General features: G+C 40.3%; 4 protein-coding genes across 4 annotated transcripts; 1 reads left to right on the plus strand and 3 right to left on the minus strand.

The window, feature by feature from the left end:
* Positions 1 to 8,499: 8,499 nt before the first annotated feature.
* Positions 8,500 to 25,148, minus strand: pgbd5 (piggyBac transposable element derived 5; the record flags this gene model as incomplete). The annotated part of the gene is made up of 7 exons (XM_079229784.1): positions 8,500 to 8,695; positions 9,177 to 9,282; positions 10,527 to 10,724; positions 13,356 to 13,530; positions 15,357 to 15,491; positions 19,409 to 19,839; positions 24,755 to 25,148. The coding sequence occupies 7 exons, from the start codon at positions 25,146 to 25,148 to the stop codon at positions 8,500 to 8,502; spliced, it is 1,635 nt and encodes a 544-aa protein (XP_079085910.1).
* Positions 25,149 to 26,896: 1,748 nt separating this feature from the next.
* Positions 26,897 to 35,273, plus strand: cog2 (component of oligomeric golgi complex 2; the record flags this gene model as incomplete). Its single annotated transcript, XM_079229449.1, has 18 exons — positions 26,897 to 26,953; positions 27,287 to 27,448; positions 27,856 to 27,921; positions 28,010 to 28,090; positions 28,408 to 28,511; positions 28,718 to 28,826; positions 29,062 to 29,241; positions 29,355 to 29,479; positions 29,830 to 29,956; positions 30,081 to 30,220; positions 31,465 to 31,526; positions 31,614 to 31,765; positions 31,906 to 32,085; positions 32,282 to 32,354; positions 32,839 to 32,981; positions 33,677 to 33,816; positions 34,017 to 34,200; positions 34,353 to 35,273. The coding sequence occupies 18 exons, from the start codon at positions 26,897 to 26,899 to the stop codon at positions 34,449 to 34,451; spliced, it is 2,184 nt and encodes a 727-aa protein (XP_079085575.1). The 3' UTR covers positions 34,452 to 35,273.
* Positions 35,274 to 36,627: 1,354 nt separating this feature from the next.
* agt (angiotensinogen) lies at positions 36,628 to 39,073 on the minus strand (the record flags this gene model as incomplete). The annotated part of the gene is made up of 6 exons (XM_079230032.1): positions 36,628 to 37,079; positions 37,198 to 37,354; positions 37,616 to 37,758; positions 37,863 to 37,987; positions 38,112 to 38,478; positions 38,666 to 39,073. The coding sequence occupies 6 exons, from the start codon at positions 39,071 to 39,073 to the stop codon at positions 36,903 to 36,905; spliced, it is 1,377 nt and encodes a 458-aa protein (XP_079086158.1). The 3' UTR covers positions 36,628 to 36,902.
* Positions 39,074 to 54,568: 15,495 nt separating this feature from the next.
* ikzf5 (IKAROS family zinc finger 5) lies at positions 54,569 to 56,329 on the minus strand (the record flags this gene model as incomplete). The annotated part of the gene is made up of 3 exons (XM_079229886.1): positions 54,569 to 55,533; positions 55,631 to 55,804; positions 56,197 to 56,329. The coding sequence occupies 3 exons, from the start codon at positions 56,327 to 56,329 to the stop codon at positions 54,569 to 54,571; spliced, it is 1,272 nt and encodes a 423-aa protein (XP_079086012.1).
* Between the last annotated feature and the right edge of the window lie 15,760 nt (positions 56,330 to 72,089).

The raw sequence follows: 72,089 nt of genomic DNA on the forward strand, positions 1-72,089 counted from the left end.
CAGTATATACAATAGTTACAATTAGCTCCACAGAGCTGCAACATCAAAGACAATACTTACACATGAATGCTTCATGCTAAATGCTACTTTAACTTTTGGTACTTGAGAATTTTGATTTGGAACAAAGTGTTTCTACGCAGTGGTATTGCTGCTTTTACTTCCGTGTAAGCTCTGAGGTCTTCTCCTGCTGCTGTTTATTTGTCTTGAATAGGAGACAAAACCCAACCCTCCCAGCTACAGCATGACATCCTAGTAAAAAGGTGCATTTAATGTGCAGTTCATCTTTCTGTCTGAATCTTTCTCTGCCTTCTCCGTTTAGTTCAGCAGCTGCTTTATTGGCAGGACGCAGTGAGTCCATACAGTGCAAAAGGTGACAAAATCAATTAAACTCACAGACTATAACAATTAAACGAGATTTAATTAACTATTTACAGTGTCAGCCGGTATTGCTGCTGGCTGACAGCTCAAGCTTGACACTCAATCTGCCTGTCTGTCTGTCTGTCTGTCTCACCACCCATCAGGCCCTTCCTGAGTCTGTCTGTGTGAGCGATGAAGACGAGCTGCAGCTCAGCGGTCTTCTATTGCGCAACTTCTCCACAGGTCTCTGTTCTGTAGAAATCATTATAACTTTTACCTTCATTCTCCATCACTTACTCTTTCTCTCTCTCTCTCTCTATCTCTATCTCTCACACACACACACACACACACACACACACACACACACACACACACACACACACACACACACACACACACACACACACACACACATGTTGCTTTACCAAACACAGTCAGAGGCAGGAATAATATTTTCTCTGAAAGGTTCTTGAGCTCTGCAGATGGGATAACATGCCACTATTTTTGCCAAACCACCTCCTCCTGGAGGTTGCTGTTTACGTAAGTTACATCCCTGGTTTTAGGAGGTCTGTCTGTTATGGAGCTTGTCATCAATAAGGCGCAACAATAATACAATTATACAGTCTCACTTTGCTGCTTGGACCAATTGTAATCCGTTTACCCTCTGGTATGATCGATGAGCTGCTGGTCAGAGGGAGTTTACATAATGTGTCGGAGACAATTATGATTTGCTGCCCTCTACTGCATTATTCTCACATTACATTATTGCTGCTATGTAACACACAGTAACACATTAGTATAGACAAGCCCATCAATGTGGTTCAAGTATACATCCATCAATTACAACATTATTGCCTTCACTAATGACTTTGACTCTCACATTTCCCTAACATCATATTAACTTCACAGTTTTAAACAAACCTTTTTTATGTAAACTAAAGAACTATGGTGAAAGCATTACAAGAAACCCTCCAAGAACTCCAAGTGAATAAACTTTGAGTGAACAAGTAAAATGTATCTTCAAGGTGCAGTGAGCTCCTGCAACACATTTCATCCTCGTCAAAAAAGCAAGAGAGAAAGTAAGTATTGCAACCTATGTTTACTGTTTATTGTTTTTTTTCTTCCTGTTTTTTCTTCTTTTATGCAGCTGTTTTTTTAATGATTGGTGATTTTATGCCAAGTGTGTTTATTTATGTATGCATTTTGTTCCTGATGATCAAGTTACTGTATTATTTCCCTTCATAACACTGTTATAGTGTAAGCCCAGTCACAAACCTGTTCATGAAACTGCTCGTGACTGTCGGACATGTGTGGGGTTGGCTACTGATGGCTAATCACGGCAGTCTTAGTGTGGCCTGATATCCATTATCTGCATAATCTGTGTTATTCACAATACCTTAGAACTGCATCTTCAATGTGTTTTATTCTGTTTCAGCATTCTTTTTCATTTGTTACATTGTACTTTATTTCATTCTTATTTGTATTCTTATAGATTATGTTACACTTGTTTATTCTTTATGTTTTTTTTTTCTACAGCTCTTTTTTCTTCTTCTGTCTCTTCACTTTGTACTGTGTGTCCAATCAATACTTAACAACTGCAATGTTGTTTTCATAGAGAAACAGACATTTCTAATTTCTTACCTGTGGAGTATGGTGTGTCTTATTGTCGCTGCTCTTTCTTTACAATTTTCTTTACATGTTTCTCCATGCAACACAAGCCCAACATATGATATACTTTTCTAAACCACAATACATCTCTGGGCAGGCACATTTATAAGATACTGTGTGTACAAAATGGTGGCAAATATACAGAGCTTTAAGTAGAGGTGAGACAGAACATGATCCTTGGGTGCCGATAACCTCTCACTGTCACATACACCTGCGTATTAAAGCAGACACACCACTCTTCTTTTTTTCCTCCTTTTTTTTGTACCTAAACTGTTAAGGTTTACATATAACTTTAAAACATATTGTCAGCCACATGTAGCCCGGTTTTAGCCTCGACAACTCTTCAAACCAAAATAAAAATACTCACAGAGAAAGTAAAGTGTATTCACACACTTCATAACAACATCAGTCCTTGGCAGGAGGAGCTGAGATTGACAGCAGGTGACAGAGGAAGCCAGTCCTTTATAATTTAGTTCACAGGTCAAATAAGGTGAAAAATGGCATGAAGACCAAGCCCTGTTTAGCAACACATACTTAGTTCAGCAGGTTGGCCTTCAGCGTTAAATTACAGGTTTGGATTCCTTAAAGTGCTGAAAGCAAAATCTCAGCACAATCAGAAGTTTGGGAATTTTCTTTTTTTACAAGGCAACCATGCAGTAGAGCAGCGTGCCAGGTTTAACAACAAACAATCTTTAAAAAACAGAGGCCTCAGCACATAACAATACAAACACATGTAAAACATATGTGACTTGTTCGTAGCAGCATGAGCACAGTTTTGCATCTTGTATTAAGTGGATAATTTAGTCAAATAAGGGGAAGTGAAAAATTATCAGTAAGAAAAGGGGGATTCATTTATTTTTTTGCTGAAGAAAGTGTATAAGTAACTTCTTTTGGGAGAGCATGTGAATTACTGTTATGTTTTTCCGACCCAATATTTATACGTTACTTCAGCTTTTATTGAGACATTAATTATATACTAAATAAATGGATCAGTGAGTCATAAAAGTTAGTTTTTTGCCATACACAGAGAACAATACTGGAATATTATTTTGAGATTTTTTTTAAGGAAAACATAATGTTCAGCCCATTGTCACACCCCAATAATGTTCATACAGTCTCCAACTATGAACCGGAAAACACGTTTCTTTGAGTGTCTTTGCTGAATTGAAAGCTTATTTGAAAATATTATGTATTGCACAGAAACATATTTGAAGAAAGAAAACGATGCACATTTAACATTAAATCTGTGAATCCTGGAAATTCCTGGTGAATTATAAGATGCTCCAAGTTTGTAGCGAGTTTTAATGAAGACACATCTACATAACAACCTTGTTCAACTCATCACCACACACATTTTTAGAAAGTCTGGTCCAGCGTACACCATTTATTTTACACATATTATTCCACCCAACGTTACATGCACATACACACATCCTTCTGGCGCTTCTGTGAAACTAGATAACACTTTAGCCCACAGTACTCAACATCCTGCGGCCACCGTCACAAACCAGAATCATGTGAAGTGAAATAGTCCGACCACTTGAACGGTTAAAGTTTGCTTTGGGTGCCTTGTCACATTAATATTTCTGACATTTTAATCCGGAAAAATGTGAAACGACCTTGGTGTCCATTGTTTGGTTGCTGAGCTCCCAACAAGAACAACAACACATCTAACTCTACTATTACTTTTACAGTGGTTTGATAGCACCTGATACGGTTATAGAAGTCCATTCAGTCTATGTATGTTATTTCAATAAGTGAATATATTGTACAGCAGTTAGTTATGAAGCCCTGAGGTCAGCCATTTGAATTATTTTATCACATCCACAGATAGTGACTCAGATTATTTAATATCTTTACTGATAACTGTCTCACTCTCCGGATACAAACACAGACAGACTGTACAGAGATGGCAAACATACAGCACAGCACAAATATCTGCATTGCGTGACCACAAAACAAACAGTAAATTTATTTCATGGCATCTATTTGCAAGTTTTTGACAGGTGATTTAGGGATAATCTCTTGACTGACAAAACTGGACGAAAGACAAATATTCATGGCGGCTGAGCAGCACTTTGCTCCTTCCTATCTGTCTTTGTTTACTCCCATTTGCCCATCTGACATACACAAATGAGCAAAGATGTTAGACTACTCTGCTCTTTGTAAAAGAAGACAAGGTAGAAAAGGGGGAGAAAAACACCATCAAAATAATTATATTGGTGGTTCTGATTTGTTTTAAGGCTATATTTGGAAATGGCATGCTCTGACTTTAGTGGACCTCAGCTCTTTCCTCCAAGATACAAACTAGGTCCACCATTATCATGTTTTATGGAACATTATTAAAATTACCCAATTCATAAAGATGTTTTATTTGGACAATTGTGTTTTTGAGATGTGTTAAAATGTTATATTAAAGGATGTAGTTTAACTCCAGTGGCACCAATTATGTGAAATATTACTTGAGTTGAGACATTACAGCAACAAGGGCATAGGGCTGCATAAAACATTTTCATCCACGGAAGTAAAAGATGTATTTCTCTAGTTTCTATTATTCACACAATGCAGGACAGGATCTTTTACCATATTATTTTTTTTAAATCTAAACTGTTCTAATCATTCATATCAACTCTATTTCACGACATCAACACTGAACCTCTGCAATGAGGGCAAAAAGTTACGGAAAAGGCACTATAGAAATATCTGATTCATGGCTGATCAATAGAGCCGGCTGGACAGAATAATCACTTCAGGTATCAAACTGAGAGTTCAAAATGAAGCCATGTTTGATCTATATGCTCTAAAACGCAACCCTCTCCTGAACTAAATGAAAAAAAAAAAATTACGGGGGAGGATCCTCGGCCCTTCTCTTCTGATAGATGGTAAAAAGGAGACGACGGGAAGCCGCTCAGCTCTCAGTCAGCAGTTGGGGTGCTAACAATTTTATAATATGGGCAGAAAAACTTGAAAATACGACTCATTTTCTCCCTCTCACATATAATTTGTTACCAAGCAACCATGGCCTTGCACTGTCCCTAGTGCATCATTTCTTCTTAGTTTTGCTCTGAGCTGAGTGATATAAGCTGTAGATAAAACCTCAGTGAAGTCCCACACATCCGTGGCGATCTCAAGGTGTTAGTGTGACAAATATGTGCTTCACCATTTTGTGACGCAGTCGGAAGGTTATTTTGTTTTAAACAGCTGGATTTCATCATTTTCAACATGCCGCGTCTATTTCTGCTTCAGTGATGATTGCATCCATGCCCCTTACTCGGACCACGACACGCAGGTACACACACACGTGCATCAGGGCCAATTCTGCGGTGAAGGAGAATAAATCGGCTCTCATGCCGTTTATAAGATGGATTTCTTTTTCCCCGTATGAGTGTTAAATGTTGATGTAAACTGGTGGAATCAAATGGAAGCAACCCAACACCATTTTAAAATGTAGAGTATCCTGTCCAGTAGGGTGCCGTCTCACCTTGCTGCTACACTCCAGAAAGTGTCAGTACACTATGAGATCAGCAATGTTTTTTTTTTTTTACAAGGGTGTTTCGCCATGTCTGTGCTATGATTGGCTGTTTGGTTTATTTTGCTCACAGGAGAAGTTTGCCTTCAGGGTTGTCCGCCAGAAAGGCGGACAAAAGGCGGACAAAAGCTAGCTAATAGCCAGCTGCTAAATAAGTCAAATGTAACAACGTCATCCATCTTCATATGCAGTCTACGTTCTTGTCACATGTTTATAAAGAACATTGCTATCACCGGATCATTCGGCAATCACAGCACAGTCGGGCATGACTGGACAAAACACTCTTGGGAAAATAAATAACGCATACTGTATATATCTCAAATGGCTACAGCTTACGGCCTAATTAATTTCACACCAAATGTGTGTGTAATTAGTCAATATTCAACGTTAAAATCACTAGTTGACAACTACATGACATGACAGGGTGTTAACATTGCTACTTTGAAGTGAACATGAATTAAACACATTTCGACACGAGCCACAATGACAACAACAATGCTTTGGATTAGTGAAAAAGTAAAAAAATCACAATCTTGAGTCTCAGTGACAGAGTGATTATGGACACACACTTAGTGCAGTAATTTGTAGACAAAATATACACATACATACTGTACCTTGTACTCTAAATCTACAGTGGAAATATTTTCTGTTTTGGTTATAGTCATTACTTTTCCATCTTATTTCATTGGCATTTTTTTTAATACAATCCATTTAATGTATCTACCTATATTTACAGAACTTATTAATTTATTCCCATATTTTCCCGAGAACAGTGTCATTGTGTTAAAAACTAAAATGATTATCTAGTAAACAGTTGCTAACTTAACAACTCTCCTCAAAGTGCAAGACTGTGATGAGAGAAAGTGCATGAGTCCTGCCGGCGGATCCCTCCACACCTCTAAAGACCACCGCCATCTGACTGTAATATGTATTCACACATCGCACCATGCTGATTGAGCAAGCACACATCAACACCTTTCACTTAAATAACGATTCCAGCGTGACACTAACATGTTGACTGCATACCATGTGAAGCAAAGCAAAGTGGACTCAGTGAATCCTTGTTAAAGCTACAGACAGCAGTGCGGTCGGAAGACAGAAGGTGCATTTTAATCAGATGAACGCTCGCCTCTTCACTCACACTTCTGTTGGCTCGGCGAGAGGTGGCAGTTCTGAATCTGTTACTTGGCAAGACATTTCCCATTTCATACGAGATGGCGTTATGTGATTTTTCTTAAAAACATGTATTATAGACAGTATATCCACAGGGATTATTTCTTGCAAAACTTCTCAATAATAGAAACAATCCAGTTATAAAATCATGTGTCACTTTCTGGACTTCCTGATGAGATTTGGGCCCCAAAGCCTTGTCTACATTACGATGTGTTGCAACATTTGGTTTTCTGGAACATGTTATAAGCCACCAGTGAGTACGTTTTTTTTTACTTCCTGTGCCAAATCTTGCCAAGCAATATGTTTTCAATCCCCTGCCATCTTGCCCAAAAGATTGCTTAACATTCAATCAAGGAGACATTGAACTTGTTGTGCCCTGCGAAGCACAGTTAAATACAGGAGTAGTTAACTGCAGAGTATAGTTATAGATAATTGTGAGAATAGACAAATTAGATGAGTTTATCCACCTTTGAAAGTGTTGGTACAAAAGTAGGTTGCAGATTTAAGGGCATTTATTGTTTGATTTATTTTGTTAAAGCCCCATGAAACATATTTTCTCAATCCACTTTTCATTATGCAAGATGTGAACTGACATTTTCTGCCAAAGTTGGAACATTTTCCCATGAGAAAATAATGTTTTTTTAAGCTCTTTTTAAGCTCTTTTCACTATTTTGAAATACTTGAATTAAGATTAAACAATTGTGTGGTTGTTACTTCATGTTGTCATTCAAAGAGTTTTAAATATTTTGTTTAAGTCTTAATAATAAAGAAAACCTAAAAAGCTTGAATTATTACTTTTCTAATCATGACTATTTACCGTTTAAAAAAACCAAGCTTATTGAAGTGGGAGGCTGTGAGTTGGTGGCACACTGCTGTGTGTGGCTTTACGTCCCCTGACAGTCTTCCTCTAGTGAATACAGTATGCAGCAACACGACACATCTGGGTCACAATAGCCATACAGTTACGTCCCCAGGCTCAACATTGCACACACAAATGGCAGTTCCACTCGCTAAATACATACACACATACACACACGCACACGCGCACACACACACACACACACACACACATTTTCAAAACCCCCCTGGAGCAAGAATCCTTTTCACACCAAACAAGAGAACATCACAATCCAGATTCTTTATGCATGCAGCGTGTGAACGCACCTGGTCGTCCTGGTTTACTAAGCGTTTGTTACAGGCTCACAGGTGTTTTTGCAGCGTGTAAATATCAAGCTACATGTAGCCTTTTAGCCTGACGAGTACAAGTTTAAACACACACACGGGAGATTCAGGCCGATGTCAATACCTCCACTCTTTGATAAGAGTTAAAACTTGAAGCTGACATCATTTAACGGTGAAATTCGTCCCGGTGTCCCTGTTCCCGCCTGCATGTCTGCTTGTGAAATAGCTCCTGCTGACGAATCCTTAGCACATCTATGTGGTTGGAAGTTGCAGCTGAGGCATGTGAACTGTCCCATGGCTCATGATTCTGTATTGTGAGTGCAGTCGTGTGTTCATGAATATTTACAGTACCATGGAAAACAACTAGAGGAAGAGAAACACAGGCTTGGCACTGCTTCAGTATAATCACATAGACACAGAATGCAGTGTCTGTACAACCGTAAATAAGTGTACATTTGTGGGGAATTGTGTGTGTGTGTGTGTGTGTGTGTGTGTGTGTGTGTGTAAGTGTGTGTGTGTGTGTGTCATGTTTTGCAATCTGGCTGTCCTCCTCCTCCTCCTCCTCCTCCTCCTCCTCCTCCTCCTCCTCCTCACTGTGTGGGGGAGCAGTCGTCTAAATCCAGCAGCTCTTTGACCAGTCTTTCTCCAAACTGCGCTCGGCTGTATCGCTTGACTGTGTAGGCGTCAGACATCTTGTAGAGGATGTACGCGTTGTTCATGGCGATGCTGATGCTCAACCAGAACACCTGCTGCCAGGTCTTGTTGGGCTTATGGAAGATAAAGTACCTGTGGGAGGAAAATAGAGACTTACTCCAGGGTTTATACACAAAGATGTTCTGTCAAACGAATTATTATGAGTGTGACTTTGGACCCTATTTTTCCACGTTTTGTGTCGAAATGACTAATGGAGACAACACTTTTTGAAATTGGTCCAGTATTGAGGGAGAGTGCTGCCACCGGCTGCCTCGAAACAAGCGGCGATGTAATCGCTGAGGGGAATTCCAAATGTTTTCCGTTACCTTTTTGCTCTAATCCAGTCTGTTTACTACTACGTCTAACCAAATCTCAGAGAAGTGTCGTTTTGAAATCTCATGAGCACTGACTTGTTGCCGAAGAACTTGTCTTTGAGAACGGAAAGCGTCACTTAATGTTATCTTAAAGATTTTCAACGTCATGGCTGAATATTTAGCTGACAATGAGGAGAAAGCAGGTTAAAGATCACACAGTAACTTTATCGTCTTGAGCCAACTTGCTATGTTGTACATACTTGCTGTACTTGTCGTCATATTTGCAGATGTAGCTGAGGTGCGCCGCAAAGGCCTCAACAGCCAAGGGACATGGGATCTCCCCACTTTTCCTCTTAATGATGATACCTGCCACAAACACACATCCCAGAACAATGAGAGCGAGAGACATACAGCAGAGATCCCACTGAAGAGACAGATTTCCTCCAGATTATGTGGTCACCCAGCCAACAACCACACAAGGGAGAGGAAAAGGAGCGCTCCTTTCCATGAGGGAGGCGGCCCAGGTGCGCCTCGTTATCTTTTATAATTTAGCAGGCCTCTTCATTCTTTGCCAACTGCAGGGCTGCTTTGCTAATTAGTCTTTTTCAAAGCAAACACTTAGACTTGTCACAGCTGGAGATGCACAGGTAATAACATTAGCGACTTTTTCCGTTGCATTTAATTAACAGTGAGGTGACGGTGAGCCAGCATGCACAATATCCTGAAACAGATACATGTTAATGGTAATGCAGCCATTATTAATGTTAGCGGTTAAATGTGTGTAACTAAAAACTGGTGGGTTGGATGCTTCACTTTCTGGACTGTTGTTGGTCTTAACCAATTAAAAAACATCTCAGCTGTTCTGGGAACTTTCAGCATCTCCATAACTGTCTGGCAAAATCAATTGCGAAATAGATTTGGGCAAGATATGCATGATGCAGTTGCAGAATTATGCTTCATTTAATAACTGCAACACCTAGTTAAAATAGCCGTGAACTAAATCCAGACTGTTATCATATAAAACGCTTGCGTCAACATTGAGTTGATCAAATAACAATCCCTAATCATGATAGTTTTACTTTTTAGAGTGAAAAACACTTGCAACCAAACACACACGAGCACACATAGAGGAAAGAAAATCAATATGGGATAACAACTCTTGAACTGATCTGGTACTTTGCTTCCACATTCTTCCTTCAAAGAGCTCACACACACTCAACTGAGTTTAAACCGAACAAAACTGTTTCAAGGAGAGTGGATTACATTTTGAGAGAAGGGGAATATCATGATCCTGCCGCCTCCTTGAAATGGATTATAATGGATTAGAAGCTCTCATTGATTTTTCCTGACACAAATGCTTAACGAGGTGCCAATTTCACCTCATGGTAACATCCAGAAACGACCGTCAAGCAAATCTTATTTTCTATTAAAAATTGTCAGATAAAAAAAAAAAATCATGGCACATTTGTGGTTGCCTACAATTACAAACACATGCATTATGTGCAGCATTGCATATTATGTGCACCGTCTCCGGTACTAAAATACTTCAAACATTTATGGTTCAACAAGACAAATCTACTTTGAGTTCTGGGCGCCTCGGCAGCGTTTACCTTGTTTTGTTGGGGAGTAACCGTTGGTGAGGAACCTGAAGTGGCCCTTGTTGTACCAGCTGATCAGAGACATGCTGCCCTTCATCATCACTCGTGATTGGCCGCGCTGCGCCGGCGTAGAGCTGCAGACCAGCATGTTTTGTGGTAAGCCTGTACAGTCGCTCTTCCTGGTGCTCAGCAGACCACAACAGTAGATATCTGGAGACGGCATACATACAAAGACATCGTGGCATTTGTATGAATACCTCTGAAACTGAAAGCCATTCTACGAGTATTTACACTGATGTGAGGAAATATGCTGGCACTTCTTTACAAGAGATAAAATCCCAGTTGAAGGGTAAATGATTCGTAGATTATTTAGTTGTCGACAAGCAGACAATTAATTGGTCATAATTTTGATGATCTGTTCATTACTCAGTCATTTATTTCGCAAACTATTAAAAGGAGTCCCTGGTTTCAGCTTCTCAAATATGAATAGTTGCAGATTTGGATTGTCCTCTACGATATTAAAGAAAATGTTTTTGCGTTTTGCACTAATATATCAACTTTGATTTTGGGAAATTTCTTTATTTCTTTATTTGTTTTACTGTTTCAGTAATAGCCAACTGATTAATAAAAAAAAATTATATAAGGGTAATTATTATTTGCAGTCCTACAAACATGAATGATATTACGTTTTTTTTATCTTGAGCAGAAATGATTAGTTGATCGACAGAGAAATATTTGATAATTATTTTATGAGTGAATACATTTTTAATAAATGTAATCAAATTCATGTTTTAAGCAATAATGGCCCAAATCTCCAGCATCTGATCAACTCATACTCACATGTGAGTATGAGTTGATCTTCTTACATATATATATATTTATATATATATATTTTTTTTTTGTTGGGAGTGTTGGCTGAACAAAACAAGGAACTTGATGACATCGCTTTGGGCTTCAGGAGATTGTGATGGCTATTTGTTTCACTGTGTTCTAATATTTCATAGGGAAAACTATTATTTGAATAACGTATCGATAGTTGCAGTCCTAGTCCCTGCAGTAATTCATAAGAGTTTGATGTGCTTTTCATGCCTTCTGCCAAAATTCACCGAATAAAATACTGTAGAACGTTTATCTCTCTCACAGCTTCCCACTTCTTCTCTTCTCCTTCTCGTGCTATTTTTGTCTTTCCACCGTTTATATTTCTTTATTTCTTACATGGATGAGCAGCGGCAAAACTATTATGTGGCTGAGTGCTGCTGATTTGTTAATGTTCTCAATTTGGAGAATGATTTCTATCTGTGTAATACGTGTGTGTGTGTGTGTGTGTGTGTGTGTGTGTGTGTGTGTGTGTGTGTGTGTCTGTCTCTCTGTCTGTGTCTGCGTGCGTGTCCACACAGTAAGTGCTGCAGAGGTAATTAACTCGGCTAATTATTCCAGTATGATGAATTTGAAAGAAAGATGTTAGGCAATGCCTCAGAACTGAGTTTTTCTTCGTCTGAATGCCTCGTGGTAGCTTCGTCCAATTAGGGTGACAGCATTATATCGCATCTATATATCTAGATTTGTTTTTCCTTTACTTTGTGTATTGCCGCTCGGCCCGATTGAGTTTAAAATTGCTTTTCGGCTATTGTTTAGTGAAAGAGCATTTGTGGTGATGATATCATCAAAAAAGCTGGATCTGTTTTGCTGAATATTCTTTCGCTGTACTCTTGTATTCCTACCTGATTTGCTCAATTCTGGCCTTTTATGGAATGAGGACATTGCCCCACATTTGATATTATTATGAAAGAATATAACAGGTCACTGAAGATAATTCAGATGTGACTCCACAACCGGATTATATGCTTTCATAATTAAGTATGCCTTTGGTAAAATGAGCATGAAAATCAGAGCTCTGTGAAAATCAGCTTCAAAGATGGAATATCAGCATAAAATATCATAAATTCCAAAACTATTTCCTGCTGAGCAACTTCTGATTAATGATCACATAAGATAATAATGAGAATATGGGTTATTTTTGTAGGCTATAACAGAAACAGTAAAGCAATACAAACGGTCTGGATTCAAGTCTCCTCACTGTCATGTGTAGCAGTAAATGGCGTTTCTTTCAAGTCGCCACTTTCCCCATTGATCTTTTGAGCTGTGACCAGGCTGAACACTCCCCGCTGAATCTTCCATGATTTATTGTGCAAGTCAAAAGGCAATTAAGTCTATCGCAGAGCATCATGAGGCTGTTATGGTCGATACTGGTTGAACACCAGAAAAAGGCCATCCATCTTAACAAGCCACTTAGCGTAATATTTAGTTGTCAAGATGTAGAAGAAGACATGTAGGCAAAATACAAAAGTATACAATGCAAGCTTTGTCTTGAAGACATTAGTATCTCCTTTTAGAAACATTTAAGTTCTTAGCTGACAAAAAAGGGCAAGAGACGATTACAGGAACAATCCACCAGCCTACGTTTTCATTGACACATGACATGATTCTGCTTTTACAAGTTCCCCATTTGGCTGAAGGTGTTTCCCTCGGGGTGTAAGGACACATGAAGATACTGAGTCATTCAAGCTGAAACTCTAGTGCTATGAAGTCTCATTTCATCAGACTGTCTTCCTCTCTGTGCTGTTTGGCCAGAAGACGCTATCGTCACGGCTAAAAACAAATCAGGAAATAAAAAATGCAAAGAGATGAGGAGGGAGACCACAATCTGCACAGCATCGCAGGGAAAACGGAGAGCGATGACAGAGGAGAAGCAGATGGAAAAAGAAAAGGTGTTTTATCTCGGCAGCATGACGGAGACAGACCAACAGATTCAACATTAGCTGGTACAACTTGTTTGTGTACCTTGTTTGCTGAATTCTGTGAAGAGGCTGAGGCTCGTTATGGACGGCCCGGTGAAGATGATGGTGTTCTTGCCAGAGATGTTCTGGCAGAGCTGCTTGGCCACGAGGCTGTGGAGCTGAGGCTTGTTCTTCAAGGTGGCCAGACCATCTGTGCCCTCCTTCAGATGGACTGAGATCTGCAGAAAGAGAAAGGACATGTAGATGAAATAGATAGTTAATAAGTAATTATATTTCAGTTCGAAGTACCATTTTCCTCTGTGTAAAAGAATTCTGCCGCTACTATATAAGTCCTTGCACACTTGTATTTGAAGAAGTAACGATTTAGTTTTTCGTAAAGTCTTAAAATGTGTCCCGAGGTGACACTAGAGAACAGGCCATGGAGAAGCTCAAATCAATACTGAACTCATGAGTGTGTTTAATAGGTTTCATAGTAATATGGCAATAACATGTATGGGAAATATGCCATTTTAAAATATACAAAAATGTTTATTTAAGGCATCAACTATCAACTGCAACATAGGTTGTGTTTGTACCGAGACCTTGGGCAAGACACTTAACCCCAAAATTGCTCCCGCAGCTGTGTGTGAATGTTAGTTAGTCCTGATGGGCACTTGGCTCCTCCCATCAGTGTATGAAAAGTGCTGTATCATGTGCCATGTGATCTGTAAATGTCATGGTAATCTGCGGAATAATACATTTTGATAAATTAGGCCCTATATTTATATATAACTTTTTGAAAATGTCCCAAAATGTTTTAGGAGCGACCACTGAGGCTGTGAGTATGAATATTTCATGACAATCTGGCCAGTTGCTGTTGAGATGCATCGCTCTGGATCAAGGCAGACTGAGCTGCTTCTGAGCTCAACACACAGAAGAGCTCGGCTTCCACAGTGAGCCATTATCAAATACACAAAAACAGAAATGTACACCCACAAACAGCCAAGTGTCCTTCTTGCACTTACGCTCCTGCTGTTGTTCACAAGCTGAACGGCATTAGCCTGATTAGCCGGCGTCTACGTCAGACCTTTAGCTATTACACTAAGTGGTCAGTACGTACCGCTGTGTGTGTGTCCTTGTTTGTGTATCCCTGTGTGGTGCGCTGGCTAATGGAATCTCATTGATTCACTCCATTAACTTGTTTTATTTCAGATTTTTTCTCTTCTCCCTCGACACAATTCACTTAAAGAGAGAAGATCTGAGACGGTGGACTGGTAAAGAATGAGTGACTGCCAAGCGGCCACAGTCGGTGTCGGAATGCTAATGCATATTTGTTAAACGGGTTGGCTAATGGGGCGTGGCTTCATAAATGACGGAGAGGCTTCTTGCGCACGACTCGTTTCACACAGGAGATTTACGTTTACAAGAAAAAATTGTGTGGGACTATACAGGACATTGTAACCACTTTGAATGTTTTCTCCTCTATCTTCTGTAACAGTATGTGTTGGTCATGTCTGTCAGTCCTCCTGCAGGGCCTGGCCTCAGTTAGTTAAATAGTGTTACGTAAGGAGTGGAAGGTTGCAGTGAGAGAACGGCTGTTAGTGAGCAGCAGCCCTGCCTGCCTGAGATCAGAGCCAGCAGTAAATTCAAATCTAAAACTACCTCAAAAGAAAAATCTGACAGCCAAAATTTTGCCCAGAAGGTATTTATTATTTCAAGATGAGTTTGATTAGTTTTTTTAATTTAAAGCCCAACATTTTGTATTAAGTAATTGGTTTAATGCAATATGATGCAACATTGCCGAGCTGAGAATGAGATTTATAACTTGGTGAAGATCAAAGTCTCTGATGTTTTTTTAGAGCTTTTTTCGATTTCAGCAAGACTGAAGACTTTTCTTGTATTTTTGATGGTATAAATTAGATTTCTGCCATGAAGTTTAAAAGCAGCAAATTAAAATACCCTCAACGCAAACACACAGACGTGCACTATTTTCTCTCTCATCTCTTCACGATATCTTGCTTCTATTCAGATTTCTAATTGCTTATTAAGTATTGTTTGCTGTTACCTGACAGATGAATCCGGTGGAGGTACACTGTCGTACCCAGAGGCTGAACTTCCTCTTCTTCCTCTTCCTCAGCTCTCTTTCCGTACAGGTGGTGATGAACACCGGATCCTCGTCTATCAAGGGCTCATGAAGAACCTGGAAACACACAGGCAATGCAACTGTACATGTGAGTTGGTCTCGATGGATATTTATATAACAGTGTCACAAGAAAAGTACGCAATGTGTTCCTGGAATAATGGCTGGCCTTAACAAATGGGGAAAAAAAGTATTTGAGTGAGGCATAAGAATGAGGTCTGTATGATGTAACATCACAGCTCAGGGTTGGCGAGAGAAGCCAGCCAATTGAAGATCCTCACAAGCCTGCGATGCTGCAGAGAGAACAAACACACTGTCCTCGGGCAGAAACCCACTCCAACTGTGCAGAGCTGTCCTAAAAAAGATTTATTTTGCATTTTGATGTTATCCCCTTCAATATTTGTGTGTCTACATCTTTCCATAACCACTATAAAACTACATAAACAAATTAAAGGCAGTACTTTCATGGTCTGTGCTTGAGTATTTTAGCTTCAGACAAAACCTCATGAAAAAATAAATGAAATAAAAAATGAAATAGACATGAAAACTCAAAGAAGTTATCAACGATTCTGCTGTCTGCTGCATGGTGCAATTTGATCAAAATTAAAATATGATGGAAAATAAATATATAAAACTAAAACAGATATATAAAACTATTTTCATGCTTCTTCTTTCTTTTTAAAACAAGCTGAATAAAGCTGAAACAATTAGTCAATTAACCGATTAATTGATGGTCAGAAAATTAATCTGCGGCCATTTTGGTAATCAATTAATCTTAATTCAAGCAAAATAATAATAAAAAATATTGTTTGTTCCAATTTCTCAAATGCAAAAAGCAGAATTTCTTTGTTTCTTATGATAGTACACTGAATATAATTATGTTTTATTCCCAAAAAAGTAAAATCAGCCACTTGGTGTTGTAGTCATCAGTCAAACTGCTGAAAAATAATTGAAGTAAGTAGGTTGAACTGTGTCATCTGCCTCTTGTTTTTTTTAATATTTCCCTGGTCTAATCGCTGTCTCTACTAGTTAGCATCAGAATCAGATACTGAGGATGAATTTCGTAATGAGGATTAAATAAAGTATTAAAAACTGACACACATTCACATATCCATCCACACACACACACACACACACACACACACACACACACACACACACACACACACACACACACACACACACACACACACACACACACACACACATACATACATACATTAAAAGTCTGGGAGCGAACAGAACATTTATGCACAAAACCAAATATTATCTAACCCTTCCTTGGACGATTACACAAGCCTGGTGCATTTATCTATTCATATTTTCCAGAGATGCTTTCATCCACACATAACAAATATTTGCATTTCAAATGCGTCTGGGCTCTCCCTTCCTCCGGTGTCTTCCCCGCCACGTCCTCCCGCTCCATCATGATTTGACTAAAGCTGAAGGGAACGCAGAGATGTGGTTACGTAATTTTCATTGTGTTGCTTTTGTCCGAGTTGCGTGGGTCTTTGTGTAGCTTCATGCTGCTCACTGATGTTATTGAAGGTAGGCGTGTCTCTCTGCTCCAAACCCTGATTCTTTCAACAGGCACGTATTCGGGTGATTTTCACCCGACGTTAGTGATAGAGGGTCAAATAAATTCGGGTGAATATTATCATTGCAGGGACACTTTTCCTTCACCGGACAAGGCTCACATGTCCCAGGAACGGGTGGACGAAATAACAAGTTCATAGCTCCATTATTTCTAGTTTTAATCACGATTCCCGCATTTTTCACCCAAGAGACTTTTTTAGGGTCCATGATACATGTTTTTTGTTTTATGAGAAGTTCTATAGATTAAAATAAAAGAAGTGTACTTCAATTTGCCTTGTATTATTGTATTTTAATATATTTTGATGAGAAGTATTCTTTATCAGGTGAATTATATTGGGTAAAATATACCCGACGTTAGTGATGGTGTTACTATTTGTAACGTTAGTGTTCTAGGCTTAAGTAATCAAATAATTTGAACAGGTTCACTGATCCTGTATTGTACTAAGAAAGGAGAAAAATCAATCTATCCACTCATTCGCTGTCTTGCAGTGGATGCCCTGTTAGGATTGCGACAAATGCTCTTTAAGAGTTTACATGTGCAAATCAATACAAAACCGTGTCAACACATCATCCACATCCATACTCAGTCTGGCACAACTGCCACACACACACACACACACACACACACACACACACACACACACACACACACACACACACACACACACACACACACACACACACTTATGTTGCCCTCAATTAAAAATATACTGAATTGATTTGTTGTTATATGTTTTGATCTGCAGAAATTAATCAGACACTATTTTCAAAGAATACCCAAACCCTCTTGTTACAGCCTCTTAAATGTGAAAATCTGCTGCTTTTCTTCTATAATATCAAACTTAATAATGTTGGGTTTTGGACTGTTGCTACTAAACATGTTTTTCTTCTATTTTCTGACATTTCATGGCCCGAATGATTAATTGATTCATCAAATAAACAACAGATTAATTAAAACTCAAACCAGCTCAACTTCTTTCCTACCATCTGTGTCAGTCATTCATTGTGGCTAGATTACTTTTCCATTATCTGTGAAAGAAACAGTTTTTAGTCTGCGCCACTCTCACTATCTGGACCCACTCGCGGCCCCTGGCACAGAACACCAACAGATAAAACAAACTGGCCCAGATACCTAGATGCCTAGATGCACTGTGAACATCGCACACAGATGCTGTCTGATAGACGGTCTGCCCTCATCGTCTCAGTTTAGACGGTTTTAGAGCAAAGTGGAAAGAGAGCACTAATGTCGAACCCTTCATTTCTTCACAATGAAATAAACTCATCATTTACACTTAAGCTTTTTGGACCGTATAATGCTGAATGCAATGTGGATGTGATATGAGGAGGGGGGTTGCCGTTAGGAGCCCGTATCCTCAAAAGCATCACAGCACTGACATCATCTTTCACAATGAAGATGATGCTATAAGCACTTATACTGCATAAAACAATCTACTCCACTACTTCCCAGAAATGTATTAATTTGTCAGTGTCTGCAGAGGTGGCATCAGATCCCACAGGAATATGATTCTCTTCATGGCTATAACCAGAATCTGAATAGTTAATTTGTTATGATTATGGAAGCATGTGAAGCTGAATGAGAAACGTCCTGAAATGAAGTGGAAGCAACCTTATGCTCTGACTTTTATGGCGACCATTTTCATGAGTAAGTGGTAAATAAAAATGTAATAACGTGGGACACTCAGGAGCAAATTACATGCTATGCTCTCCTTTCCCTCTGCGAATTGCCACAACACTCTATTACTCTACTTTTGCTATTAATCACACTCATTATAAGCCTGTTTTTCATCAGGAAATAAACAAGGTTGAGTGCAGAGCACTTTGTATTGTTTTCTTACAGGAATCAAGTTGAACAAAAGCACAACACTGATATATAAATGCTAATTAGATTGAACAGATACTACTTTGATCAGGTTGTTTAGTCCCTGCTCCTTCAGAATCTGTATATCTCAAGAAGAAAGTAAAGCAGGAGTTGACTAAACTCCAGCCCACCCGAAATAGAGTTGCAAGGCAGGCGCTCCACTGCCCCAGTTGCATAAATGTGGCTCTAATACATACAGTGTCACTGAAAACAAGTTGAAATGAGGCCTCTGGACAGATAGTCTGCTAAAAATGACTGCATTTCCCAAATACTTGCTGTGAAGATGGTGTTCAAACTGCGACTCCCTGCAAAGATATTTGAATGGTTTGCTCTACCTCAAGAGCATGTTTTCTTTACATTCTTATTTTACAAGCTTAAAGGGGAACTCCTTAGCTTCTGTATTAAAAGTACATACTATATTGTATCTCAGATTGAAACCTACGGTGATAACCAGAAAACAATGATGTATGAATAGGATGCTTTCCGAGTGCACATACTGTACCTGCGTCTGTGAAGGTCTGAAGGTGCAGCTGAATGACTGCTGCAGCGAGTCCAGGAAGGGCTGGATCTTGTACAGGCCCTGGTTGCTTCCCTGTGACGGCCGGAAAGCCACGATGTGGAAGTACTTGAGGATCTTTTCGAAGCGCGCCTGGCTCATCTTCAAGGCGATGCTCCGGTTGCTGAAGAAGCCCGAGCTCCAGATGCTGAGCACGGACTCACAGCGCTGCACGCTGGTGGAGGTGACGAAGCCCAGGAAGGCCTTCATCTCCTGGGTCGTGACGGGGCGCCAGCCTTCGTCCGAGCCAAAGCGTTCCTGGAACTTCTTGGCATACATGTTGGTCTGGGTGACCATGTTTTGGATGCAATTGTCAGGGACGAAGAGCTGGAAGAAGTCCATGGCTGTGGCGGTGGCCGGCATCTTCTGAGCGGGGCCTGAATCAGGACAGGAAGGGAGAAAAAAACCCATTTATGATAGAGGAAGATAGACAGATTGACAGATAGAGAATCCCATGTGGGCTAACTCAAAGTCACAACTCTCACTTAATCACAGTTTTTCAACTTTGGCACCGTGCCAACAAATTGACTGACTGAATAAAAGGTTCTCTTTTGACACTGTGAGACATGATACAATTAGATTTTGTTAAGCTGTCACTGTCAAGGCTGTGTGGGATGGATGCATACAAACAAACTGTTTCTTGTTTTCATAAACTACACTGTCATAGTAGTCTTGCATTGTATTAAATCGTCAGAAGAACATATACAGTCCCATGAAATCACTGAGCTGTTTCATGAATCAGAAACAGAAGCCTTTGGTGTAAATGTCACAGGCCCAGGGCAGCTGTTGGATCATTTACACAACATGACAGCCACCACACGGGGATCCCTGTCACAGCGGGGCGTTTCTACACTTGCCGAAGGTTTCAGTGTCTCATTGCTTTAGTGTTATAGCAGCCATTGAGTCAAAGTCTTGTTCTGATCTGATAGTCGGGTCAAGAGGGAGCCATGAATGAAAAGCGTGTGAAGTCACAATGTCAGTGAAGCATCAACTGATGAGCGATGGGGTTGTTTAAACTGCAACGTTTGCCTTCTTTTTAAAACCAAATAATCGATGCTACTAAACCTGTTGCAAACGTAACATAGCACACTCTAAACTAAAGTAATAGACAAACTGTTCAAATGGTTTGCTTTAAGGACAAACAGTTAAAATTGTTATCTTTAAGTAAAGGGTAAACAGCTTAAGATAATGAATACACATTTAATTAAGATTAAAGTAAAAAACAGGAAATCTGAATAGTGACTAGTATAAAGAACGTCAAACGTATCCAATAAAGCTATTTCCCCTCTTTCATCTATTATAATCCACTAGTTAACCTCCCATTTAAAAGCTCTCTGTCTGAAAGCTTTTTAGGTGTTGCATTTAAGCCACACAATCAATACACAGAATGCAGTGACTGGCTTCATGTGTTTGCTCTAATAAATTAGAGATTTTCTCTAAGGTTGTTGGATCCGTGAGAGGGAATTTGGATGTTACGAAGAACAACTTCAGGCTGAATTAAACAACACAATCTCATTACCTCTGAACAGAGTAGAACAAGGTTTTTCCTCTCTCTCTCTCTCTCTGTCTCTCTTGCCTCTCCAGTCCTGAGTGGTTGCAACCACAATAATAAAGGACTTTTCTTTCAGTCTTTTAATGCTGAGTTAAAGATAACATGCACAAGGTTTAAACCTAAATGGCACATCATGTGGAGGAGGATGACAAGAGGAAAAAAAGACCAGCAGGCCCACAGAGCTGGTGCTTGCGGCCAAGACAGCAGAAGTAGCCGCCAGGCTTGAAATCCACTCATTTACATTCCATTAGATTTGAAAACTGAATATAAAATCCAGTACGACTTCCTCAGAGCGAGCCATTCATCCATAAAAACATTTGACATTCAGATGTAAGGTCCAACGAGACAAAATGACTCACATCAGCTCATCTCAAGAGAAAGCCAAAAATACAACCTGAGTCAGAACTCATCCTTTTTATGGATAATGGGATTGTTTTAATCTATTTCCTCCATAGATCTTCTTTATACATCCCTGCCAGCCGATCTACAATCTAGCCTACACAACTAGATCAAACATTTACATAATTCTTTCTTCAGACTACTAATATTAGCTAATGTTTCTCAACAAGGGAAGCATTGAAATATCAATTTCCCACCTTGCATAAGCACAAAACTCCACCATGCTGCACCTACGGAGAGGAGTATAATCCCTCTTGATTATCTGGAGTATTCCTGTTGGCGAGGGACAAGCATCTGCCTGGCAAAGCTTTTATAGCCATGGATTTAAGAATGAGAGATTACTGTGTAGTTGAGTTGGATAAACCCTTCAAATAGACAAAACATGCTTTACGCTCTGTTTTTAGCAAAAATTACAGAAAGAGAACATGAGTTTGAGAACAATTTCTGATTATTTTTAGAAATATGCTGAAATAGACACACAATATTAATAGGAATATGTGTAATACCAACACACAGTATATTAGTGGAGGGCAAATCCCATATAAAATGGCCTGTGTTCTACTGAGCTTTATTACATCAGAAACATCTTCATGTCTTCACATGTGTGAAACAAAGACTTTGACAACTAATTTTGTTAGTTTTGGGTTATGAATCATTTATTTTGACAACCAAATTGCATTAAATAGTCACACAAGGAATCAAATATGTCATATCTGTCTAATCTGACAAAACCCTTAAATATTTTGGTGTACAGATGATTAAAATAATTCAAATGGCTATTTAATTTAAGTAAAAGTTAAATGGTTATCTCACTATAGCCTTAATCATATTTTTTCCAGTATTACCCAGTACAGTGCATGTATGTCAGCGATATGTGAATTTTGTTATAAATAATAAAAGCATGAACATATTTGTCTCCTGTATTTTTTACTTTTTGCAGTATTAGTTATTATTACTATTACATTACAATCCCACTGTAAATCCATAGCCCACGTGGAAACAAGTTATATCTGGTTTGTATATTTATAGTTTATTCTACTTAATTTTGTATTTTTGTCTTTGCATGATTATGTCCCATATTCAATTCAATGTATCTTTTGTTTTAGGTTTCTTCTTTTTGTGTGTGTGTGTGTGTTAAAGTGGCAGACATGCATCTCTGCTTGTCGAACAGTAAATGTGCCGTACAGTAGCCTTCTATGTGTACCGGAATAAATTAAAATTTCCCTGTGAGTCTGTGTAAATCTATGGTTTTTCCAAATGGCTGAATGGTGAAACACGACTCTCAGAAAAACAGCATCAGGCAGATAAACTGACATATGGACAGAACCAGTAATCTATTGGACATGCCCAGCAAAGTCAATGAATAAATAACTCCTAATTCCCTTCAACATCACGATAAAATGGTTACATAATCTGATATGTGGCTATATGGATAATCCTCAACTTGTTCATGTGCCTGAACCTCTCCGGCTGCAGGGTCTCTCACTGACATAAAACATCGCCTGTAAACCTGACCTTGGCTCAACCACATTGTCATGCAAGCAAAACAACTCTTCAAAACCAAGAAGGAGTTGCCACTGTAACTTTAAACAAACACAATCCAGCCTTTGAGTTTGTTTGAGGTTGACTCGATGCTTTATGGCGGTGGCTGATGATTTATGTACGGGGTGCACAGTCTCCAAAGAGGCGAGCTGTCATATCAGCAGTGTGTCTGTGTCACCACCATCACAGCTAGACAGTAAGACAGACAGAGACAGAGAGAGAAATGGACAGGGTGACAGACGGGAAGGTGAGAAAAAGACAGCCAGGCAGTTGGGCAGATAGTGAGACAGAGAAATACCGACATCATAAGAATATGACGTTTCCAACATGGTCTGATTTAGTGCCTTAAGCAGCGTCTCATCCCATGCCATTAAAATGGGTGGAGTAAATGCATCTAGATACTCTGATGCTCAGGATGCTGTCAGTCTGCGCTGTTCAGGCCGATAAAATCAGCTACGCTCTCGGCCACTTGAGGTCTGAAGTGTGATTATGCTCCATGGCAGTCCTGCTTCCATCCAGTCAGGCAGCTCTTAATCATCTCAACTCTGATGCAAGATGGCGGAGCCACACCCACACTGGCCCTGCTTGTGCAAACAGACAGTAAACGTATCGCTATAAACCAGACCAGACTGTACAACGCAGACAGCCACACCTGCTGACTCCCAAGCGTAGGTCAACAGAGCAAAGAAAACATCAAATAGAGCAGGAAGGAGCAGGATGTACAGAACATCCAGCAACCTCAAAGAACCTCTTATGTTTTCCCATCTCAGCTCAATTTGGTTTGCATTATTTTGGATGAGTGAAACAGGCAGCACCACCACCACCACCCTTCAAATCTGGAACATGGGCAGAAGAAAAAAGCTGTTTCGTATTTTGTTTGTTGTGCTGCTCAGTAATCCAACAGGCCAATGCCACCACCTTCACTGTAGGTGCTTTCTGTATGTGGATGCTCCTATGTGTGTTTCTATGTTATTTGTGAGCAGCTTGGTCCAGATCTAAAACAGCCATATGCTGGTTCACCTCACAGGGTGCCACAGTGCATCATGTCACAGTGAACACAGAATGGCATTTCTACCCCTCGCTGTTGCCTCAGCTGAGGCCGAAGAGATGGAAGACAGCCTAACAGTGAGAACCCAAACCCTGCTGCTTGATGCATGCAGTACTTAGTGATAGATAAATGGATAAAAAAATAAAAAAGACAAACAGACTAAAAGCTTGGTATATGTTGGTTAGCAGCAGGTTTTGGATGCAATAATCACAAAGATAGAATGAAACAAAGAAAGACAGAGCAGTGGGGGTGTACAGTGCAGTCACGACACACACACACACACACACACACACACACACACACACACACACACACACACACACACACACACACACACACACACACTAAATCACAATAGTGTGTATGTATTCTACATACAGTACACTCTGCTTAATGTAATGTGTGTGTGTAGAACCAGGAGAGACATCATGTTGATTCTCTAAATTGAACAGCGTGTCTTCCTGCCCTGCCCTGAAACATGAACACACAGGACAGCGTGTGTGCAACAGCTCCAAGCGGTGAGGTATCAAAGGCCAAACATTTGCTATTAAACTGAACAGCAATTAATGATGCAGTGGCACGCTTCTCTCTGTCACTCACTCCCTAGTATGCACACACACACACACAGACACACACACACACACACACACACACACACACACACACACACACACACACACACACACACACACACACACACTTGTCCCCCCCTTTGCACACTTGACCTTATTCGTGTTGCATCGCGCCTCACCATAAGTCTCTTTGAACGGCGGCACCGTGACGTCCTGCAGGGTCTCCGTCCAGCCCTCCTCCTCTGCCTGGCTGCGGGACAGCGCGCCCGGAGGACCGGCTCCGCTGCTCCCGCTGCCACCACCTCCCAATGCCCCGCGGTGTCCGCTGCCCTCCTTATCGCACCGCTTTTGGTGCTGCTGCTGCTGCTGCTGCTGCTGCTGCGGCTGCTGCTGCTCCTCGCCCGCCTCGGCTGTGTAGTTGTCGGAGTCGGAGTCTCCGGAGGTGGTGTAGAAGGGATTGTCACTGCTGTCATCCCCGGACTCGCCGAACACGTCGTCGGATATCTGCAGGCTCTCGTACCGGGAGCGGGCCGCTTCCAGGAGAGACAGCGCCTTCCGCCCGCACTCCGCCATCTCTCTCCGTAGTGATGCTCTTCTCTCTTTCTTCCTCCCTCTTTCTCACCCTTCCACTACGGCTCCAGTGGCGTGCGAGTGGTCACGATCTTGCAGGAGCAGGGACGTGCTTGCCCTTAGTGTGGCCGCTACACTTTCCCCTGTCTTAGGTATGAATGATGACCCTGCAGCGCCTGCCCTCCAGGCTCGGATGCGGGGCCAGGCGGTCCCGCAGCGTGAGGATCCGGGGGAGACCTGTCCGCTTCAAGGGTACTGGAATATGTCCGCCCCCTCGCTCTGCCTACAGCGCTGCAAAATTATCGATAGCTGTGGCTCAGCATCCGGGTTGAGAGACCAGTGATGTCTCCACAAAGAGAGAAAATAGAGATAGTGGCTGTCTGTGCATCACCTGACACCACAGCCCTGCCCTGCCGTCCAATAAGATGCATTTTCTCATCCAATCTCAGAGAGGAGCGGCTGATGGGAGCTGCTGGAGCGCAAATGTGGAACAAGTATGATGATTAATGGTAATAGAATAAAATAAGAACATGTTAGACACAGGGGAGGATAATATGACTGGATAGAAGTGGTGAAAATGTATTCCCCTAAAAAAACAATAAAAGACGATATGACAAACTGTATAAATATGCCTATATGAATGCTTTCTACATCCCTATTTACAAATTTAAAATAACGCCTCCCACATTAAACAAAAATAATCTCACCCAATGGTGCATTTAGTTGGCCTGCAGGGCTTTTGATCCTGCATTATCACAATACAAAGGGAGTTTGCAGTTGTCATGGAATTGGAAATGTCTATTTTTTTTAGATCTATTTCATTGTTCTGTTAACTTCACACGTCAATAATGCACCTTTAAGCCACCAGGTCCTTAAAGTGATTAGAAAAATTAAAGTTTGAACATACATGACAACAAATTGACCTAATGGGCAGATTGTTTTGTCAATTTTCCAAGATCGAGAATTAACTTTCAATCTCCACCTTCCATATTGCTATTTAATGTTTCTCTATGCCCAGATACCTTTAATTGGAGGACAAAGATTGAAATGCATTTTTAAGCAGATTATTTTAATTGAACAAAAACAAACAACTATGACCAACAACTAAAAATATCCCTTTGAGAGATATGTTATCAGAATTTGTTGGTTGTCATTATGGAGCCTTTATTGGCCAGGAGGAGGCAAGCATGCTCACATTTATTTAACATCATGCTCTGCTGGCCATAAACATGATCAAACATATTTGATAATGATCTCTGTCAAGACAGATGGCCATCTTCATCACCAGGGGCGCTTACATGTTAGTCTTTCTGTTTTTTCTCTCTGTCTTCAATTTAAAATATCAGAACTGTATTGCACTGAAAGCCTACATATTTTACCCACGTTCCAAATAATAGTCTATGCCAGCAACATGTAATCTGCAATGAACACATCATATATGTAATGGAATCATTTGCAACTTGAAGTTGATTAGACTTTTTTAAACCTACAAAGCATTTGGTTAACTGTATGCATTTTACATTTTAACAGGCGGTTGTTTTGATGGTTGAGAAGCCTGGTCACCGTGCATGACCCCTGCATGCCTCTGGAGGGCGCTGTAGTGCCATAATAACCTCTTCGGTGGTCTTCCAGTCTCTTCTTCTTCGTTGGTGCTTGTGCCATGTTTGCGGAAGCATAGTTGCTGCAGCTAGCTGGAGGCTCCTGATATATGATCTTTGCATATTCGTTGTCCCTGTTATTTGTAATTCAACATGAATTTACCAAAGGCACCAGATTCTTTGTGCTTCGACAAGGATGTTTTTATGAAGGTATGAATCCGTTACCTTAGTTGGCGCTGTTAAACTAACGTTAGCTGTCATTAGCTTTTAAGTGTTAAGTTAATGCTGTCTGCTCGTTTCCTAAACCTTTCTCGTGTGTTATTGAATATAGATACTTAATGCTGAGTCTAAACTACAATCACACTCATAGATAATGTTGGTTAATGCATGGTAATAGCAAACGGGGTTATTAAAAAGTAAAATGTGCATTCTGCATGATGTGTTTGTTAGTTTGTCGATTAAGTTTCTCTTTCCATTTTCTGCTAGTAATACTGTGTGTGATTGTATTCATGGCTGCCGTTATATAAATGTCTCTGTCTGCAGGATGACTTTGACGTGGACCAGTTTGTGGCGGACTGTCGGAAGCAGGTCCAGCTGGAGGAGATGAGGGAGGACCTGGAGCTCTACTACAAGCTGCTTAAAACGGCCATGGTGGAGCTCATCAACAAGGACTATGCCGACTTTGTTAACCTCTCCACTAACCTGGTCAGTTGTTAGTAATGTGGTTGTGCATTGAAAATGAAAGGGAGCACACAAAGCAGTTTTCATTATTAAAGTAAATCGGTGTTCTAATCTCAGACCTGTCAGGAAACTGAACTCTCTCCTCACCCTCCCACTCCCTCACCACTCCCACATCTAGACTCATTTCCTCTGCTGCTAAACTGCTGCTATAACACATACTTATAGTCTATTATAGTTTTTACAGTTTCCTAATTATGTTGTTTATATGTTGTTCTATTCTATTTTTTTAAATTGAACTGTTTTTGCACTTCATTACATTACATTCACTTTTCGGACAGAAGAGAAACACAATTTCAAATCTTCTGTATGCTTGCACAATGGAATAATTGAAAAATAAAACTGACTTTGAGACCTCTGCTTCTTCGTCTCAGGTGGGGATGGACAAAGCCCTCAATCAGCTTTCTGTGCCATTGGGACAATTACGAGAGGAGGTTATGGTATGTGTTTTGCTAAAGTATACTGTAAGCTTCGACTAATTCCTGCAACAGAGTGTTCATGCATGTTTCTGGCTGGGATCTTTTGCAGAGTCTGCGTTCCTGTGTCAGTGAGGTGGTTCAGGCTATAGACAACCAGCTAGCGAAACAAGAAGATCTGCAGAAAAAAAAGGTTTGGTTCTTTTTCTTCCTGTCTGATTGAAGCATTTAATCATATTTTGGATTTATTATTAAGCATATTTTAGAATCACCTTTCAAAATACCCTATAAAAGTCTCGTCATGTCCATGCCATATTGTGAATTTAATGTCATTTCAACAAGCTATATTTGGTGCCGTACTGGTGATTAACCCGTTGTTCAATTATTTTATAGAAATACTAGCTTTCCAACTTTTAATATAGAAGATAACGTGCAGCAGTAGACCGTTGTCTCTTTCTGTGGGGCAAACTCTATTAATTATCATCTTCCTTTTATTATCCCATCCATCAGGTGTATGTATTGAGGCTGATTCAGGTGGTGCGCTCAGTGGAGAAGATTGAGAAGATCCTCCACTCACAGAACTCCAAGGAATCCAGCTCTCTAGAAACCAGCAGGTGGGAAACCGAAATGCTAACTGCTAACTGGCAACAATACGTGATAATTTAACTGGTTATACATTTGTAAGTTTTGTTTGGCGCTGCAAGCTATATTTCTACTTTGTAATCTTGAGCACACCATAGGTTCATATTGTTTGAGCTTGATCAATGCAGAGATGTAGCTCCAAGCCTTTGTGTCTGACTTCATGTCCGTCTTTGTACAGTCCCCTGTTAGCAGGTCATATCCTGGAGAGGATCGCTACAGAATTCAACCAGCTGCAGTTCCACGCTGTACAGAGCAAAGGCATGCCCCTACTGGACAAAGTCAGACCTGTAAGTATTAATCAGTTAGTTTGTCTGTCTTGCTGCTTTTCTGTCAATCCTTCAGTTATGTTATGTTATGTTATGTTAATGGACAAACACAATCACCTGTGCTGTCCTTCTGGTAAGGGACAGCAAGTATCTGATCCTAGTTTTCACACTGATGTTTATGATTCACTTGTTCTGTGTGTTTGCTGGAATGCACTCTGTTGTAATAGTTTCATCCCTTGGTTGTTTCCTCTGCCAGCGTATCGCAGGGATCACCTCCATGCTGCAGCAGTCTCTGGAGGGCGTGCTGATCGAGGGTCTGCAAACAACCAACGTGGTCATGGTGCGGCACTGCCTGAGGACGTATGCCACCATAGACAAGACTCGAGATGCTGAGGCCCTGGTAGGACAGGTGCTGGTCAAACCATACATGGACCAGGTAAACATACCACTCATATTTGTATATACTGAAAAGCCAAATGATTTTTTTTTTTAGAAGACATTATTTGATAACTGATAGAATATGCTCTCGTCTCATTTCTCTTCTTTTAGGTGGTTGTAGAAGAGGTGGTGAAGTCTACTCCAAATGGTCTCCAGTTGATGTACTCTAGACTGTTGGATTTCGTTCCTCATCACTGTAGACTGCTTAGAGAGGTCACTGGAGGAGCCATATCCAGGTATTAATATTATCATGGAGGCAAATTTAATTCAAAGCATGCTTAGATCAAGCAACTCTTTGTTGTGTTGATTGTTTTGAAATCCTTCTGCCTCTATTAGTCAAGCAAATGACCCGCTTTCATCTGTGGGGCTGTTGCATTCAGTATATTGACCACTCTTTTGAAATGTATTTATTTTGTGTTCGTATATAACTAAAATTACCATGTATCATTTGCTCAACATATTTGACCATTTAAACAACTACTACTCCTAGTTTGTGTACATCAAATGAATCAGTGGCTGGAGTAGTGACCAAAGTAGATGATATCATAACATATTTTGAATGTGCTGATGTTCCCTCTCTCCTCAGTGACAAAGCTGACGTAGTGCCAGGATATGATTTTCTGGTGAACTCTGTGTGGCCAGAGATGATCAAAGGGATAGAGGAGAGGTTGGTCTACCTCTTCAGCCCTGGAAACCCTGACATATTCTTTGAGGTACAGTGACACAGTTGGTGTGTGCATGCATTCACTTGGTGTAGTTTTGAGTCACAATTCAGTGTTAGATTGAGTAGTTTCACCTGCGTGTGCGGTCTGTTGACTCTTCATATTCTTTTTTTAGCGTTACAGTGCAAGTATGGAGTTTGTGCGGAGGTTTGAGCGTCAGTGCAGCTCGCAGGCCAGTGTGAGGAGACTGAGAGTACATCCATCATATACCAGCTTCCACAACAAATGGAACCTGCCTGTCTACTTTCAACTACGGTGTGTATTACCTCAATATGATCTATACTCTTCCATGTCTTATTCTAGAGCAAATTAGACATTTTTGGCTAACTGCAGGCTTCACTCTTAACCATGTTGGAAGTGTGACTTGCATTCTTTGGAAACATAAGATGATGTTCTTTACTCATTTGTTCAAAGTACAAAAACACACTTCTTTCAGGGAACAGTTTTATATTTTCAGAACTACCATTATTTACTTTCCTGATGAAAGAGGTTGATACCACTCATGTCTGTTTGTTTAATATAAAGCTGGAGCCAGGAGAAGGTTAGCTTAGCTCAGCATGCACACAAAAGAGGGGGGTAGCTAGCCTGACGCTGTCCAAGAACTGCTTTAAAAAAAACAAAAAAACAGTTTGTGTCGTTACAGGGGTGAATATGTATACTATTTCTTGGCTTGGACAGAAAAATCTGCCAGTCGGCTTTTACAGAAGTGCTTGTCAGACATTCAGAACTCCCCCTCTCCCGAAACCTTTCAGACAATCGGACCATTCCTGTAACTCTACAAAACTCCATCATTCAGTTTAAGTGTCGGGGTATTATGTTAAACTATTCCTTCATGCTCATGCTATTCTGGTTTAGAATGAAATTCATACATAGACAGCACCTTACCTCTCAGCTTGAATGAATAGAGTCAGACGTCAGTGAAGGAGGAATTTCTGAGCAGCATGTATTTTGAAGAATTGACTGGTCTCTCTTTAAGAACCCAAGAGACACGCTTTGATTTCAATTGCAGCCTGCCAGCATTTTTTGAAGAAAAAGACATGTTGGAGAAGACTATTTTTATTGTAATATGAAAAATTGCTTATGGGTGTGTGAGTGTCATGCATAATGATGACAAGAAGAAATATATAAAATGAGAATGTGTGTCCAGCGTATTACGATACTAAACAAAGCCCATAAACATGACACTGGACCTTGACTGAACGGCTATTAAACTGTGTGAAAAAGTAGAGAGTCGAGTAGTTTTCCACTATTTGTCAACCTCCATGCACACACACACACACACACACACACACACACACACACACACACACACACACTGACTGTAAAGATCAGGGCTTGTGACCTAATTTCCCAACACAAACCTGCACAGTTCAGCTTTTCTGGAAAGTCCTACATTTCCAACGCACACAGTGGTGTCTCACGTCATGAGCATGTGCATATCAGAGCTGAGACCTGAAATAAGCTGATAACACATTGATTGTTTTGCCTTGTTTTTCCAGGTACAAGGAAATAGCAGGGAGTCTCGAGAACGCAGTAAGTGATGGACTTGAGGCAGCACCAGGTAGGAATTACATTTCTATCATAAACAACCGTGTGTCCCTAATCACTTCACCAAAGTAACTGTGTATTTGTATCTGTGGCTGTCCAGCTGGCAGTGTATACCACCTGCAGATATCTGAGGTGTTGTGGTCCTGCCTTATGCGATGTTGGTCAGAAAAAGTCTACCTGTCACCTCTGGCCCATCGCTTCTGGAAGCTCACACTGCAGCTCTACGCACGATATGCCAAGTTTCTCGACGAGGTAAACTAAATTAAACCAGAGGACAATAATTATTTAAAGATATTTTGTAATAGTTATTAGAACAAAGCAGTATGCAAGCAATGAATAGCCATGTCACTGTGGCTTGCTTGTGTTCCTCATTGTGATTGGTGTCTGCACAGGTGTTGACTAAAACTCCATCCTCTGAAGTGACTAAAGAGCCCACCAGGCCTCTGCCGAGCTCCGCCTCCTCCACCTCCAGCCGAACGTCAATGGATGATAGTGAGAGTGGGAGTCCTGCTTCTCTGTCCACCAAACAGCTGGTCTATATTGCAGCTGACATCCAAAAGCTGCAGGAGCAGGTACGCCCACACAAACTAAATACATATATTTAGTTCCACATATCTAAATATACTAAACACATATTAAGTAGTTCCATTTTTCTAACATAAAATACTTTTTATACGTATGGGGTTAACCAAGTACCCTTTTTGATAGTTTTCTAATGGTTTCCACTTGATTGTTTCCACACTGACAGTTTCCTCGTCTTTCTCTTAGATACCAGAGTTAACAGAGATGGTCAGACAGCGATTAGAAGCCATCGGATTCAAAAACATTGCTATTGTTGAGGGTAAGTTGGAAGTCATCATATCTTATCACTTCCTTTGCAGTATTTGCATGATTTTACAGTGCAATGTTTTTTGGGAAATGAGGAAGAAGGATGATTTTATAACTGTTGTATTTATTTGTTGTAAAGCATTAAATATTTTCTGAGTAGAAATTGTAATATTTGTGGGATTTCAAGTCCTTTTGCAGGATTTTTGTATTATTGTTAAGGATTATTGCACTTTTTCTGCTGTGGTCATATTTCTATGGAAAACATGCCTCGAGATACACGGCAATGCAAAACATTAATGCCAGTTGTCATTGACATTTAAAATGTAACCATTCAATCCTCAGGCTTTTGAGCACGACATCTTCAAAGAAAACATGTCAGTCACAAAATCAAATCATTCCTTGGCTCTTGGCTTCCTTGCTCTACATCCCCGGCCTGAGCACCAGGGCAAATCAGACCGTGTGTGTAGTTTTTTACTCGTGCTCTCTACTATGTTCAGATGCTCTCACGGACTCCAAGACGTGCCTGTCAAGTAGCATTCCCACTCTGAACACCAGGATGACCCAGCATTTGACTGAACGCTGTTGCCGCTTCCTGAAGAGTGCCTCTGAGGTTCCGCGACTCTACCGCAGGACAAATAAGGTCGGTGAAGCTGCAAACATGCACATATCTCTGAGGAAAACCGTTGTCTGAAATAAATCAGGTGGAACTTCTATAAATTGAACCTCTTGCAATGCATTGACTGGTCAGATTATGATGATATTAATGCATGAACAGCATTCAATTTCGACATTAGTATTCGCTCTAACTAGCTTACTAATGAAATGTTCATAATTTACCTTGAAAATAGGAGTTTGGACAAACTTTTGCCAAGAATGAATTAAACATGCATCACTTTTTCACCACAGCACTGCTGAACTGTGTTAAGCTGAATCTACAATATTGTGTTTCCTAATTAGTCAACGTTTTTGTATCATTACTGGCAAATTGCAATGCTATTGGGAATCACTATTCGAGAGTGAATATAGGGGGGAAAACTATTGGCATGCAGTAAACAAACACAGATAACCATTCTTTAATGGGTTCTTCAATCTGTTTGGATGTCACGATTAAGTTGTATTGCCTCTCAATCCGATCCAAGTGCTGGTGGTATCTGCTGATACTGAATCTGATTATTTGTTCATATTTTTCTGCTTCATCAATGCACACTTTTTACAATTTGTATATAACTGACAACTGCATGTCTGTACATTAACAAAATGTAGCAAAACCAAAACATAGTTTCTCTTTGAATAGTTAAACACCAAATGTATATTTTTGACTAACAACATATTTAGGATCTGCCAGTGCGTGCATCCGCCTACATGGACAACGCCTTACGCCCGTTACTGCAGCTGCTGACAGACTCAACAGGGCTGGTCACCCCCTCTACAGCACAAGAGTGGCTGCGAGTTGCACTGACTGACTGCACTCAGAGGTAAGACACCTGCCAAGACAAATAGACCCAGAAACATTACCAGAATTAAAAATTATGACGTGTGCTAGAAAATCTCTGAACAAGCTATTCCGTTAAATATAATTTTAAGACCATTTAAAAAAAGTTATATTCATTTAGTTTTATAATTATTTTCCAGCTTCATCCGACAAGTTATTACTTTTGTTTCCCATCTTTTTCAGGTATTATGAGACCATCTCGGAGGTGCTGAGCTCAGTGAGAAAGATGGAGGAGAGTCTGAAGCGGTTGAAACAAGCCAGAAAAGGTGCGAGCGCGACGACCACGGCAGGAGCAAACGGTGGACTCACAGACGATAGCAAGATCCGGCTTCAACTTGCATTGGATGTGGAATACCTCGGGGAACAGGTAGGTGGTGTTTGACGAGTACACAGACACATGCAGACCTCTGTAGAGACAAATACTTGGGCAAAAACTTTGCAGCAAATATTGCTGAGGTTGCATACTGCTACTAAGGCTTTTGATTATTCTCTCTTACACTGCTCTGTTATGTGTCTCAGATCCAGAAGATGGGTCTTCAGCCAAGTGACATCCCCATGTTCTCTACTCTGATGGACCTGGTGAAAGAGGCCCGAGAGCTCGCTGAACAGAACCAGTAAAAAGGTTGACTCCATAGTAACTGAAGATCTTTCACATGCTGCATTGCTTGAAAACTTGAGGAAATAGTCCAGTCCAGGCTAAAGTCATGGCCTGGTAGCGGGTCACGAAGAATGTATGACAAGAACTGACACTACTGAAATCCTTTTTGTACAAAATCATCCCCATTTATTGCAGACTTTAAAGGTTCAATGTGTAACACACAGCCATCTGCTCCAAAGAAATAGGGGTCCATACGGTCTAAATTCGCAGGCATCAGTTATTTAAAACAGGAGGAGCAGGGCAAGAATGCGCAGTTCAACCAAACTTCTGAAACTCTTCTGAAACGGTCAAAGTAACAGTTATTTTATACTCTTCACATGTGCCGTCAGTTTATAGTTCATATTGGCGATCTGTGAGTTCACTGTGTCACTAACCCGAGGCTATTCATCCAGCACAAACCCCAGCGCCGGGAGTCTCAGGGGGCTGATGGAGCGCTGGGTCGAACCTGTGTAACAAAAGAAAGTTCGCTGATTGGGCGTGGGACTCCCCTGGGATCAGACCCCCGGTGCTGGGGGGGTCGCACTGACTGAATTTGAGCTAAATGTCATCTGCAATGCTCTATAGAACCTTATTGTACCAGTCATTATATATGTTGGGTATGCTGCATAACAAGATTCTCAAGTCTTAAGTTGTAAAGACAGAATGTCAATGAAAGCATGTTTGTCTCTTCTTCTGCTACAAGGTGAAGGTTTCATCTCAAATATTCTGTTAGTGTGTAACATGTACATTTATGTTAAAATCAAAGTTTTATAATATAATTAACTCTGGAATAAAATAAAGAACTGTGGATACAGCATTGGATTTGTGTGTTTTAATATAAAGTGCATTAGCTAGCTAGATGTTTGCACTGCATACATCTTTCTGCCAACAAATGCATCAGATTTCTAAATCAAAGTAAAACCAAAATATCGATTTGAATAACTGGTTTTAGATTTTTGTTTTTCTTCAGCACCAAAAGCAAGAAGCCGCTGAAACAATGACTATTTCCATATTAGTTGACACATGAATTTGGCCGTGGCCATTGGCACTATGCATCCGCCCTTGTGTCGGTCAGTCTTTGTGTGTCCGTCCCATTCTCATGCACACGATATCTCAAGAACATTCTTCAAATTTGGTATAAATGTCTACTTGGACACAAGGATGGACTGATTAGAATTTGGTGGTTGAAGGTCACTATGACCTCAATGTTTTTGGCCATAACTCAAGAATTCATATGCCCATTATGACAATTAAAAAAACTGGAACATAAACAAAATAGGATAAAATGATGACGTGATTGCATTTTGGACAAACATGGACATAAACTGCAATATAAATACTGGTTTGGGGAGCCTCACAATAGGGAGGTGTTCATTCTAGTTTTTACTTTTCAATGGTATTTTTATGACTATACAATTACTTTTTGTAACATAGAATACTATTTATTTTTCATGACATACTATATTGTTGCTTTTTATGACATACTATGCTGGGACCTTTTATGATCTTTCATTACATATTTGACATCAAAAGGTTATTAACAAGTCAAAGCATGTCTTAAAATGGCATACTAAATAATAACTTGTTTTGATTTGCTATACTTTGACTTTTTATTATTCATTTTACAACATTAAACTGACTTTTTTGTAATAACATTTTCATTACATACTATACTATGACACATGTCATGAATATCTTTATGAAAACATGATGCTATTTTTATGCCATTTTTACTATAAAACCTTATTTTTCCCTTTTAACACTTTGCCTCAGTTTGTCATTCATTGTATTTATTTTAGGACTTGTGCAAAGGAGTGAGTACAATTGTTTAAAAGTTGCACTATAACCAGATGCCCAAGTCTTATCCACGTATCAAAACTGATGAGACTGAAACTGATTATAACATAACATGGTGTTACGTATTGTAAGGTGGTAGAACTTGTTTTTCAATAAACTACTGCAGGTGTTTATTGTCTGAAATCCTGATGAAAACCAATGACATTTGAACTATATTGGGAAACAATAAGTTTTATTTCAGCAATCACAAATGTTAACAAAACAAAAATAAACTCTTAGTTACAATATACAACGTATTAGTCATTCATCATAGAGAATTGTGGTTACTGTACCTACTCTACTGAAAAATACTGTACAGAATTCTGCTATCATAAATGTTACAGAAGAAAAACAAATTAGGATGTTTAACAGGCTGCTTGAAAACAACTCAGCAAAAGCTTTTCATAAATACTGAGACGGGATCCCCAGTGACTCCTGAGTTTGTGGAGAAATCAGCTGGTGAAAGATAACACTTTTGAATATTGATAGACACTTCTTGAGCGAGGTTATGCTTCATTCCTCATGTACTGCATGCTCAGCTTTTGAGCTGGAAAACAAGAGTATGATCTTGATGAGTTTTTAAGTTCTATATAACTTTACAGTGTGGGATTAGTGATCTTCCCCAGCATGAGGATGGCGTTAGAATTTCCCTCTATGACGCAAAAGAAGAATGGCCGGTTGATGGACAGTTTTAGAGGGACGCCTGCTTCCTGGACTTTGTCCTGAAGTTCTGCGCCTTCATCTGACATCTCAAACAACACCTTGTTGACGACCTGAGAGGACAGAGAGAGAGATCTGTTATTGATACACACACACACACACACACACACACACACACACAACAAAAGTGAGTGTTTGTTATGACCAGTTGACCACTTATCTATAGTTCACCTTATCTATAGTGAAAGGTTTGGAGTTGCTGAGTTGGCTGAACTCGGCCTGAGAGCCCAACAGCTTGGCCTCAACGTCTGGATTCAGGTTGGTCAGCAGGTCGCGCAGATAAGTCGCAGAAGACATGGAGAACTTTGGGAGGGACAGCTCCAACAGACTGGGCGAATGGACAGAAGAGGAGACAGATTGTAAAGTAAAAGTATTTGTAAATGGGACTGTACCCAACTCGCTCTCGCCTTAAAATATATAGCTGTGTGCATGATAATACTATAACTTAGTTACATGACATTGATGGAATTAAAAATTATTGCACAACGGGTACATGACATTACGACCAAAGAGGCTTCCAATGTCCCCTAGCTTTTGGTATTGTCATATTAGGTCAGAATTTAGGGTTTTATAAAAGCACTATCCTCACCCTTCCTCGAAGCTCTGGTGCCAGTCAGACATGATGTCAGTGCGCAGCTTGGACTCGATGTCATGGAGGCTGGCACCTTCGTGAGGCAGGACCAGCAACATATAGGACCGTTTGCTCAGACACAGCTTGACAACTGTGCACCGCTGTACCAAAGAAAAATATTACATTTGAATACTCACCTGAGTAAATTTCATGTTTACCAGTTCCACATATGTGATGACAAACAGTATCCTAAACTACAATGTACCTCATCGTTCAGGTAGTGATACTGGCCCGTGTGGGTCATCAGTGAAGCCATCACTGTGGTTGTTTCATCCACATGAAACTCCTGCAAGGAGGTCTTCTCTGGTTGAAAAGCTGTACTCCAGTTGCCTAAATAGATTGAAGATTACACATTCACATAGCACTCCTAAAATACAAAGGTAGTCTTTTCTTTAAATCATGAAAGTCAATGTGCGTAAACTGTAAAATAAGTTGGGAGGAAGAAGAAGCAGACCTTGGAAGTTGAAGGAAGAAACAAACAGAAGGTCGCTCCTGGAGTTCAGATCTTTGAAGATGCCCTTCACCCTCCCCTCTGATGTTTTCTCCACAAAGCTGTTCACCAGCTGCTCGGCCTCCTGAGGTTTGGAGAAGTCTACACCACGGATGAACGATGTGTCGGAGAAGTCCTTCATGCCTTGAATAAAGTCCTTGGAGAGCTGAGCGTCCTGGCGAGTGAAGGCCCAGACCTGGCTGGTGATTTCATCTTTGGGTCCGTCGTCCACCCAAGAGTTAATGCCCTGCAGGGTCTTGAGAACCTTGTGTCCATCCATTAAGTACACACAATCCTCTTGGTCTTTGTCACTTTCCAGGCCCAGTAGAAGCTACAAGGCAAGTATTGAATTGGTAAAGATTAACATCTTTGAGTGAACGAAAAACCTGATTATCACATAGATGGTTAGGGCCGTATCAATCGTCCCCTCTTTCAAAATAGTAAAGGATCAACAGGTTGTGCTTGCCTAAAACTCTTTTGAGCTAATTCCACAATGAAAACAAATCAAAAGCAAAGACCTGGAAGGAGCTTGCAGTCTTCTTGGAGGCCCCCAGGAAGAAGGTGACGAGGGATCCAAAGGTGTTGACGGGAGAGAGCAGGGTGTTGGTGCTTTGCTGCTTACTGCTGACCGCCTGGTACATCCTCAGGCCCAGAGAGTTTAGCAGCGCTGCCAGGACCACCGTCCTCTCTGTGATGTTCTGCCTCTGAGGGTCCAGTTTCGACAGATTCCTGCTGTCTGGTGTGAGGACGTCAATATCAAGGGGGGCCACAGGAAGCGTCTCCAGAGGCTTGGCGGTTTGGGTCTGCAGGGTCTCGCAGCTGACATTCTCCGATGCGAAGAGATTGAAGGGGTGTATATAGACGCGGTTGGCTTGGCTTACCAAGAGGTAGCAGCAGAGTAGGACAGCTACAAGAGGCGACCGCATTTTACCTTTTGTTGGTAGTCACCTTAAAATGATTCTTTCTGTGGAGATAGACAGCTATTTTTAGTTTACAATGAATACCTTGAGCATATTAACCCATTAACTGCCTCTTGAGTCTTAGCAAGTACTTTGTATTGGGTGGCTTGTGAATGCTATAGCACTATTAGTGTGACTCTCGTCAGAAATCTGGCTGGATCTGGTTTTCTGTCTCTGACAGGATTGGCTAGCAGGAACATTGGACATAAAGCGGCATGTCAGTGATGGATTGATTGCTCTTTGTGTGTCCCCTCTCATGCTGGTCAGTGAATGAGAGCAGGCATTACCCTCTGCAATAGAGGTCGCGAAGATAATGAAGACGCATCTACGCACATCTGTGCGAATTTCTATGTGTTCACTGACTAAAATAAGATGGATGTTTCATTTGGATGTTGTTTGTCGTATATTTGGATCCTGTGAAAGCAGCTTTCAGATTCAGGACACAAACTAAGTGTGCAGGCATCAGACCACAACATATATTAAGACAAAACGGTTCACTTCAATTCTTGCTTGGATTTTGGCTGTATGTTATAATAACTGAACAATACATATATAACCTTGAATAACGTAATAGATATTTCACAGAATAAACTTTTACACACACATAAGTATAAAAAGCAATCAACAAGTTCACTGAGGAAACACTTATGTACTGCAGTTGGCCATCTAAGTTGAACTGTCAACCTTTAGTCATTCAAGAACACTTTTCATGCATTACTTTGATGTCTTGTCTGTGGAAGAGAATAACTTTGGTGAGTGCTCTTATGCAAAAATGGGACTTTATCCTTTGAGTTGAACGTGCAGAAATGTGGACTGATGGACTCTCATAAGAGGTCAGTAAACACTAGATTTTCCCTCTATTTGGAAATGAACCAGAGGACATGTCCTTGGTCGCTTATCAATAAAGCCGGCACACTCAAATGTTCTTATACATGACCCACCCAATTCATGATCACTGATGTTTTCTTTTTAGATGCAGACCACATTTTTTGTTTAGTCAGATTAATTATAGCCTTGTCTTTAAGTTACATTTTGATCGTTACCGTTTGCTTTTTAGAAAGTAATAACCCTTAAATGAAACAAAAAGTTTGCCAGAGAAACATTTAGAACATTATATTTAGCTTTTAAAGAACATAATGGATTAGTCCTAGCAGTTATGGGACTCCAAACATTTCCCCTCATCGCTGAAGAGTTTGTAGGCAATTTCTGAGATAAAGTAAAGGTTTGCTCTTACCGTATGCGTCTGCGTGTGCTGAGTGAGCTGCTGAGTGAGGTCCTGGCCCCTCTGCTCCCGTACTTTATACCGGCCAGCCAGTCGTGGTGCTCCCACCCTGGTTACTGATTAACCAAGGCAACGTTGAGTCAGGGGCTCTGCTGTCATGTCTGACAGAGAGAGAGAGACCACCCAATGTCCCTCTTCATGTTGACTTTGGGAGAATGATGCAAGCACATCCTGAAAGAGGTGAAAGGAGAGCTCAACTTCCACAAAGGCCGCAGAGGGACAGCCAGGCTTGTTTGTGTTTGAGAGTGACTCACTGAAATGTCACCATGTTTATTTGGGAAGAGGGAATGGTTCTCTAGATTAATTACAGTACGCATGTTCTACAAAATTTGGCTCAACCTCGAGGGTTAAACAAGTATCAAGTAAACATGTCTCAAAACTGAATCACGTAGATCAATATAAGAAAAAAGAGAACAGAAATTAATTTAATGTTGTATCATATTATTCTGCTATTTTTGCTACTAGTTATCTTTCTTTATCTGTATACATTTTCTCTTATATTCATTCCTTGCCATTAGTGCAAATTCACTCTATATTATAGATAATAACACTCATTAAACAATGTTAACTGATATCCAGATACATTCTAGACATGCCACATTTTACTAATAAGGTGTCTGATAAATCCAAATGTAGAAAAATAAACCAATTCTAGGTTTCTTATCCTCACTTTAATGTAAGATTGTTAAGAGGTTAAGACTAGATTTAGAAAGATAATAAGCCCAAAGTGTCCTCTGAAAAGAGCAAACACATTTCAAATGTTCTTTGTACACAGGCCAATGGGTTTATTAAGCAATGTAGCTCATATTTACTATTGAGCGACATCCGTGACTGTAATGACCTTCACACACACCTGATTCAACAGGACAGGGTGCACTAAATTTTCTCATCATAAAAATAAACGTTCTGTTATGTTCAGTGTTTTAAAGGCAGAGTTTTATCTTTTACAAACAGTTACAGTAATAATAACAGGAAGTTGATATCCAAAGTCACTCATCTTTCTGGTAAAACTCAAAAAGCAACATTCTTGTGTTTTTTCTGGTCTCTTAACCAATGACATATAGTATTTTACACTTTTACTGTATTCATATAAAGTATGTTTTTATCTTGCTTGCAACTGATATGAAATATGTACAAGTAACCACAGTTTTAATATTGACAACCTATTTCTTTACAGAAGAACTTAAATATTGACAATGGTCAGTTGTGACAATGGAATTTGCAGCACATATTACACTCGATCAATACATTTATCATAGATGACAAAAACAATATGAGATGAAAGTAGATTTTAAAGAGTTAACTTATTTGATAACTAAAGATGTATAAAACGACAATAAACAAGAATACTGTAATGGAAATTAATTAACAATTGTAATGGAAATTAATTAACCTCATCAATCTCCTTTAGAGAAAACAAATGCGATGTGAAACACTTAAATGTCTTTAAGCATTTATTAAACAGAAACTTGGAATGATTCAATTGAATGGACAGAGCTCGTCACCATAGATGGTTCGGAGGTCTGACCCAGAAAAATTGTTCAACATGAGTTTTATCAACAATTATTATTGAAATGTTTGCCCTCCCCCCCCTGCTGCTCCTCGCCGCAGTGTCCTCCTTCCCACCAGACAAGCCTTGATGCCTGTCTGGAAGATGTTGTTTGGCCGCGGCTCTGAGAGTCAAGAGTGATAGGAAAGAAAGAATACAAACAAAAAACAATACAGAGATCCACCGGTTATTGCTTCACACAGATGGCGCTGATTAAACTGGGTCAAGATGAACTGAACTCTGCTTTCAGAGTTCATACACATTTAAGAATAAAGCACTTATGATAAATTTCCACCACAAATACAACATTTTAAAATGTAATTTATATCTTAGACATGTTTTAATTGAATTGATACAATACAATCCAACCTATTAAACATTAATGTGTGTGATATAATTTTATTTGCTAACATATGCCATTACAAATATTTAAATAATCTTGACTTTCAGTACATATACTAATACATCTGTGAGTCTGTACTTAAGCAAAACAGGGCTTTGAGTTAACTGCTAACCATGACGATGATACCATGCTAATGTTTTGCAGGTATTATCTGTGCATTCTAATACTCAGACTACCATACCATTTAGTCTGGTAAATATTAAGTATGTCAAATCCACTGTGCCAAAAATACCAGGATGTCCTCCTGCATTCAATCCCAATTTGCAGTATAGAAGCCATGATGCTTTTCTGGCTATTCTGACTCACAAACCTTTGGGAAACGGATATATGAGCAAGAGGGTCAAAGTTTAAGGTGCAATGTTTTGATAGTATGTCCCAATTAAATGCATACTGCATGCAATCCTATGTACTTTGTAAGGGCAGCAACAGTATTTACTAGAGGTAAAAAGAAAATGTAAGCAATTGGAACAAAAAGAATGTTTACGATATTGTCGAGCTAGTTTTTATGCTCACATTTGTTAATTATAACTTAACTCAGTACAGCTAAGGCTGATGGGAATGTAATTAGTTGTTCAGGTATTTGGACGTAAATCAACGTAATGGACAAATTACAGAATTTGACCCGATGATGGCCCTCGATGAAAGGTCAAGGGATCACCAAAGTTATTACCATTAACATGTAGGGGGCATGGATGTCTGAACTAGATGTATTTCATGGCAATACATCCAAACGTTGTGGACATTTTCATTGAAAGCCACAATGTCAATCTGTTAGTGGCGCTAGATGAAAAGTCAGGGGTCAAAGGTCATAGTAATCATTCCAACAATTGTTCAAGTATTTCATTCTGAATGTGGCGAAAATGTTAAAACACCTTTTTAATTTGACTGCTGTTAACTATGACATTATCTTCCAGAAATTCAAGAAATATGCCAATCTTCAGCTGTATTTATGCTGCTTTTATTATAAAAAGGATTAATTCATCTGATTTATAGGTCTGCATGTTCACATGAGAGTTACAAGCTATTGCACACTTTGCAGGGTTTAAAAATACATGAAACTGCATTAGATTATAGTATTTCATTACTAGTGAACAAATGTTTGATGTTCAATTATTGCAAAGAACAATGCAACCAGTGCAGCAGGATTCTAGTGGTGACAATATTAAATTACTGTAGCAGATGTCAGTTAGGCATGTAAGAGCATCAGGTGAGATCTTATCTGCTCATTTCCAAGTTACAAAAAAAACCATGAGATTCAACCGTATGTCTTGAGCAAATATCTTAAAACACATCCTGAAGTGAACAATCTTTGTGCACGTTTTATGATACTTAAGCCAGTGTGCTTTTTCTCATGCACAACAATAAATGAGTGATTTATCACTGTCACTATTGGTGGCATCAGAAACTTTATGGGTCCTACATTAAAGTGTCTGACTATATAAGCTGCAATGTTCAGCATCTAAAGCAACTTGGAAGGTGAACGAATTCGCCATGTGGACTCTCTTGGTTCTCTTCAGTGTGATCGCCTTCGATGGAGTGCAAGGTATTGTCCACTATTGTCTTATTGTTATGTTTGTCTCTTTGTTTTGGGATTATGGGTTTTTGGCTGTTGCTACCCGTACTGTCTCTGGTCTCTAAACACTCTGACCTTTTGTCCTGTTTGTTTATTTGTTTCTCTCATATTACATCAGGACAACTGTGGACAACTGGGGGAATAGACCAAAGAACACATGATTTTACAGGTTTGGAAACTACCATTAAATTAAAACGACTGATGCAACTATGGTTCCGATTTTATTGTCCTGCATACATCCAGCATGCTGTTTGCCTTACCCCGTCTATCTGAATGGCCTGGTTGATGTGCTACAAGCAGTTTCAGCTAAATCAGAGCCGTTTACTGAGTGTAATGAAAGTGCAAAGATCTGATCACATAAATCAAATAATGTGTTGATGCTTGCCTTTAAGTGTTTTTTTATTTAGTGTCTTTTATACCTTTATGTTTTTTTTATTTATCCATCAGTGAATGCAACAGTTCCAGATCCTGGAACGGATTCTGCTGTAGAAGGTAAAAACAAGGAGCATGATTTCAAATCACTCTCATTATTACCTAAAAATGTTTTTCTCTCCATTTTGAGGAGAGATATATATACAGATCAAATATAATCGGCATAAACAACTCAAAATCCCAATGAGGTTTTTCTTTGAGAAATATATATTCTGTATTATATTTATTTATAATTTCACCTAATTAAAGAATTTTACATAAATAATATCCATCATTAGTCAAAATATAACATATATTACAATTCCAAATATCACACAAAATTATTCATTAGTATGTTCCTCATTTGAGTGATTGTATTCTTTTTCTTTTTATTGGTCCTGGTAATGGTTCTGTGTTTCTTCAGGTGTACGCTGTGGGAGCCAGTTTTATGGCAGAAGTGGTGCTTTCCACAGCCCCAACTATCCAAACGCTTACCCAAATAACGTAAACTGTGTATGGTACATCACACCTGCCAGTGGAATCGTGCAGCTGACCTTCCCTTTTCTAAAGTAAGCTTGCAGGAGGCCCTGTGATCACAGACTACTGTTGGTGTATCGTCCGTAGTTTAAAGTCATACCTCTGTTCTCCTTTTGCACTTCTCACAGCATGGAGTCTAACCCAACGTGTGCTTTTGATGCCATTTCCGTCTATGATGGCTCCAGTACCAGTAGCAGGCTTCTGGGGAAAGTGTGTAGCACGACCAGTACCATCTTCAACTCCACCGGTACTTCTTTGACTGTGCACTTCAAGAGTGATTCTTCTGTTAGCGCCTTAGGATTTCGTGCTGAATACCAAGTTGTGGGTAAGTCGCAATCAAGATGACCAACATGTTTGCTTGTCATACTAGGAAAAGCCCAGGTATGAATACTAACATTATGATGGCTCTGATTCAAGTATCCCAGTAAGAGTGTCAATATGCACAATACCAGGACCCTAAAACCAAATTAGCTAAATGGAATTCAGTCATTGCTAATTGCATTATTTATTTACACCAGTGACATGTCAACACGTCTCACCTACTGGGTGAAAATAAAAATAAATAAAAACATTGCATCATCTAAAGAGCGACATAAACGGTGTGTTTTCAGTGATGGTAAATTGTTTGCTGTGTTCTTTCTGCAGATTCCTGCAGATACAAATGTGGCAGCCAGTTTGCAAACTGCTCCTGCTCTTCAAGCTGTGCATACTGGGGGAACTGTTGTCCAGACTACGAAGGTAAGCAGTGGTGGAAGATAACTAAGTACATTTATCAAACACTGTACTTAATTACAATTTTGAGGGACATATTATTTGTCAGCTAGAGTTACTAGTTTCTTTTTAGTTGACAACATATGGTCAATTTATAAAATATAATTATTGTTTAAATATATAGTGCATTTTACTGCTAGTATGGATTATGAATGCAGTATTTTTTACTTGTAATGGAGTATTTTAGACATTGCTATTCTCTAAATAGATCTGAATACTTTACAGGCTGAACTGTAAACATGGTCTTTGATGAGTAAAATAAGAGAACGCATCAAAATAGTGAGTTAGATTCATAGATTAACATTATCTAATCTCTCTGTCATACAGATTACTGCTCATCCACATCCACATCTGAACCAGGTACATTTATTCTCTCAGCAAAAGAAACGTACATTTTCATTTGAAGTAATTTTGCTTAAAAGTAAATGTTGTGTCTCAGTTCAGCGCTCGTGCCGGTACAACTGTGGCAGCTACCTGGGAAGCTGCTCCTGCACAAGCTCCTGCCGATACCAAGGAAACTGCTGCCATGACTACAACTGTAAGTGGCAAGTCTAACAAATCAACAGTGTTAACGACCTCCACAGCCCTCTCTCGCTGAAGCAATCCATCTGTCAAATGACAGAGCAATGTTGTGCTGAGAATGACACGTGACATCGTCCACTTTTGTTCAAGAGTGCAAAATAAACACGAAAAAAAAATGTAATCCTTGTTTTAATTAAACAGGGATTAAACTTTATTTTTCTCTCTCCGTCATGTAGATTTCTGCTCAGCCTCTACTCCTGTCACAACTGTCACAGGTATGAAAACCCTTCAAGCTACAGCTACTTTACCATGAGGCACTTGTAACACTCCCTGTATACTGTATACTGTATACTGTAACGATAATGTCAACCTGTGTCTCACAGCTCGGCCCTCGTGTTATAACAACTGCGGCTGGCACATGGGGAGCTGCTCCTGCTCGAGCTCTTGTCAATACTATGGCAACTGTTGCTACGACTACCACTGTAAGTGCAAAGTCAAACTAATCAATGGCGTTGTTGACAGGTTCTGCAGAAGGAGTCCGTCAGTGCTCATGAAAAGCATGTACAATTTTAAAATCTTCTTCCACTCTTGATATGATGCATTTCCTGATAAATGAGTCGACATGGTGTGATTACAATGTTCGTTTACAGTTGCAGAATAAATATCACAACCTTCTCTCTTTCCATCACGTAGCTACCTGCGTGCAAACCACGGTCAGACCTGTGAGACCAACCACAGGTATGAAAACCTCTCAATAACTCACATGCAAGAGAGCAAACTATGTTATCAATTACTGAATGTTCTCTCTCTCTTCTCTAAGGTCGGTACTCATGTCGAAACAACTGTGGCAGCTACCTGGGAAGCTGCTCCTGCACAAGCTCTTGTCGATACCAAGGAAACTGCTGCTATGACTACAACTGTAAGTATAATGTTCATCAAAGCTCAGTGGACACAACTTCTACTGAAAAGCATGTACAATGTCACAGTCTTCTTCTACTGTTGATATGATGCATTTCCTGTTAAAACAGAATCCCAACTGTCCCAATGTGCTCTCCTAACATGTCAGGAGGCAACATTGTCCATTAATTAGGAATGGCCTCATTTGAAGGCAGAGTAAAAAGCCAGCCATCAAAGACGGGGCCAGATGCGATAATGTTTAATTACGGATAATATTTTCTTTCAGTCTCTCCTGGAAGCCTTTTGTATTGTTTCACTCGGCTGTTCATGTGAATGTTGTGCGACAAAAAAAGATTGTAATCATTTTATTCTCCTTTCTTTGTCATTTAGCCTACTGTCAGGCACCTGCCACACCCACAGGTATGAAAATATCTTAACAACCTACAGTATATGGGAATAAATCAGCGCACCATTATTCTGCTAGTAGAGATTACTGGAATGTCTTATTCCTGTACTTCTACCATGTCCCTCAGCTCAGGCCTCATGCCGGTACAACTGCGGCCGGCACATGGGAAGCTGCTCCTGCACAAGCTCTTGTCGATACCAAGGAAACTGCTGCAATGACTACAACTGTAAGTATAATGTTCATCAAAGCTCAGTGGACACAACTTCTACTGAAAACCATGTACAATGTCACAGTCTTCTTTTACATCTTGATATGATGCACTTCCTGTTAAAACAGGATGTTAGGGCAGGACACACTGCAGGAGATCTTTCTGAAGTCTAAAGCGAAGGGATATTAGGAAGAAAAAAACTGTTTCATTTCATATGAATTGAGAGACTCATGCCAGATGACTTAAACCATTATTATTTTCCAGACATTTAAAGTGTCTATTTCATATTTAATGTCACCTTGGTTCATGTGTTCCCTTGTGCTTTGGCAGGTCACTGAAATATATGCTTTGAGTTGGGGTATGCTAGAAGAAAAACAATGTGCTCTCCGAACATGTCAGGAGGCAAAAGTGTCCATTAATTAGGAATGGGCACAATTGAAGGCAGAGTGAAAGGTCAGCCATCAAAGAGAGGCCCGTGCGTTATTGTTTGATTATGGAGAATATTTTCTTTCAGTCTCTTCAAGAAGCCTATTGTATTGTTTTACTCGGCTGTTCATGTGAATGTTCTGCGACAAAAAAAGATTGTAATAATTTTAATCTCCTTTCTTTGTCATTTAGCTTACTGTCCAGCTGTCACACCCACAGGTATGGAAATCTCTTAACAATCAAGAGTAAATGGGAATAAATCACCATTATTCGGCTAGCAGGAGAGATTACTGGAATGTCTTATTCCTGTACTTCTACCATGTCCCTCAGCTCAGGCCTCATGCCGGTACAACTGCGGCCGGCACATGGGAAGCTGCTCCTGCACAAGCTCTTGTCGATACCAAGGAAACTGCTGCAATGACTACAACTGTAAGTATAATGTTCATCAAAGCTCAGTGGATACAACTTCTACTGAAAAGCATTTACAATGTTACAATCTTCTACTACTCTTTGCATTTCTGTTAAAACAGGATGTTAGGGCAGGACACACTGCAGGAGATCTTTCTGAAGTCTAAAGCGAAGGGATATTAGGAAGAATAAATCTGTTTCATTTCATATGAAGGAGAGACTCATGCCAGATGACTTAAAACATTATTATTTTCCAGACATTTAAAGTGTCTATTTCATAACGTCTTTAATGTCACCTCAGTTCCTGTGTTCCCTTGTGCTTTGGCAGGTCACTGCAATATATGCGTTGAGTCCCAACTGTCCCAATGTGCTCTCCTAACATGTCAGGAGGCAACATTGTCCATGAATTAGGAATGGCCTCATTTGAAGGCAGAGTAAAAAGCCAGCCATCAAAGACGGGGCCAGATGCGATAATGTTTAATTACGGATAATATTTTCTTTCAGTCTCTCCTGGAAGCCTTTTGTATTGTTTCACTCGGCTGTTCATGTGAATGTTGTGCGACAAAAAAAGATTGTAATCATTTTATTCTCCTTTCTTTGTCATTTAGCCTACTGTCAGGCACCTGCCACACCCACAGGTATGAAAATATCTTAACAACCTACAGTATATGGGAATAAATCAGCGCACCATTATTCTGCTGTAGAGATTACTGGAATGTCTTATTCCTGTACTTCTACCATGTCTCTCAGCTCAGGCCTCATGCCGGTACAACTGCGGCCGGCACATGGGAAGCTGCTCCTGCACAAGCTCTTGTCGATACCAAGGAAACTGCTGCAATGACTACAACTGTAAGTATAATGTTCATCAAAGCTCAGTTTCACTCGGCTGTTCATGTGAATGTTGTGTGACAACAACACAAAAAGGATGCTTCCTATGAAAGATTTTAATCATTTTATTCTCCTTTCTTTGTCATTTAGCCTACTGTCAGGCACCTGCCACACCTACAGGTATGAACATATCTTAACAACCTAGAGTATATGGGAATAAATCAACTCACCATTATTCTGCTAGCAGGAGAGATTACTGAAATGTCTTATTCCTGTACTTCTCTCAGCTCAGCCCTCGTGCCGGAACAACTGCGGCCGGCACATGGGAAGCTGCTCCTGCACAAGCTCTTGTCGGTACCAAGGAAACTGCTGTTATGACTTCTACTGTAAGTATTGTGTCCTTCAAACCTCAGTACACTTTCATCACAGTTTCCACCAAAAAGCAATACTGAAACCTATTTTGTTGTTGTTTTTCAAACAGCCTACTGCCAAGTCTTAACTGAGATGCCAGCCACAGGTAGGATCCTCAATGTGTACCATGAGCCTGCTGCAAATATGTTTCACTGCAATGATGACACCTGTGTCATGTGGTCCACCTTTAGCGAGCCCCTGTGGAGGCTCTCTGTATGGCTCCGGTACGTTCTCCAGCCCGAACCACCCCAACCACTACTACGACAACGCCTACTGTGTCTGGCAGCTCAGGGCTGCGTATGACCAAAGAATCTTCCTGGCATTCACGTACCTGCAGTGAGTGATCAATAGACTGCCTTTTGGAGATCATTCGTGGAAATGAGTACTACAAATATAAATAATTATGTCATGATCGGAACAAGAACATTATAAACTTGTGGAGGATTAGGCTCTACATTTATATCAAAGCCTCATTGGAACTACTTTTGCTTCTATAAGTCAATAATTGATGTCTTTTATCATTTAAAAAAAAAAACAGATTGGAGAACTGCTGCACATGTGACTATATTGCAGTCTACGATGGGCCGTCTGTTAGCTCTCGGTATCTGGGGAATGTGTGCAACACCAGTCTGAGTACCTTCTACTCCACCTCAAACTACATGACTGTGCTCTTACGGACTGATGGCTCTGTGGTTGGCCGAGGGTTCAATGCTGACTTCATAAGCTCTTTGCCGCCAAGCTCAGGTAGAATTATGGTATATTTAATAGGGAGGGTCTAACAAAAAGCTGGGCTGAATCGTACTTATGCGCAGCGTTGCTGTGCACTAAATGCAAACGTCAGAATTCTAACATGCTCACAATGTTTTATTATGTAATGTTTACCATGTTCACCATCTTCATTTCGCACAACTCAAAGTACAGATGAAGCCAAAACAAACGTCAATAGCTTTTGATATTTGGTTAAGTGTTGGACACATTTACATTTTGACCTGATGATGGCGCTGTGTGATGGGATTACCAAAGTTACTGCAGATCATATAACAGGGACATGCACCTCAGTACCACATTTAATTTGAATCCACCCAATAGATTTTCTATCCAAACCACAAATGTCAACCTCACCAAAATCAGTAAGCTTCATCCTCTAGGGACCAGGAACGGCTGTATTGAAGTTCATAGTATTCTTTTTAATAGTTACAATATTTCAGTCTGGACCGAAGTGGTGCACAGCCCAACCAACCCTCGAACCACACCACTAGCATGGCTAAAGACTTAAATACTGTGTCTTCTTACACCTTTATCCTAAAAGTAATTCAAGCTGTCCTTTGTCAGGTCGAGTGGACTGTTCCTCAGACAACATGAACATTGTAATCCAGAGGTCTTACCTGAACTCTCTCGGCTACGACGGCCAGAGTCTGTACCTCAACGACCCACACTGCAGACCCTGGGTTACCAGTTATCAGGTGGTCTTCAACTTCCCCATTAACACCTGTGGCACCGTTCGAAAGGTAGACGACTCATCACTATTGCAAATGACAACATGCAGTACTTCCTGACACAAATTAGTGTGATATAAGATGAGAGAGAGTGTGACCATCTTCCAATTTTTTCCACTTTGAACAGTTTGAGAATGGCAGAGTTGTGTACACCAACAATCTCCGTGCCTCCACCTCCAGCTCCGGAGAGATCACACGGCAGTCTCACCTTAAGATGAGCGTGGGCTGTCGGATGGAGCAGGACTCGGTGGCCCAGATCATGTACATTGTCCGTCACCATGATAACAGCAGCATCACAGGCACAGGCAGATTCAACACCAGCATGGGTTTCTACACATCCAGCAGCTTCTACTACAAGGTGTTTTCGGGTGTTTGTAAAGAAAATCTCTGATGTCAAGACGTACATGCCATGCTGATGTTTTGCTTTTACACTCACAGGTGACTCAAGTCCCATACGAGGTGACACTCAACCAGAACATGTATGTTCAAGTGGACCTGAGCAGGGGCGACGGCTCCCTGGTCCTCTTTATTGACACCTGCGTGACCTCACCATCGCCCTATGATTTCCAGAGCAGATCTTACTACCTGATCCGCAACGGGTAAGATGGGAGTCTGCTTTGCCACAGTGTAGATTAAGTAACTACTGCTACTTTATACTTATACTCCACGACATTTTAGATGGAAATATTGTACTTTTTACTCCACTGCATTTATTTTACAGCTATAGTCACCAGTTACTTTACAGATTTAGATTATACATTGGAGAAGAAGAGTTTTTGGCCTCTGACTCTTTACAAAAAAGCAGAAAAATGTCCCCCCTAAAATGTCCAAAAAGCTAGGTATGAATGTGTGTAGCAAACCTACTTTTTTTCCCTCGACCAATAATTAAGTCACAACCCCTCACATTTATGTTGGGACTCTTTAGAGGCCAGACAACTCACGTTGCACTGGAATAAGTGGTTTAAACTAGCTGCATCAAAAATAAACTTATGCATTGATGCATCGGTATAAATAATCAACAATATAACATTTATGACATTTTTTTTCTTCTCCAGAATGACTACTTTACCTCTGATACATTAGTACATTATGGTTTTGTACTTTTACTTAAGTAGGACTTGAAATGTGGGACTTTAAAATTATGTTAGTTTTTCTATGTGGAATTGGTATAACTACCTACAGGGATCTTTACAGGGATTTTTTTTTTTGCATTGCCAAATATACAAAAATAAATACATTCATGTACTATTGTCCAGAAACAATGTCTCTGCTTCACTTTCAGCTGCCCTGTGGACAACACCTACCAGACCTACAGCACTGGCACTGGCACCCGTACCTATGCCCGTTTCAGATTTAAGGCGTTCCAGTTCCTCCGAGCCACAGAGTCGGTGTACATCCAGTGCAAGGTCCTGATATGCCAAGCCTCCGACTACAATTCCCGGTGCCGCCGTGGCTGCAACAAACGTGCAGCCAGAGACCTGGGGTCAGAACATGACAGCCAGACTCTGGTCCTGGGTCCAATCCAACTCAAAGGTCTGTGTCCATTTGTACCTTGTTGTAGTTTTAGGCTAGCAAACAAATAAAATGTAAATCATTGTAATCTCATGATCTCAAGATAACACCATTTTTCTTCACCAGACCCTGAAAAGAAGGAAGAAGAGACTCATAAGCAGAACGAGGTGTAACTTGATTCTCCAATGAGGCTTCACATCTTCATTATAATCTTCATTCTGTTTGTTGAATTCTCACTATTTATCACAATATCTGATTAAAAGCATCATCAAAAGACAATGTGTGTTGGTGTATTTCATTACTGTTAAATATGAAGAATTAATAATAGAACCGTTATTCATTTCTAGTTCTTGAATACAAAGAAGATGGTGAAAAAAAGAAGACAAAGTGCAACTCAGTTAGAAAACACTTTACTTATAAATTAGTAAGATTAATCCATCCCAGAGGGAGAGAGTGCTCACCATCAGGCTTCAACATTCACCATTACCTATTAACCCACGACACACAGAGAGAACATAAGGCAGTCATTACCGGATGCCCGTTACTGGTAACATGGCAACAAGGAGATGGTCCTAAAAACAGTAACAATGTTCTCCACGCATGTTGCTAAGTAACAAACAACAGTACCAAAGACAAAGAACAATATTGCTAAAGTAGCAGTCTTACTGTGACAAGAGTTAGCTTTTTTTTGACACTGAACATCTATCCAACAACTCAGAATACAATACTCAGTAAACATTCAGAAAAGCACTGGGATACGTTTGATAAATGGGGAATCTCAGTCTGTGTTATTATCACAAAAGGCGGAAAACGTGGCATCCCCGGTGCTACGTGACAATTCTGAAGAAGTATTCACACGAGACACAAGACTTGATGATTCTGTCTTAAACACGCAGATACTGGATATCAAAGTGACTTCGTACAATATCAAAGCATCAGAATGTGACATAATGAAATTAAAAGGATAGGCAAAACCCTTTTAAGCGAACACGTGAAGTTACCATGATGCTGGTCAAGGAAGGGCACTGAGTGAAGGAACAACCCAACTTCTACTAAATCTATTATGACAACTTAACTGGCTGACCTAAAACCACCAATACAACTTTTGGCCAGGTAGTCGCCATCCACATATTTTAGATTCCAACGTGTCTTAGCAGCATTAATGTAGCAGAATTTTGGCAAAAAAAATAATGGCTACCATAGAAAACTACAACGGCCAAACTCTTTTTCTAAGGTTCTGGGCCTATTAATCACAGCAATAAGAGGATATTGTAATAACATATATTAATCTTCAAAGTAACAGTCCATTCTATCTTGGACACACAAGAAAGTGACTATGTCAGGCACTGCAAAGAATAGGAGTAATGCACCAAGCACTGAAATAATTTCAAAAAGGCTAAAGGAAGATCACTGGAGGCCAACAGGTCCACTCCTGCAACAGTACCATCAGAGCAATATTTAGCTATAGCTCCAGAGAGGTTGAGAATCTATGGTTTCTCTTTTTGCATAAACAAAAAAAAGAAGGTACAATTGTACCTAGATAGGTGCAACGAAAGCCATTTTTATCAGTTAACTTCGTGTTGATTTATGACACTACAAATAAATTCTCAACCTGTTGAAAACACTGACCAGCTCTTTATAATACACTTAAATGGGAACCTTTAAGTATACAAATTAAACCATCTGAATATTGACATTTTACAACTTTCAAAGGCTAGGCTACATCAAGGCCAGGTAAAAGACCAATAAATAAAATAACTATGGAATTATTGAAACGAAACTGTCCGTTAAGAGTTCTTTCAAAGTGTTTCTCATTCATCCATCACTTGTGCTGCCCGCGGGCAAAGTGGCAGGCAAAGTCGTACTTGCTCTTGCACTTGTGGCCGCAGATGTTGCACTGGAATGGGTTCTCGTAGCCATGGCAGCCCATGTGGATGGTGTAGAGGATGTTGTCGGGGAAGTAGATGTCACAGTGCTGGCAGTGATGCAGCGTGTGGGGGTCCTGAAGTGGGACAGACAGGCCTGGGGCCGGTGTACTGGGTTGGCTGTTGGAAATACTCGGGGTACAGGTGCGTCCACTGTGCTCGCTGCAGGGTTCCCCTCCAGGGCTGCAATTGCTGTGTGGGGGAGCCCGGGACTCTGGGGTGATTGGGGAAGAGGAGGAGGCACGAACCATGCTGGCAGACACAGCCACGGGAGCTGTGTCAGGATCGGGCTGCTGGATGAGGAAGGGCTTCTCATCGACGATAGACTCTGCTCCTGGAGACATCGGAGGTTGAGTCTGGTCCTGGGACTCAGAAGGGAGGCTGGCCAGCTGGCCTGCCAGGGTGGACAGCTGGTTCAGTGGGTTATCCATAACCATGTCATGGTGATGGGGATTTTGACTTGTTGAGTTCCCGTCCTCCACTACGTGACCCTGGTTGTCATATGTCTCCTGACGTAAGTGGGGCAGCTCGTGCGAGAAGTCGTTCACGTTTTCAGCCTTCTGCAGCACCATAGAAGGAGGGCTGAAGTTGATGAGGAGTCGACGGCCATAACCCAGCGAGCTGGCCTTTTTCTGTAAAACACTCAACATCTTCTTGTGGGAAAGCGAGCGAGCGCCTTTCATTGGCAGGAGTTTGTGACGCCGACGGCGATGGTGCGACAAGTTGCTACGATCGCTGCAGCGGAAGGAGCACAGCTCACATTTGTAAGGCTTCTCGCCTGTATGTGATCGCATGTGGGCCTCCAGGTGGCGCTCATAGGCCGAAGCAAATGGGCAGAGGTGGCAACGATGAGGTTTCTCTCCTGTTTAACGGAGGAAAACAGGCTGATTAACAAAAACGTGTCAAATTTCATCCAGTGAAAATGAACTGTTGAATTCGAACTGTTGAATTTGAATTACCTGTGTGAATTCGGATATGCTCAATGAGTCTTGCTGTGCCTCTGGTAGCATAGTTGCAGTAGCGGCACTTGAGCTTGCCGTCATAGGTCCTCTCAAAACCATCCACCAGGATCCCTGAGTTGTCCTCCAGTGACATGTCCACTGAGGGATGATCCAGTCCATTCTGACTGCAGTCTGCATACGGGACCATTAGCAGGACATTTATAACATGAAATTACACACCAAACACACTATGATTATACTTAACTATCGAAGGAAACAAAGGAGGGATTTATTAGTCCCAGTAACAGGTGTCATTCCATTGGATTACAACAAACTATGTAGCCCAACACTTCAGTTACATTTGTGTTGAACTGCATCAAAGTCAGACTATGCAATACAAACAGGACAGTGGTGCTCGACCCATACTGTGTGGGGATAAGACCAGCCATGCCCTGATGACTAGCAGTTTCTCTCCATGATAATATTCATTAAATGGCAACGTGTGTGCAATATCAGAAGATAGATATTGGATAATGCCCAATGGGTGCATCAAATCCAGACGCCTAAAAAGTGCACACAGTCACCTGGTGGCAGCTCGTCCTCCTCCTTGACGCCGCTGACAGAGCCTGATATCATGTTGACATGCTGAGTCTGCTGGCTCAGATACTCCTGGAAATCCTTCACAAAGTCAAGCGTGTCCGGCTTTTCCTCGCCCATCGAAATAAAGAGATGCAACACTGCAAAGACGTTTTGACTTTAATTACTGGTGCGCAAAGATGAATTGGCATGACGTTATATTATTACAAATTATACACACACACACACACACACACACACACACACACACACACACACACACACACACACACACACACACACACACACACACAACCAACCAAATGTTAAAACAAGTCAAAGCCCCAGTAACGCTGGAGTACTATTACTGGTGTTCAGAGATGCATTCCTAACCTACCTCTTCAAAGACAACTTGCAGGTTGACGATGGATACAATCAGTCCGTTTGCTTGGTTGAGAAAGCCGTTTTGAAGCTACGCAGACACAAAGACAGGACACTCCTGGAAATGTGTGTTAGACAAGCAGGAAATCGGTCAGTCGCTCTCAAACACCGCTCCTCCTCATCGTCGTCGTCGTCATGTTGTTTCCAAAGCTAACGCTAGCTTATCGAGGAGAAAGCATCTTTGTCAACAGCAACGCCGGGATCCGGTCGACGCGCTCATTGTTTACACCGCATGTACTCGTTTGAGTAAATCATCAAGATTAATAATTGTTCTAAATTTTTCTTTCTGTCGAGTCACTTATAGAACCTGTTAAGTAAAAACAAATAAACCAGTTGGAAGGGTGAAAGTTCACCCAGTGTGCATCGCTGAAAACCGTCCCGCCACCAGTTCGCTTTGCCCGCGAAGGAGGGTTCCTACCTCATTAGAAGTTTCAATACATTCATCTATATACATTGTATTGTTTAATTTGTCAAAACGTATCAAAAGTCTGGCATGGGCTTAATGGGGAGACCTGACATAATGTATCCTTTAAGACCATCTCGAAACAAGCCCACTTGATTGATATCTATATTGATATACAGTATATTATATATATATATATATATATACAACCATATGCAGCTTCTATTGGTGTCTTATGGTCCGTTTCATATTTTGACTTTTAAAAATACACTAATTCTCATTCAAGGTATATTCAAACATCTTATACAAAACACTTATCACTTAAGTTTAGATAATTAATGAGTACTTTCCAAAAACATGAGTAGAAATATGCAAACATTTTATCTTTTGAGGGTACCAAAATCCCCAATGTTTTCTTGCAACTTCTTCTGGTACCAGCTCAACTCAGTGTGTTGGTCTTTAGTATCAGCTTTTAAAGGGACTGTTCAACCCACACTCAAAAATACATGTTCCCTTTTAGTGATATTTATCAATCTAGATTGTTTTGGTATGAGGTCGGCTAGTTTGGGAGATATCGGCTATAGAGATGTCAGCCTTCTCTCAAACATAATGGGACTAAATGGCACACGACAGAAACAAATACATTTGGAAAACTTAACAGTAATGTATCTCTCCAGAAACATCATGAGGTAACGCAAGATAATCCACAGACTGTTGTGAGCATTGACATGTATAGGAATTATGGTTGAAAGGAAATAATTGCGTCTTGCATTGTAAGGAAAACATACACCTTCAGAAAGGCACTTTGTCATCCAAGCACAATAGCATATGTCTTTACATACGTGTATTTGAAACACCCATCTCTTGCCACCAGGCTAATGATGTCAACTGAGAGCATATCCATTCACATCGGTGACATGACACACTTTTAGATGTACAGCATACAATTATACGCAAGTGGCAAATGAGGCACAACAATCGCATTACTTTCAAAAGCTATTGACTCATTCATGTTTTATCACAATCAATAATTTACCAGTAAGCGCTTGGTGAAGATCGCATTGCCCCATTTGTGTCAAAGTTGTAGGAAAACCACTGAGGAGAAGATGATAAACGACCAAGTCGTTTGAGGCTGCGGTATCCTTTTACTGCGTTACAACTGTCAGAGCAATATTACAGCAGTAAGGTAAACCTGTGAATGTTTTACTTTGTAACACGAGTCACATGTTTGTGTGTTGAAAATGTATCTACCTATATTCTGTGTAGTGATTTACGTGTGTATTATGTGTTTGGCTCATAGAAAATTCTAGACTATTTTAACATAATATTCCAACATGTGTTTGTACACATGTCCTGCATGTCCACTTATGAGTACAGTTCAACATCAGGGCACTAGATGGCGCACATCTCTCAGTGGTGAAACAGGTACTTCCCAGTCAAACCTACAAGAGAGACAAGTACTCCACATGACACATGACACAATACATGTGGGCTGGTATTGTTCATAAGTCTTAACCCTGACTCATCAAGACTACACAGATCGTGGCGATCATTGTGTAGAAAGCTCAGTGTACAGTCAGCCAGCGAGTCCTTGTCAGCTGTCAGTCCCTGGGGACGGCATGTACAGGACCAGCGGAGGACATGACAGTCGACCTCATCAGTTGAACCATGACCGTGGCCTATTACATCACCTTCTAACAGCCTGTCCACACTAATGTTATTTTATTGCAATTTAATTATGCTCAGGTTTCCACCGAGGCCAGATCCTGTTGAATAATTTACACACAGCCACAATGATTTGTCGGCTCGAGAAGACAAAGAGTGCACTTCTTTGTGTGCTCATTTTTTTTGAATAGTTTTGTTCTTAATTCCTTTAATGTTAATCATTAAACAATAATAGTATGTTGTATTGCCAACTCAGCATTTCCTGCAGTTGGAGCCAATGTAGCCTTTGGTTTGGAGGACATATTTTCAAAGCCTAAAAATACTTAATTGGTCAGACTTCATTTTACAATAATGACTTGTGCACTGAAAAATATGTTACGCTGTTCTTTTAAAGGGCAGTGAGCATTTATTAATGAGAATAAGAGCAGGTAATACTCGAATAGAAGTTACTGGGGCTGGCATTTACACCCAATAATGCTGCGTTCGCACTTGCGTACAAGTGACTTTAGCTTTGTCAAAAAACTGTGGATGGAATATAAATCAAACACACTAATCCAACATCTCTGTCTATTTGGATACAACCGACACACTTGTTCATATACTTAACATTTTGTAAAGGCCTGTCTTGAACTCAAAACCTTCACAAGACTAATCTAAATAATATGAGCGAGAGTAAATATACACACAGGCTCATGTAGAATGGGCTCAGGGACAACACCTGTCTCTGAGAAGGTTGCAGTGTTATCCACTTGCTCTGATTCACATTTAAAATGCCTGAATGAAAAGGTTCCCTTCTCCTCTTAACCGCTTGATTTACAGGCTGTTTGTGGTTTAACGCACACAAGACAATTGATTTGCTCCTCCTTTACTGAAAGAAATTGGAATTTAATTTAGTGAAGGTCTTAAGCAGTTTTTAAAGACTTGATGTCATTTGTTGGGCTTGTGTAAAAGCTGCATTAGAGATTACCCTTCTGGAAAAGCTTTTTAATCCTAGACAAGTGCAGCCATAGTAACGGCAGACAGGAGCCTCTTGGAGGCAAAAAGGTGAAGGGGGACTTTGACAAGATTTATTCTTCTCCTACTGAGACTGTTTCTTTCTTGAGGTCCCCGGCTCCACGAGTAGCATTTGAAAAAGGACTGAGAGGTGGGGGATAGGATAAAGGAGGTATATATTAAGCTTTTCTTTCCTCTCACCACTTAATTTCCTTGCAGACGCGCCTTGCTCCGTTGTAATGAATGTAATTGCCGCCTTTGATGAGAATGCTATTATCTGGATCACACTTTACATGGGCAAACAAGACTGCCCCTCCCTCCACCTCCACCTCCCATTTAACTCAGCATTGAGACCCCCCAATTATGCAGGGAACAAGTGGCTTTTCATAAAGCCAGCGTGTCGCTCTTGATTGGTGAGGCTTGGAGCCGGCTACATGTGGACAAAGGATAGATTAGATGTGATATAGGCACACCAAAAAACCCATTTCCTTGATTCATTTCCTGCATGCCTCACAGAAAGGGCCCACTCTCTCCTCGCTGAATTCTATCTCTCCTTTAAAGACAAACTTTCATCTTTTGATAGATGTGGCAACTCAATGGACAGACAGACATTTTACTGACCCAAGTTTGACCACAGCTGCCTGAGCTTTAGAAGGGAACAGGGAAGAAAAAGAGAAATGTTTCACTTCAGCGTGGGAGGATAATGGGCTTTTTTTTTTCTTCTTATAAAAAGCTCAAAATCTGTATTTCTGCCCTCAGCCAGGATCAACTCACTTTTCATGCTGATCTTTTTGTGCTCTCATGTCATTACCCTCAGCACACACACACACACACACACACACACACACACACACACACACACACACACACACACACACACACACACACACACACACAGTCATCCTCTTTCTCTATCTTTCACACACCCACACACAGAAGCGCGCTAAACACCCATTTGATAATAGTGGCGAACAGATATGATGGGACTTTATGAGGCGATGCCCGATAAAGCTGCTGTCACCTTAGGAAGTCTAAGTGTTCTTCTGACTGCCTTATTACCGTATTAAAGCACCGCTCGACGCATCCACACACACCTCAGCTTGGCTCTGACAACCCAGCGTGATTCTGTCCAATATTCCACCAGGCTGAAATATCGAGAACAATCAAATAGACTGTCACAAGTGACAAATTGTACTATTACTCCTCAAAGATGGTCATTCTTGAAATGTATTCATAGCCATTTCTTCTTTATCGTGAGTGATTACTCCTCAAAGCAAGCAATTCCCCAATGATTAATTGGTAATCAATTCATTTGACTATCATGCTTTGAGAACGACTTCAAGGAATCAGCAGCATTGATCACTCGTATTCACGTGCATATATATATATATATCCAACACTAACTCATAGTGCTGTTGGGTCTGATGGATGCCGGCTGCCTGACCACCTGACTCTTAATGGTTTATGCCATCAGAAACAGGTTGCCATCCGGACCCAGTCACAGCGGAAAAAGAACTGGCCAATATTTTTGACTGAAGTGGCATTTTAGCAGTATTTATTTTATAGTGTTGCTACCAAAAGCATGGGCCACAAATAAAGAAGATAGTATGATAGCTTTTGACTGGCCAGCCAGCTCCTGACTCGAAATGAGGTGTCCAGTTGTGAGTTATTGTGGCCAAACGTCATTTGTACAGCCTGAAAAGTGGGGACATTTTTCTAGCTTGTCACTCTATGGCTATAGCTCATTGTCTTGAATGATGCCTCTGAACGCACAGTTGCCCCAATAGGAGCATTTCACTCGCACCGCAAGAGGGCCGATAATGGATTAGCCTGTCCGTAGGAAGATAATATAGTGCGTCCACTGGCACATCTTTAAACACCGTTGGGTCACAGGTAGAGTGTCAACTCTCAGCATGTCTGCTCACATCCAGCACTGATCTTTGGACTGAAACACAATAAATGTCTCTTTTTTTTTAGGGCTGTAGCTAACTGCTGATTATTTTCTTAATTAATGGGTCAATCAAGTAATCGTTTTGTCTAAGAAATGTCCGAAAATAGTGTAAAATAGTGCTTGTAAAATATATTTAGTGCACCATCACATCATGACATGAAGCAAATCTGCCATGGTTGTCATGAATTGAAAAATTATTGATTAATCAAATAACGGTGTCAGCTGTACTCTTTAACTTTTCACAAACTTTTCATCCTCTGTTTCATTATATTCCTTTAATAACTAGTTATGTCCATGTTCATTGACTTGCCTTTATTTTATATCTTGTCTTAATTTCTTTTTATATTTTATGTTAAGCAGTTTGAAAAAGTCGTGACTAATAAAACTTTCTCCCCCCATTTATGGTCATGAACTCTTTCTTTAAAAACATGCTCATAGAGACATTTAATGAAACATCAATCTTGTTTCTTCACAGATTAAGATCCTTATAATAATGCATCAACATCAATATTACCAAAACTGGTCTCCGTATTCCTTGGGGAGCTCACAGCTTTAAAAACTCTAAATTAGCTTTTGAGTTTGGATCTCTGCATGGATCTGCGGCAGTAAAGAGGCGTCGGAATTGGACAGTCCTGCTAATGTGAGGGAAGTTTTAGATTAATGAGGCTCCTGCCCTTTTGAGGATATTGATCAAACCCAATCTGGCCGGGAACGATTTGCTCCCCTGATGCAATATTAATAATGTATCAACATCATGAACAAAACTAGTCCCAGTATTCCTCAGGGAGCTCACAGCATTAAAAACTCTAGCACACACTCTAAATTAGCTGCTGAGTTTTGATCTCTGTATGGATCCGCTGGAGTGGCTGTTGAGTCTGAGTAAAGAGGGGTCTGAATTGAACAGTTATACTAATGTGAGGGAAGTTTTAGATTAGGCTTCTGCACTTTTAATGATATGAATCAAACCCATTCTGGTCAGAAACGATTTTCCCATGTTCCCTTGCTGTAATATTAATGATGTATACTGCAATCAAAACTGGTTGCACTATTCCTCGGGGGACTTTACGTGATAAAGAAACCTCAGAGCTTGCAAGAAATGTGAAGCACACTTTAAAACGGACAAGATCCCAGATTGGGAGCGTTCTGATGCTAGCGAGCTGGAGGCTCATAGCTAACAGTGCTAACAGCACTAACAGTGCAAAACAGAGCTAAAAGAGCTAACAGTGTTTACCTGAGGGGAGCCTGGAGAGCGGGACAGGATGGCTTTATCAGCAGTGCAGAGCAGCAGCTGTGAGCTAACCGGTGGGGCACCAACATGAACTACAGCACGCGAGGCCGGTCCGGCTCTGTCAACATAGAAGCAGATAACAACATGTAGGGAGAGGGACTTCAATTCTCTGCTCAACATTAATTCAATATATACGTACATAGCTAATAGTTATTGTTTGTTCTTTGACAAGTGCCTTTTCTTTTTTCCCCACAAATAATGTTTCGCTGGATTAAATCTGAAGTGTACTTTGATTCCACCGAATATTTGAGATACATCCTTCCAACGATGTCATGGGATTTGATATATTTAACTTCATGATTAGTAAGTACATCAACTATATCAAATTACAGTTTGAAGTGCTAAAGTTTTATTACATTGGCAAAAATGTCATGTTTTATTTTTCAAAATAAAACATCAAATGAGTGTTGTTTTTCAAAACAAAAGTCACTTTTTTTAATTGACTCACAGTTAATGATTAAACCACTCCGACCTGGGACAATTTCCACCCTCCCCTGCTGTTCTCTTTGTCCTTGACATTAGCCACAGGCCATCACTGCAGATGCAGTTGAGTTCTTTTAGTTTGATGGTGACAGATAAAACCCCCCAAAATATGTTGGTGTGTCAGTAGTTTAGCTGGAGATCTGGATAACCAACAGCTCTGTACAGTTTTTACTGCAAGAAACCTGTATTAAAAAAACAGGTTTGTTCTAAAATAACATAATTTTAATATAGGTTAAACAATCTGCCTAGGGTGTGATTATGTCACCTGTTTACAATCCAAATCAATTTATTCAAACATATTTTCATGATACTTGGGCAAATACAGGATAAACTCCGCTCCACCTGGCTTGATCTTAAAGGGGCTGGAAATATAAAAACGTTCAAACTGATAGAATAGATATCCGCACACTTAGATCTATGCAGGGAAAAGATACTTGGGCAGAAATCAATGTCACAATGTGCCATAATCAACACAGATTTTTGACAAAAAGAAAACTGCAGAGAAATGAATACATACCGGCACGGCTGAGCTTATACTGATTTCAATATGTGAAAATACAAACATGTTACGCCAACCATTTGTGACCTGGCAAGGTCTGCAACGTTTCTCAATAACAGAATATGGAGAGTCTCTGACTGCCGTAAAGCAGGTTGGTCACTCCATCCTAGACTCATACAGATAAGTACATAAGTACAATAGTCACAAATAAACGTTATGGGTTTTCGGCTTCAGCGCCCAGAAAGCACACAGGCCTCAGTTTGAAGCTCCAGAAGCTGCTTCCTCTCCCTGCTGTGGCTCCATCTCTGGCCCTCCTGCAGGCATCGTTAGCCAGACGATGATGGGAGCCACCGGGGCTATAATGGGAGGGTTGACTGACCCCTGACCCCCTATCGATCTGCTGGCTGTGTCCAGCTGGGCTTCCCCAAACCCAGTCAACTGGAGAGGTGTTTAAAAGCTAACACCCCGGCTCCCATCCACTCCGCTTCACACTCATTAATTACATCATTTACCTGTGACAGTGACAAACCTGCCTGGCCACGCCGCAGTTTATTAGGGTCACTGTATAAAGCCAAGAACAAACCCAGATCAAAAGTGTTTGTGTGTGTGTGTGTGTGTGTGTGTGTGTGTGTGTGTGTGTGTGTGTGTGTGTGTGTGTGTGTGTGCATTGGGGAGTTAAAGACCCCATACAGTATGGGATTATGAGTATAGATGCATGCAGGTGACTGCTTTGTCTTGGCCTGTCGAGCTCCTTAGTGGGGGAGTTTATTTTGATTTATTTGATATGTTGAAAGACAAAGATTGCCAATTTTCTTGTACAGACAAGAATATGAGTATAGATTCTAGTTACACAGAAGAAAAAAAATCACAAACAAAAATCCCCACAAAGTTTATCTTTGTGGACCTCGTAAAACACCTCACAAACAACGGTATTTGACATGTTTTTAGATGAAATATAAAATCCTGCGGATTTAAGACCACTTTCTTTTTTTTATGTCTTTACTGTTTTTTACTTTCTATGCCAATTTGCTGACTCAGTTCTTAGCCGGTCTTTGTTGCTTTTTCTGCTCACGAGCAGCTGGGTGTGTGTGGCCCTTTCATTCCTCAACTTTTGTTGCTGCCTCTGCATTGCCTCTTATTTCTGCAGGTGTCTCCAGCTCTACATCCACCTAAAAATCACCCCCGCCTTCAGCCCCATCGTTTCCTCTTTAAGTACCCCCCTCCTTATTCTTTTTACTATAGCCCTCAACACAATAAAACACCATTGGTTTCCTCCTGCCATACCTTTTCCTCTACACACTGGTATTTCAATCTCAACTCAATCGAGAAGGCTGACCTGCAGATATAAAGAATTGGCTTTAAGGCTTTCGAAATGGAACTAAATCTGCTGCAGGTCACACTGGGGGAAAATAAGCAGCAAATGTAAGTAAGCATGAAATAGTTTTTCATAAATAATCCACATGACAGCAGGCTTTCTAATGGTGCCAGGGGGCTGTAAAAGAATATGTTGCCAATTTCTCTCCTATTAAAGTAAAATAGAAAGCCAAATACATAACAGTGCTGACGGAAAAGTTGCATACTTGGGCCTGGTGGAGTGGAGATTGAGGACACAGTTAGGTGTTAGAGGTAGTTGGAGGTGGTGGAGGAGTGATTGCTACCCGTACAGTGTACAGTGGAGGCCTTTCCACTGCAGGAAAAAGAATGCCCCTCCTTCACGTCAAATCAATTGGTCGCTAACTGCCCCCTTTTGCTGCGTGTGCACAGGTAGGCAGCTCTCATCTGTCCCTGCACAATGTTGATTTGATTTGCACTTGTGTTTTTACAAATAGTCAATACTCCATTTTGACTAATACAAGGACCCGTAACAGTACACGTCGTCAGTGAGAAGAAAGAGAGAAACAAGGAAAGAAGACAGACATTTTATGAGAACAGAAAAGATAAATGCCAAAATGTAACGGTGCTACATGGTAACCAGTAGAACAAGTAGTGTGGTCCTTCACTTGAGTCTTTTACTAACGTTTTGATTATTATAACTGATGCATCAATGTATAGGTTGGATTTTACAATTAGATGTTTGAGGCATTTGAACTGTTCTATATTGTTGGTAGTTGCAGTTATCTATAGTTCATCATCAATTTGGATGTAAAATCCTAATTTATAAACTAAGTATAGCTGTTAAAAAAATGTGCTGGAGTAAAAAGAATAATATTTATCTCTGAAATGTAGTGGAGAGGAAGTATAAAGTAATATGAAATGGGAATACTCAAGTAAAGTGCCTCAAATGTGGACTTAAGCACAGTACTTAACTTGAGTAAATGTACCTCTGAAGATAACCCTGGTACATCAATCATCATGTCTGCTTTCAGTATTTTTCTCTGTTTTGATTTAATGATTATTAATTCCTCCAAAAAACAAAAGTTGCATGGACGAGGTTGAGACTGAGACTGTGAGTTTCTATAAAGCTGTCACATGCTGAGGCTGGTGTGTACGTGAATGAAAGAAAACAAATGTTATATATGTGCTATCTCAGTCATAAAACGTTTGATTGGGCTGTTTGATGTTAATCCAGCTTTGTGTCTTTGTGTGTGTGTGTGAGTGACTGAGAGAGAGAGAGAGAGAGAGAGAGAAAGAGAGAGAGAGAGAGAGAGGCTGATTTGAAGTCCCCTTGAGTCAGAATCTGTTATTTATTGCTATTAAATGGTTAATTTTCCTGGGTGCCCTGAGGACTTTGGGGTGCGTTAAGATGTGTGGAAGATAGAGTTGTCAAGGGTTGGTGTGAATGCTTGATGTATTAGGAGAGCAATTCTGAAAGATCCATTAGGAATTAATGCTGGTGTGTCGTATATATATATATATTTCGTATTTACAGTACAGAAAGGACATTATGTGACTCAGATGGATAAAGTATATTGTATATATATATATATATATATATATATATATATATATATATATATATATATATATTCACTGAAGGCACGTCAAATGAATCTCTCTATCTCACTCAATCGGCCTGAGCTTAAATTCAATATGTCTGTGTGTGTGCAAAGACCCCTCTTGTCACTCTGCTCAAGTTTCTTCTGATTAGGCAGTCCTGACAGCTGCTGGAAGAGCCATGCTAATCAGCTGACAGTAATAGCGCTCTTTACCACCCCGCGACACAAGAGAGGGAGAGAAGAGCGCAAACAAACACCAATTACTGTCCGTCACGAGGAGGGGAGTAATCATGTTTTGGTGCTCTTTGTGATCATGTGATCTTGCTGCACACACAGACCAAACAAGAGGATCAGCAGAGTTGTGCCCACAAGGAGGACAAGAGTATTCATGTCAAGTAGGAAAACATTTTTGTTCTCTGATCTGGCGAGTGAGACTCTTGTTGAGTTTAATAGTCTTGTTCATGTTTTGTGTTTGGTTATTTTCTCTGTTATCCTCTTCAATTTTGAAACATGAATCCATCCTGTGGGTCAAGATAGCTGCTGGTTTTCTGCTAAGCTGATGGAAAGAAAGAAGCAAAGAGGTAGCTAAAGTGCTATTAGTTTGATGATTGGTTAGTAATAGGCTCTTACTCATTCGCCAATGGATTGATTATCAGTAATCAATTATGTCTCATTCCCAACCCATGAGCTGAATCTCAATCCATTTCCCAAAGTGTGAGAGACGAGACGGATTGACCCCTGCCCTTCACATGCTCAATACTGACCAGAAGATCAGCTTCCTCTTCAATGTGGAGTTCTGTCACACAACAGAGGAGCGCACACATCAGTCACATGTCCGTGTTACGGCCGCTGGCTTCAGAAGCAGTGGGGGAGACTGTCTGCCGTCTCTGGCCTGTGGATGCACCCCGTCTGTGGTTCCCTCTCGAGTCGGTTCCTCTGGTCTGCTCGCGGGGGTCTAGGGTAACACTTTCTCATCCCTCTCAGGGTCACATCCTTGATACCAACAGCTCCTCAATTATGCAGTGACACAGAGAGATCAGCTGTCTCTGTGGATGTGGACAAGATAATATGGTGACACAGAGTGTGCGTTTCTCTAGTTCTCTGGGTCAAAGCCCTGGCTCTTAAGAGGACAGTATAGCCGGTTAACCTTCTTTGGATGTGTTTCTTTGAGGCTGGTATTCGCTGCTCACTGTTGAGGTAAACATTTAAAATGGCTTTTCTGATTTGTATCGTTTTGTTCAGTTCAAAGATTTGTCCCTGATTGTGTAGTTCTGTTATTTGTTTTTAGGTGGGTAGGCACCTTGATAGAGCAAGGCCAGCTCTACCCCCCTGTTTCCAGTCTTTATGCTAAGCTAAGATAACTGCCTGCTGGCTCCAGCTACATGTTTATCACGTGAGTGGTATCAATCTTCTCATCTAACTCGAGGCAATAATGAGAATAAGTGTATTTCCTAAAACTATTACTTTGATATGTTTTGCTCTGATGAGTTTACATGAGTCAATTAAGTGATTAATAAGATATGAAACAAACAAGTTCCTTTTTTAAAACTACATTCTTGGTTGAATGGGTCGCCCGGGTCACATTTAGATATTGTAAAGTGGCTTTGAATAGCTCCCTTGATTTCACAGTTCTAAATGACCCGCGATAATCAGGTCATTAAAATGAGCCCATTCTCCACATCTGACACACTTCCACTCCCGCCTCATCTGAATAACAAATCAGCTCTGGAGTGCTTTCTCAAACAGAAAGAGAGAAAAAAAGAAAAAGAGAAGAGGGAAAACTGACTTTCTCTATATTTTCAGGTTAACATTATATCTCTATATTCAGGAGTAAAGATGGTAAGAAAGCTAGAGGGGGTAAAAAAAGGTCCTGTCAAAAGTGCCAGTGCCTGTGTGAAAGTACCCGGTTTTCTTAATTCATCCCTTAGGACCGGATAAGTCTATCAATCTGTTAAATTGGAAAGCCATTAGGTGCCCTGGTTTATGTGTTTCAAGCTGTTAACTAGAGGCTGATTGATTGTTGTTCCTTTGATGGGATATGCTGATCTAATCTCACTGTGTGCACGTTTGCAATAAATTACACAATTCATTTCCCCCATTTAGAGGAGGGGGAAAATCACACCTCCAGGCATGCCTACGCTCTGCAGGCAAAAGAGCAGAGAACCTTTTTTATGGGGCCATTTAGCCAGCAAGCTTTCAGCAATCCCAGCCTTCTTTCTAAACCCCCTCCCTCGCCCTCTACCCCTCCAAAAAATCGAAGCATAATCAAGGTGTATGTTTAGAAAATTTATTGTTATAATTTTCCCCCATAATCTCTTCCATTTTCCTGCAGCCGTGCTGACATAGATCATCATCTAAAAAGAGAAAATGGATAGCAGTTTAAAATTTATCGGTCTTTGATTCTCAATTATACGTGTTTATGACTTCATCTGTCTTCAGTGACTTCAACCTTTTCCATTATGGTGGAATATTATTTGTACGGAATCCATTAAATTCACAAGGCAGGACTCTAATGGTAGGGCTGCAGCGATTTGCAGAGGGAAAAGTTTTGAAAGGTTAGCTTTAGGAAAAGCGCGGCTGTTATGACACAAGAAATTGCTTTATTGATGGTCTGCTCTGCTGCCTGTGCATTTGGCCATTTGTTACCCGGCCCATATCTATATCTCAGGCTGACACTGATGAGAACTTTTCTGTTGCCCTCTCCAGATTACCGAGTTGTAATGACACATACAGGCAGGCCGGGTAAAAGCTGACGATCACCAGCGGTTTTTGGAGGAACAGAGGGTGGATATTGAGGCTGGGTGCCTGGAGGGCTCGGATGAAGCTGCTCATAATAGAGAAAAAGGGCTACATCGCTCCCATGACTGTTTCCATCCAAACCCTACAGAGGTCATCATCTCTGCTGAGAAACAATAAAGGAAGAGAAAGAGTCATAAAATATGGATAAAATGAGAGCAGGAGAGATAAAAAAGAGAATACACCTTTTTTTTGTGTGTGCCCATACTCTTAAGGTATATTGTTGCTTAAAGTGAGCATACACTTAGGGAAAATTACAGCATTGTGACTAAAGTCAATTTGCCAGAAGAACTGTCAGTCCCCTCCTTGAATACATGTTGTTTCCTGTTTACGCAGGAAGTAACAAGATTCCCTCCAGTCAAGTGGCCGCTGAAGTGTTCCAACCTGAATGACATTGAGCTCAGTCGACTGGCTGGTGCAAGGGGCCGAGTAAAAGCTAACCAGGCTGTAATTCAAGATTCGCCTGGCCACTTACGATCAATACTCGTACAATCCCAATTAAAGCTTGCTGGGTCAGTGGAGGGCCACCAATTCCTTTACAAGTTAAATGCAATACTTAAATCTAAAGCAATCTCAGTGTGGCCTTCAATGGTTTAATGGCTCGTGCCAACAGGAGCATCCAGTTAAAAGCGCAAGAAGTACACATGGTCCTGAAGTGATAAATGTCTGTCTCCCTCCAAAAAATAATAATACCTATACTTTTAAGTATAATTTTAAAACACTTCAACCGGTAGATGAAATTGCATAACGGTTTCTAATGTTAAAATAGATCCACTCAACTACAACACCAAAATGCTACTTTCACATTGATGCATCAGAAATAATAATCTAATGAGTACTTTTTGGGGGACTTTAAGTTTTTTTTCAATAATACTTCATTGTATTTGTAAGTATTGCTTCTTGAACTTAAATAACAGATCTGAATACTACTGACTGCTCAGAACTCACAGCCCCACCGTCATCACCTCTACACCACCTATTTTCCCCCATTTTCCTTCCAGTTTTCTCCCTCTGAGCTTTTGCCGTTGCATCCATGTCTTTTATCACAATTTTGACCCACAGAAAGGAATTCTCACAAGATATCAAAACAAAAATCTATATTTAATATGGGAGCAATTACAAAGCGAAGTTGGCTGCACAGGGCCATTGTCACCAGAGCGCGTGTTTTTCATCAAATAGGTCATTAGACGATGATGGATGTAAACCTATAAAGTATCTAAACTGGACCTTTTAACAAACCACGAGCAACACTATCATTTCTCTAATAGAACCTGCTGACCGTGTCATTCCCTCCTGCCATTTGTCATTTTTCCTTGTGAAATAATCAATATCTAGGCGCTTTGAAATAAATAATATAAAAGTCATAGTAACCTACCCGAGGAGCAACAAAAATAGACTTATGGAGCATTCAGAAGGCCTATGTGGCCTCTGGGCAATGTCTGCTGAATGTTTCTATTGAATGCATGACACGAAATGTGGTACAGGATCTTATTTTGTACTGTTTATTTGCAGGATTTACATATGTTGTGTACTTTTTATCCCCAATTATGGACCGCTATTATAGTGGTAAAGTGCTATGGTAAATTTAAATTTGTGGCAATACTGGGCCCTTTAACAATCTCTATTGGACTATTCAAAAGCACAACCCGGGAACAGCCTATGAGAGTCACTTTTATCCAAGGGTTAAAATAAGAATACAGTGAAGAGTAGTGATATCTGCACACTGAAGAGCTCCTAAATTATATATTTATTCAATTCATGCACCATTGTGGTCACACAGACCTTCATTAGGCATCAGCTTCTCTGTGTGTTTAATTTTTGTACATTCTCCACCCGAGTCCACTGCCTTTCCTTTTTAAATAATTAAACTTCAATTAAATTATTTTTCAATAATAATGGAATTAATTTTGACAACAAGAAAATATATTTTGTCAAAGACTGGTACACGATGGAAGATGTGATGTCAGTTAATCACAAGTCTTGGTGCTGCTTTACAGACAAATATTCAGCTGTTTGTTTGGGATTAGCATTGTGCAGAGGGTGTCAATACTTGTAATACTTTGTAAATTATAAAGTACATAGCATCATGTGACTATCATGTTCTACAATAACGTATCGCAGCTATATATCATGACAAATAAATGTGTGTAACTTGAATTAAACACAATAATAATGTCAAACGTCAAACGTCTGGGGTCAAATAGTGTCCACTTGTGGAAAAAGTGTCAGATATGTAAGAATCCCGATTTGAACTCATCTTGAGTTCAGGAAAGTCAAGCTCTTATGAATGAATATATTTTAAAGACTGTTACTCCAACGTCTGTCGTCTAGATTTAGTAGTTTCTTCTCTGTGTTGTGAATCATATAAACAATATAAATATTACAAAACATGGGTGAAATTGCAGAGTTATCAAGAGCTTGAGTAACTTTAGTAACTGTGAATAGA

Source organism: Taurulus bubalis, assembly GCF_910589615.1.
Source record: "Taurulus bubalis genome assembly, chromosome: 14".
NCBI lineage: Eukaryota > Metazoa > Chordata > Actinopteri > Perciformes > Cottidae > Taurulus > Taurulus bubalis.